Source organism: Vicia villosa, linkage group LG1, assembly GCF_029867415.1.
Source record: "Vicia villosa cultivar HV-30 ecotype Madison, WI linkage group LG1, Vvil1.0, whole genome shotgun sequence".
NCBI lineage: Eukaryota > Viridiplantae > Streptophyta > Magnoliopsida > Fabales > Fabaceae > Vicia > Vicia villosa.
The window spans coordinates 28,462,186-28,534,274 of record NC_081180.1 but is presented as its reverse complement, the minus strand read 5'-3'; the positions used below and the strand labels follow the sequence as shown (position 1 = coordinate 28,534,274).

Sequence of the window (72,089 nt, the reverse complement as noted above, 5' to 3'; positions counted from 1 at the left end):
CTAAGCCATCTAATCATCAAATTTATATTTAAATTAAAATTCTAAATAAACTTTTATATTGTACCCAATAAAAATTCATGGATATTTGTTTTTTTTAATTATGTAGTATGAAAATTTCAATTTAGTTATTTATTGTGATTTGTGAGAGAGAATGTGCTACTTAATTTAAAACTTTAGTAGTTGTTTGGCAGCATAATTAATTGTAGTTGTTCACACCACCAAAAAAGCCACAAAGCAATCCATTCAACCTACCTAAATGACCACATCATTAATGAGATGTGCTTCTGCAATTCATTGAATTAATTCTTCTATTAGTACTACTTTCCCCTTAAATAAAGAACCATATTATGAATCAAAAACAAACAAAGAATAGCTTTTGAATTATTATAGTAGTAAAATCTGTTTTGAGGAGCTAAAATCCTCTGTATTAATCTACACAACAATCTCATAATGTATACATAACTCATGCTAACAAAAACATATGAGCAACAAAGAATATTAAATCTAATTTTACAGAAAAAAGTGCAAAACTCTACCTCAATAATCATCAACTTCAGATAATCTCTTCTAACAGAAGCTATCTTGCACATAATGCATTCAGAAGAACATGAGCTAACATAAGGTCCACAAAATACTGATGACCAATTTGTCCATCTCTCCACTTCAATTTCGCTGGAGCCCTTCCGTAATGAACTCCGTCATTACATCGGTTATCAAAATGCCACGGAAACGTCATATCAAAGTTGTCAATCACACCCGATACAACGCCTGCTTGCTTCAGTTTATCTAAGAAAACAGCGTTGAAAACGTCCATTTTGTTAGGATTGAATGCTAGTGATCTCGCATATCCGCCTGTCGCGACAGTAGTCCGGTAAAAGACTCTAGGCAATGCCATTCCTCTTTGCTTCACTGTCTCCAGAACGCCTTTCCAAAAGGTTGCCGCGTAGGCTGCTCCCACCGAGAATGATCTTATATTACTGAAATGGACACCGTCGTGCAAGCCGGAGTTTATGATCACCGTGTCCGGGATTGTGTCTTCCGAGAAGTATTTCTTCAACAAATTTTGAAACCCTTCGTTTTTCAGAGAATCCACCCCTAGATAGTTTTGTGTTTCGTTCCAATGCCCGTTGAAGATACTCGTAATCCTAACAGTTTGAGACGGGTCTCTTGGGTTTGAAAAGTTCATGTCGAATCTTCTCGGGACAGAATGTACATCAGGCAATTCCAATATAAAGTTGAGCATATTCCGTATCGTGTCAACATGATTCGAATCACCCCAGAAGAAAATCCATCGATTCTTCAAACAATCCCAAGCAGACTGAGCTGAATACATCTTAAACGAGCAATGCGCCGAGTAAACCCAACCATTACTCTCCAAAACTCCCAACGAACCGTCACACCAAGGAGCTTTACAAGGAAAATCAGACGCTAGACATCGGTATCTACCATCGTCACCAACAAAGCATTCATCATTCTTCCCATGCCTCGTCCACCTTCCACACCAAACATCTCTCCCAAAATCAGCAGCCTTACAAGTCTGCAGCTCAGGTATCAAAACATCACTCTTAAAGAACCTAATTCCAATACTACGAACCATTCGATCGAAAACAAATTTCCACGGCGTGAATTTCAAACCTTCAAAATGTCTATATAACAAAAAAATAGTAAGATTATAAACCCCAACAAAATCAGGATGAACTTGCAACGAAATCGAGTAAGATCCATTACTAAAATCCTTCACCAAAGGCCTAGATTTCCACGACTCCCCCGAAAGATCAGTCTCGAAATAATCACCGCCTAAACATCGAGCCGTCCCGGAATCATCCAATGCTTGAAAAACAAACTCATGTATATCACCAGCTGATAAATCTATCAAACCCCCACCATCCAACCCAGGAACAGAAATATCAACCGTCTTAGAATCCTTACAAGGCTCACCACCCCTTTCCAACCATCTAGCTAAAAGATTTGAAGTCAAATTAACCTCTAATTCACTCGAAACCCAACTCGCATACCTTTTCACAAAATCAAAACTTTTTGGGTTTTCTTCAAGCTTTTCAGACAAAGCAACATCAACAGAATCATGGGTTTCATTGTTTAGGTTTTTATAAGGTTTTTCAGACAAAACAACATCAACAGAAACATGGGTTTCATTGGATATGTTCTGATCTAAACTAACAGAAAACAACTCATGATTAGAAACATTTGATTCAGATGAATGAGAAACATAATGTTGATGACTATACCTTAAACCTTGAAAAACATTCTTAACAGTGCATCCATCAAACCCCCAAACTATGAACAATCCAAATAGAACAAAAATAGTAAGTAACCCAACTCGCCAATGAAGAAGCACTTGCATCACAAAATTCCAAAAAAAAAAACAACCTTAAACAAAAACACAATATACTAAACTCCAAGAAATTGTTTGAAACACAATAAAGTTAGATGTTTTCTATGAAACAAACAAGAATGGTGGTGATAGTTCAGAAGAAGAGGATAGAAAAAATGGGTAAGTTGCATAGAAAAAGGAAGAAGAAGAAGAAGGTCTTTTACATTTGACTCCAAAAGAAAAAGAAAAAAAAAAAGCAACTTACCCAAAAACAAGATATGAACCTCAAAGATTTTTTGTTTATTGTTTGCTTTTGTTGTTGTGGTTGATAAGAAAGTTGTGAGAACCTCAATAGATTGTTACCATTGGTGGAGTTGCGCAAAATTCTGACAGCTTGTGATTATCTCTATTTTACGAACCAACGGTAGAAGTATAAATTAGAATAAAACATGTTTTGTTTTGTTTTATACTTATAGAATAAAAAGTTCATTAGTAAGAAAAATAAATGTAATGTGGGGTTTTTTTATATAAATTTTGAAAATGACTTTTTAATTCTTTTTTAAATGATTTTATTTCCAAATTGGTTAAAAAACATTAAATGTAAATTCTGTTTTATTTATGTTTATGGAATTATATTTTATGTTGATGTAATCATGTTGCTTTAATTCATATATCTTCAACAATTAATTTTTTTAAATGATAACTGATTAGTGTTTAAAAATATTATTATATGTAAAAGGACCAAGAATATTCATAAATAACTAGAAATGACTATGATAATTGGAAGAAAAAAATTGTTGATATGACTAATGTTCCATTTTAAAACTAGGTAATTAGAATTATGAGTATGTTGGTGACGAGGAGGTTTGAATTGGTGTTGCTGATCTCAAATATGACAACGCGGAGGTGGACCTATAACACTCTAACGTTTAAGTTAGTCTAGAATTCAAGATGAATGTAGTAAAAAGTGGAGATCGGAAAATGTATCTTAAATATCTTGTGTTATGATATTTATATCTTGGGTTAATTGGTGGGTAAACATCGGTTTAGGCCTTACATGACCTAGAATAATTGTTCCCAAGGCTTGTCGGGCATTAACGAGTCGGAGAAGTCTTTAGCAGTCATGGTCAGCCTTTGAGGTCGTTGTTCGCTTTGAGTAAAAAATGAAAATGTTTAGAGCCAATTGAAAACGTAGTGGGAGACAAACGCATTGAATGTTTTCCCACCATTGAATGCTTCAATCTTTCCTCTAAGCATGTGACCTTAAGGGCGCAGATTAGGGCTTGATTCCCCTACCTAGAGGGATTGAGTACTCTGGCTCTCTGCTACTTCTGATGAGACAGTTGACTTGTTACCTTTAGATCTTTTTTTTTTTTTTTGCTTTTGATATGGATCGTTTATTATCAACTGACTTCTTTATAAAAGGTAGGTCCCCCCAAGGCCCCTTTCTGCTTTCTCTAATATTCCATGCTCGTTTCTTCTTTTTGGGTTTGTTCACCTGCTATCTTGCTCAGGCGCTTGGAAATTCTGTTGCTTACTCCCTTCATACCCTCAGTCATCCCTGCTGACAATAGGGTATGGAGGAAGTCCGAAGGATGCTTCATTCCTTTTTATGATTGTATCTTTGATACTTGTTGCTCTCTTTAGTGTGTCACATGCAAGTATACATGTATGTATGAAAGTAGCAAGTGATAAAAATTAAGGATAACATACCCACAACAAGTGAATGTTACTTGAGTTGTTTTGTAAAAGACTATCTTTTAAAATTAAGCATGAGCATGAGTAAAAATAATATCTGAGTGTTGCAAGTTCAGTTTTATTCTTAAAAACAATCTAAATAGTGTAAAGTAAGAGTTAAAAGTTTAGCAAGAGAGTGTATGTTGAGCTATGATATATTAGTATTATTGGAGTAAATATGTGTTCATGATGTGCATTGCGGTGCCAGGAAAGGTCACAGTGATCTAAAAGTGTGTCTCTACAACATCAAAGCATGCATTATAAGGCAAGGGAACAAATATCTAAGTCACACTTATAACCCTAAAATATTCTTGTTTATATTCAAACATCCATTATAATTGTAGTTCTTTATCTTTATGTGAACTAATCAAATGAATATCTCTATCCTACTCTTTTCAACTACTTTTATTATGAAATCCACTTGTTGTTAGATCTCTTATAACAACAAGTTGTTATCTTTTTCTAAGTTGATCACTTAAAGAATCATATTTTTATAAAATTTAACACATAGTAAAACATGGCACTAAACAACACATCACTTTAACATGTAAACAACTTAAATATTGACTTCTCATTGCTCAACAACAAAAGGTTTATCTCATAATGAACTAAGTACAAGCTACAATCATGATTCTCAGACGAACATTCTTAAACAATAAATGAAAAAGAAATATAAACCTAAAAGTAACGTAAAGCCTCCTTGAGATGGATAATCAGAAAGAGATGACTTCAGACGCGCTAGAATTCAACAGCTGGTACAAGGAATTGTGAGAAGAAAAAACTTTATTTTCTCTTCAATATCCTCACACTATTTCACTTCAATGATGCACTCCTTTTTTCAATCTCCATCAAAGTCTATTTATAAGCCTTCTCTAGGGTTCCTTGTGATGTCTTGGATCATTGGCCAAAAATGAGGAAATTAAATCATGCCCACCACATGAATCAGCGCCTTCACATTATTCTTTCTACTTAGCATGCAAGGAATCTGGTACAGAGGAACAATAATGGGGGACAAGGTGTCTTGTGACAGGCTGCCACAACAGGATGTAGGCAGCATTGTCCCTCTCTTGCAGAGCGTGCAGATTAGTTGTACACTCTTTTGTCTTTTAGCGCCTCTTGGTCTTATCCATTTGATTCAAAGGATTTTTCTTCAATACAAAGGAAAGATTCTCTCCAATGCATCAAAACAACTAAAGAGAGTGTTGCAGCAAAAAATTGAGATTAACCTATTGATTAACTTAACTCGCAAAAGTAAGAGTTACCACCGAACTTTATTGTTTCCAAAGAAAAAGGAAAATATCGATAAAACCCAACAAAAGAAAAGATCTAGATAGGAGAGTTGGTTATGCAAAGGGAAGGTATTAGCACTTCTATCATCCATGGTACTCCATGGGAACCTTTTGAAAATATGCATTTTTAGGCTAAAGGGTTAAAGTTTGCAAAAGATTGATTAGATGAGAAAACTTGTTTTTATTTTTGTTTGTTCGGCACGACATCGCATCTTGTGTCTACATACGTCTTATGTGTAATAGGGAAGTCATATCATTTGTAGTTCTGCTAAAAAAGAAAATACGAAGGTTTGTTTTGTTTGATTTTAATCGGAGAGACATTTCGTCGCCTTTAAGTGAAAAACCATTTGTCATCCACAAGTATGAGGGAGTGTTTATTTGCATCATCTTGATACAGAGAGCTTTACTTGGATTTAATCAACAAGCATATCTCTCATTCAAGTGAAAAATATCAACAACTACAACCACAACTTAGGGGCTTAAGGTTTGCTTCACTGCAAAAATTGGATTAATATTCTTCCTTTTTGAAAAGACTTAATTTAAAAGAAAAGTGCACAAAGGCACGAAAAGAATGTTTGATGATATTTGTTTTTTACTGTTTTTTTAAAGAGTCTGAATATGCTAAGTGTTTTAGCATTTATTAAAAAAGTATTTGACGACTACTTGATAAAGTAAAATTTTAAGTTGTTGTGTCGAAGCCAAAATATAACTTGTATATTTTGGGATTGGATCGTTATTTTGGACTTGGGTCAATTTGTATAGTTTAAGTCTGGGCATAGTTGCTTATATAAATAAATGTTGTAACAGAATTGACATATAACAACTTCATGAGTATTTTACTTGTCACCCTCAAATTATACCTGGCACCTCCTCTCATTTTTCATTTTCCCAAAATGCTTTTACTGAAATGAATTTTTTTCGAACGAAATTTTTGGTACAATATTAAAATTTTCAGCAGTTCATTTGAAATTTCCAGTAAGTTGCAATTAGTTTTGATGATTTTAAAATTTGTGGTAAAATTCTGTAAATTTTAAAATTTCTGATAAAATCTTGAAAATTTCGAAATTTCTGTTAAAATCTTAAAAATTTCGAAATTGGTGGTAAAATCTCCCGAAAATTTTGAATTTTCCAATAAAATCTACTAAATATTTCAAGTAAAATTTCCCAGAAATATTTGGTAAAATCTATTTCCGATAAAAATCTCACTTTGTTTTTTTAAATTTTCGAAATCGCCCATAAAATTTTAAATTTTTTGGTAAAAATTTTGAAAAAGATTATTTTAGGGTTTCTTTGTAAGACCTAAAAAAGAGCTTTTAGCTTTTCAGCTCACATTAATGAAAAAGCTTTGTTTGGTTACGCTATTTTAGCTCTTAACTTTTATTTCAAAAGCTATTTGAAGTAACTTTTAAACTTGTAGCGTTTAGCTTGTGGCATTTTTTTCTTCCATTTACACCCTTATTATTTTAACAAAATATTATTAACCTTATTAATTAAAATGATCTTATATGTCATTTTGTATCTATCAACTAATGAAACAACTAATTTATTAAACATTCATGTTAGCTTATCAATTATCACTTATCCTATAAGTTACTAGATATCAACTACCAACTAGTATTACTGGATAGAACCTTAGTCTTTTCATACATTTTGAGAGGTGTCATGTATAACTGTGGAGTGACAGGTTAAATGATCCAACTTTACAAACTAATGACAATTTTCTCCTATTCTCTTTCTCTATTCTTCTCTCATCTTTGTTGAAAACCTTTTGTCCCGACACTCCATAAGATAACTGTAAGTAACTTTATATCACCATTAGTTGATGATATATCTCTATTATATCTTGTGTGTGAATAATTTTGATTAGAGTTACTATATGAATGGACACGATTTTGATTGACTAGCACAAAGAAGTTAAAGTATGCGCGTCGAATGACACTTTTTACACTCTATATTACAGGGCACCATACCGACACCGACAGACAAAATGAAATATCACCTGCGAGAATTGAAATTTGAATCTTGAATTAGCTAGCTAGGTAACGTCGGTGTGTGAATGATAAAAGACGTGGGGACAGATGGGTCGCATTTATTTATGACTTCAACTGTGGTTGATAGGAATGTGAATCACGTAACATGCAATGTCCCACACCTGCTTCCTTTTTGCTTGTTGCAATCAAAACCGACACTGGACCACGTCCGCTAATTCCAGCCAGAATAAATATAATATATACAGCCAGTGATGGAAGGCTAGTTTGCAAACATGAGTTCTGTTTAACTTTTTTTTTTTCACTTATATTTATATTTATACAAACTAGTAATATATCCGTGCGTCCGCACGTGTAAAAATTATTTAGTAGTGTAAAGTTATAATTTATATATGTTTAGCTACTTAGAATCTAATTGGGTGTGTCCCATTACACTTCATAAAGTATTTCATTCACATTTTCAATTTTAAAGATATGTGCAAATAAGTGATAACTCAACACCTAATAAATGACAAATTATCTTGAGAGTAAGAATGAATCGGTTCATAAATCATATTACAATGAAAAGATTAAAATACATATTAATATTGAAAATATTTCATCATTGAAATGGTCAATTTATGTATGTCTTTTTATTTATATCTAACTAATTATGCCTAGTGTCACTTTATCAAATACAAATTATAACATTTATACATGTTTTGTTACTTGGATCTAACTTATTGTGTCTCATAACATTAAAGACAAGTGCAAAGTTATAATGAGTAAGATGTAATATTATTTTGAGATAGATATTGTAAAAATCATAACAAAGCTAAATAATAATTTTATGCACTAATGAATATATATTGAATTGCCATTTGTGTATTTATATAGAATTGTTACTTAAAATAAAATAGGTATCGTGTTGATAGTGTCCTGTAATTAAAATAGAAATTTTGACTTTTTTTTTTGATAAGCAACTTGTATATTCAAATCAGAGTACTAGGGGTACTCGAACCCGAACATTAAACCGACCGAACCCAACAACCTACTTAAAGAAAAATTAGAGGGTATTTAGACCACTCATAAAAGTTACAATTAAGTCTATTTAATCCTATTTGACTCCACCACTAAGAAAAGGATTGCAAATTAAATGTAATCTCATCACTGTCACCAATCTCATTATTAAAAATGATTCCATTTCTTGCTCTCCATAAACACCATGTTGTTGCCAACCAGATTACTAGTTCCCTACCTTTTTCCACCTTGTTCTTCAATCTGCAAAAAAATGATAGCAAGTGTTTTTGACATGAAGCTGGTTCACCAATACCACCCTGCACATTCAGCCATAATCCAACAGATTTCCATATTTTCTTTGAAAATAAGAATTTTGTGTCTCAAATAAAGACAGTGATTAACTAAAATAAAATATTTATTTTACTGATAATTCCCCGTGAAAAAAATAAAAAATTTGACATTTAAAAATAAGAATTTTGTGTCTCAAATAAAAAAAATTGTTAATTAAAATAAAAAAAATATTTTGATGATTTAAATTCTTTTATAAAATAATTATGAATAATTTTTTAATAATCATAAAATAATTATGTTTTTGATTGAGTAAATTTTTATGTATTTCTTTTTGTTCCATTAAAAAAATTCAATTTATTAATTTATTTATAATTTAAAAAATAAAAAGAGACAAAGAAAATTGAGGGAGAAAAAATTAAAATGAAAATTATGAAGTGCGTAGAGTGTTTAATAAAGATAATGAAAGATAAAAATAGTTTAATTTGTAAAAGGAGGAAAAATATAATTTGAAATGAAAAAGTGATTTTGTATTGGCAAGTGTAACACTTTATTGATTAGAGAGTGATTATATTGATCTTTATGTAAGTACTAATTTATCATTTTTGCTTTGTAAATTTTGAAAGAGAAAAAGACATTTTTGGTAGAATGGTAGTATATTTTAATAATAACTGGATAGTAGAATAGTAGACAACTAATAAGCAGAGATAGTTTGCAAACATGAGTCCCATTTTTATTTATGGGATTGGATTCGATGACTTTATTGTTTGGTAAAAGGTGATTGAATAATTAAAATATATTATTTATTGAGCGAGAATTATTAATTTAGAGAGACATAGATAAAGGGTTAAACACCATTTTGTTTCTTGTAATTTGGGGCAAATCTAAAAAATAATCATGTAAAAAATAAACACAAATTACATCTCTGAAATACGAAGATTCATTCGTTTTGAACCTTTAGTGGATCTTGACACTTAAAATGATGATGTGTCATTGATATATTGACATTTTTAATTCAAATAATACATACGTGACTTCTTTTTAATTTTTTAATTTTAAAACTAAATTTTTAAAAAAATCACTTTTTTATTTTATTTTCACGTGGCATTTATTTTCTTTTTTGTTTATTTTAATTTTATTAATTTGTTAGATTTCAAAATACCTAATAATTCTAGGCTTAAACCCAAGACCAACCACTCCTTACTACAATGCCTTTGCCACTAAACTAAGACAGTTTACTTGTCATTGTTTCACATAATTTGTATACATTATATAACAAACTGTATATATAAAACAATTATTATTTGTAATTCTATTCTATATTTAAACTGAAATTATATAATAAAGTGAAACTTTAAAATTATTGTTTGTAATTCTATTTTTAAAATTAAAATCAATGTGTTAATTTAAAATAAATATGATTAAACTAATCTTAACATACAATATATAAATATATAAACATGAAACTAATATAAGTGAAATTATAATTTTATTCTCATAAATATATTATTTTATTTTCACAAATAAACTGAATTAATAAATATATATTATATGTAACAATTTCATGTCATTTTATTCAATTTATTTATTCAAATATATACTAATTTCAATTTATTATTATATAGTAAAAATTAATTTCAGATTATCTATTCAAATATATATAATATGTTTAAAATTAATTTCAGTTTATTACAATATATTAAAATTTAATTTTAGTTTATTATAATATATTAAAATTTAATTTCAATTTATTATAATATATAAAAAATTAATTTCAATTAATTACAATATATTTAAAATTAATTTAATTTAATTATAATAATATATCAACAATTAATTTCAATTTTTGAACTAAATATATTAAACTAAAATATTATAAACAATTAATATATTACTAACAAATAAATAACTCTAACAAATAAATAACATTAACTAATATATGTTAGTTAATTAATTTATTAAATATTATATTAATAATTTCATTAACTAATATTAAAGGTTAAAAAAAATACTCATTCAAACATACATATGGTTGAATAATACTCAAGTAAAATCAATTTGGAAAATAAATACTGCCTATGTAATATATACATTTTAAACAAATAGTCTATTGGAAAATAAATACTGCCTATGTAATATATACATTTTAAACAAATAGTCTATTGGAAGAAAAATACCAACATATCAATGACACATCATCATTTTAAGTAATACATCCACTAAGAGTATCTCCAATGGTGCAACTTACATTTGAGTTTTTTATGGGACCCACTAAGCCACATCATATTAAAAGAATTTATTTAATTTTAACTTTAATAAAAATCTTATATGAGTCCCACAACTTTACCTCATAACTTGATTTGATTGGGTACTACAATCTTTTAGTTGTTGCATTGCAATGCAACTCTATTATAACATGGCAAATTTTTTAAATATTTAATTATTAAATTAATGGTACAAGTGGAGAACTCAATAGAAAAACTATCATTGGAGATGGTCTAAGACCATTTCCAATGGTGCAACCCATTTTTGAGTTCTTTATGGATCCCACCAGTCATATCATCTCAAAATAATTTATTTAAATTTTATTTTATTGGTGTTATTCTAATGGGTCCCACAACTTTACCTCATAAATTAATTTGATTGGGTACCACAATTTTTTACTAGCAATGCAACTGTACTATGACATGACAAATTGTTTTAATATTTAATTATTATATTGATGTTTAGCTGGAGAACTCAAAGGAAAATACTATCATTGGAGATGTTCTAAAGGTTCAAAACAAGAGAATCTCAATTTTTAGGGATAAAATCTATGTTTTTTTTTACGGGTTGTTTTTGAGATTCGCCTCAAATGATATGAGACAAAATGGTGTTTAACTTAGATACAAAGTCATAGAACTCCAAAGTCACCCAAATCCAACCCCATTTTTATTCTTTTTAGAAGATGCTTTTCTCTCTCATTATTGTCTCTTTCTCTCTCTCTTCCAGTTTGCTGGAGACTGATTACTGCATGTGAGAAAGGATGAAAACACCACAAGGATAGGATCTAATTTCATGCCATACAATACATGTGGTAGACTAATGCTACAATCATGATATTAATTAATTCAAATAAATATACAATTTTCTCCTTAATGCCACCACTATGTACCATCTATTATTATGTTTACAAAAAAATAAGGCTGCAATAACAACCCAACCAATGAAAAAACACATTGAAAATATTGACTAAAAGGAAACAGCAACCAAATAAAAAAGAAAATTGATAGACGCCTGGATTAATTCCACGGGTCAAGAAGTCAATAATAGCATCGACAGCTTCTTCAACTCTGTTAGAAAGGGAGTGATTTCGATATTCAATTTCTACTTTCTCCGCACCTCTCATTGCTCTGCATAATCTGCTTGCACGTATTCAAAATGTATATACAATGACCATCATATAGTTCACTCCTCTTGCTTATTGCATATAACAAAAAGCATAGGATGCGAATAGAGTAGGTCTCATGTATCAAAAAAGAAAACACTCTTCATTGCAGGTCACGAAAACTCTTCCATCAAACACATAAAGCCACATATTCCCAACCACACCCCACTCTCCAATAAAGGAAACCTTGCATTTTCATATTTATTTAGGAAAAAAACCTTTCAAGTTAGAAATAAATAATGTCTTAAGTGCTCGTATGCAAGGTTGTTAAAATCTCGATTTAAAACTTAAACTCTATAGTTTTCACGTTTTTAGGTCAGCATTTCGTGTTAAATCGCAGGTAAAAACCTTTTTATGTAAAATCGTATTCTGGAACGATTTTAAGTAATTTAAATCTTTCTGAAATCGTGTAAAATCATGTAAAATCTTTGGATTTTACTCTTTGATTTTACTTATTTTTTTGTCAAAATTTATAAATCACGTTTTATATTTTGGCCTATAAAATTTTCTCTATGGATTTTTAATTTTATTCACATTCATATCTTGGTTATAATATTAAAGAATCTTTAACATTTGAAGATGAATTTAATCAAGTCGAATATGAATGTTTTAATGAAAATGATGTTGTAGAAGGATTGAACTTTTGATTAAGTTGAAGATGAAAAGATTTGTTTTTTTGAACATGAAAAACTTATGAAACTATTGTTTTTTTATAATCTTTTGAATTGTTACATTTTATGATTTGGTGGACAATTTATGAAGTTTGATACAAATTTGTGAATATTACACTTTATATTTTTGTTTTATAATTAAGTTAAAATTTTAAATAATTAATGCATTTAGAATATTATATATGAGGTAAACTCTATGATTTTATGTTTCGATTTTACCTAGATAAAACGAGTCAAGGTAAAAACTCGATTCTGACAACCTTGCTCGTATGGATAAATAAATTCAATAGTTAAAACTACTTGTGCACCATGCACCACATGCCTCACTTGTGCATGTTAGCAATAACCATTGCAAATGACATGCAAACCAGAAGGAAGGATACTTGGGCTTACCAACACGATTATTTGAAGGAATCAACTTACACAAGAAAATTTGGTTTGGCTAGCATATAATTCAAGTGCAGTGTAAGTGCTAGTAACACTCACTATAACACTCTTTTCAACACTCACTCTCATATTGGGCAACAATTTTGTGGATCACACTATGTTATGGAGCCTATGATTATGTGGAAATCTGTTTTTGGTATAACTATAGGAAAAGAGCCTCTGATTAAGGACTCCAATCTTCATGATAAATTCAATTGTAGATTGCATTCAAATGAGCAACTCATGGAACCTAGAGAGGAAGGCAACAGAGCTGGAATTACTACATGATGTCTCAAGCAACTGCCCCACACACTTCTTTGGATTGTGTGTCACATTTTGTGTCCCAAAAGTGGAGGTTCTCAAGGGTTGATAATTCTTAAATCCACCTGGTTTATCTCCTTATTAACAAGATCAAGATAAATGGCCATACTACTTTGTGTATGGCATGTCTAGCAAAAACACTGCATTTTGCTATCCCTCCATGATTGCAAAGATTCTCAACTTTTTTGAGATTACCGCTTCAAACTTGATGTATATCTCTCCTCTAGCAACCAACGAATTTACTCAACGGACTCTCGCCAATATGAGATATCATTGGGATCTAAAAAACGAGCTGTACTTCTATCAAGTTCCAACATCAAATAGAATAATATATGATTTTGACAATCCTGCTGAGTTCTATGGTGTCCGTGAAGATCAAGAAGATGTTCTTATGAACGAAGAAGCGAATCCTGAAGGAAATGCTGCCTGGACGAATGCAACTGAAAGACCTTGGGAGGATAATTGGGAGCAACATTGTTGGACTGCTCAAAGAGAAAATTATCAAGCTTTTGAGACAGGTTACAGAAGTTTTAATGTTGGATCTCTGATTTTGGATCAGGTTCTCATGATAACAGGTATGAATACATTTCGGAGAACAATTCTGCTATGATGGCAATGCTGAAAAACATGCAGCAGCAACAAAATCTGATATATGAAGAGGACAAAAAGTGGCGCAATGAATTTCAATCTGAGGTGTATGATCGATTCGTAAGAATTTCCTGAAATTGTTTTTGCACTTAATTGTTGTTGATTAGCTTATAATCATTTTTTATTCTAAGTTTGTTTTCATATCAACACAACACAAAGGAAAATTCTGAAAAACTCAGTTACACACAAGTGTTTGACAAATGATCAAGTTCATCATTTTTGCTATAATCATTGGAAATAGCGTTATTAAGTGATTGAATTTAGAGTGATTAAATGACCTTGACTAATTGAATTTTCCCTTATTGTTTGATCATTGGCTTTGCATATCCGACATCCAATAGCTAGGTTTGTATAGACGACTTTTGTCGATCCATACCAAAACCTTCCGCGCGCTACTGTTTTCAAAATTCGTAAAACCCAAATCAATGATGGAAGATATTAGTGTCAGTCTGTAACAAATTCAGTATCATACAAAGTTCTTAAACAATAGTCAACTACTCAATTAATCTATGTCCATTCTTTTGTTTCAAATAGGTCATGAATAAAATCATTGTTTAGCCATCAATAATGCTTTCCTAAATTCAAATAAAAAATTCCACTGTTATAACAATCAATATAGATAGAATAATTAGAATCTATATATTAAAGAAGAATCAAGCCAAAAAAAAACATAAAACTAACAATATTTTCTCACTTATGGATACTTGACAACGAATGAGCGAAGAAATATTTCAAAGACGATGGAAACAAGCTTTAGAAATCATGTTTAAATAGAAACACAGTCATGAGCAGTAACTTATTGAGCTCAAGTGGAAAAACAATAACAAAAGTTCGGCCATGGAACTCATGGTAAACACTAAACATCATGGTCTTCTTGTTTATAAATGCAGAAACTGAAAGCAAAGAAAATTCAATCATGAGTAAAACCAACTAATTCCAACTGTAAAACAGTACTCTAATCTCCCACCGAGAAGCTAATCCCATGGCCATATCTCATCATGCGGCGCGGAGTTCCGTCGTTCTTTTGATGATAGAACTCCTGTATCAAATTATTGTTTCAAAAGAACATAAAATGCCAGGAATAGACCATGCAACTCGGAGATTGTAGAAGTTTTCAATTTTAGTTGTAGCAGAAAACACATGCAAGAATATCATAGGTCAATCATGGTAGAAAATCCTGATATAAGTGTATTTAGGAAAATCTAAAAAATAACATAACCAAAATTTACCGAAGAAAGAACTTTTTTGATCAAGACAGAGCTAAGAAAGTGTTAGAAATTAGTTCAACTATCAGTTTAATCTTTGTCCATGCTCCTGTTTAACATGTGCACGGAGACAAGGTTCACAATTCAATTCACCTCAAAAAACCAAATGATGAAAATTGTTTGAGAAATCAAAATCTTCTCATAAGCACCGCCTAATTTATGCTTAGTATTCTTTAAAATATAGCTCCAATTCCTTTGAAAAGTAAATTACTCAATTAATCTATGTCCATGATTTTTGTCAAATAGGTCATGAATCAATTAACCGGAAAATGGATAACATAGATTTGTTGAATTCATAATAAAGTTAAAAAGCAGCTCTACAAATTTAACAATTTTTCCAAAACCTTTAGGAACAAAGTTCATAATTCAAACATAACAATTGAAGAGTAAAAGTTAAAAGAAGAAATTCTACTTACAAAGTCGGTTGGCGTTTAATAATAACTTCACACATAGGAGAGGCCTTTGGACATAAGTATAACCCTCCGTCTATTTGGAGGTCTTCTCTGCAATGAATCGTCATAGTTTTCAAAACTCTTGCATTCTTCAAAATGTATGTTGCGAGTAGATACTCACATTTTTGGTCTGAAAAGTACCAAAGAATGCAAGTTTTAAGTTGTGATGAAAGACATTGTGGAACAAATATTGGATCCACCCAATTCCCCGGGTCATGTTGTATCTCAGTGATGGTCTCCTGTAGATATAGATAAAATAAAATAAATCACAAAAGTCATGCTAAGAAATGATAAATCAGATATGATCTCTAAACATAACAAACCTGACAAAGTTCAACATTTTGAAGGCTAGGACACTGTTTAAGCACTTGAAACAGCAAATTCCAGTTACATTTTATAGAGGAAAGTTTCAAGTTGGTCAAATTATGAAAGGTGGGAATCTCATCATAACCCCGACACACCTACGCAAATAAAAAGCAAAGGTACATGGTAAGAATTAAGGTCAAAATTCCAAAAGCAAAGATACAAGCATTATGTTCATAGTAAATTTCAAACCTCATTTATTTCTAGGATCAAATGCTTAGCATTAAGAAGGGCTTTCAAAGGAAAGTGACAAAAAGTGTTATGCAAATCTGCTTTGATCAACTTGTGTAGGGTTAGACTTTCACGCACTTGATAGGTAGGAAGCTCTTGAGAGAAAAACCCTAAATAGCATGCACGTAAATACTCAAGATTGGGACATCCAGCCAGAAGCAATAAGAAATCTTGAACATTTAAGAAGATAATCTCATCCATACGAAGGGTTTTGAGGGAGGGAAGGCTAATGGAAGAGAAATCCTTCAAAGCAAACCCAAAGAAGTCAAGAACAACAAGGGTCCGGCAGGTTAGAATGCTAATGGGCAATTTGAGACTATAATCATTTGAAATATCAATGCATAGTTTAATGCACTCAACTCCGCGTTCTACGACAGCATTGATCCATTTGATGACATTGGAAAAGCCAAGATAGCCAACATCAGGATCATTATACCAAATGTCGAGTTTGCAACTCTGGATAGAATTAGCTGAGAGCAAAAACGAATAGGCAAGCTCGTTCATGCGAAAACTAGTTTCTTGATTATCCACATTGATATCATAAAAATTGAACGCGGGAACTGAGCGCCAGAGATCTATCCACCTCTTAGAGAGGACACTTGAAGCAATCACCTCTTTAGTGGGGAGAAAGGTGAGTATGTGGCGTAGAACTTTGTCGGGTAAATTATTGATCCTAGCTTCATGATCCATAGTTGTAGGGTAAGAAAAAAACTAGAATTTTCTGCATATAACATTGTTTCACATAAGAAATTACACCAAATTGTTTCAAATAAAAGCAGATTAAGAGATAACAAATATACAAAACATATCAACTCATATTATTGTAAAAAATACACAATCACAAGGTTTAATAAACAGTCGCGATCGCGTCATGGTTGCGTAAAGGTTTTTGCGATTTTGATCCGTACAGATGTATTGTGGTCGTCGCGGTGTGAATTGACGATAATTTGTTATTCAATATAGAAAACGGTAATAACTGTAAAACGGTTTTCCGTATTAGCAGTCGCGTACAGTTTTTAAAACCATGCACAATCGAACGTTTGAAAAATGCACGTGAGGAAGAATTGAAAAGTGATTAAGAAAAAATTATACTCACAGTATTTAGTCTCTATCAACGAGCGCCCAATTCCTCTTCTGCTTTTTGTTTTTGGCCAAAATTAGGGGAAGAACACCAAGTATAAATAGTGATACCTTCTGCAGTTTGTTCTTGGTTAAGAAGTATAAAGAGTGATAACCAGATTTTAGAAAGCCCAATCCACCCATAATATAATCTATATTTTATATTTAATATTAATTTTAAATAAAAATTAGGGTTTAATATACTTCACCCCCTGTCAATATAGCGAGATTCGGTTTGCCCTCCTTAAATGTTTTTTTTACCAAACGCCCCTTATAAAACTCAAAACATGGATTTACCACTCCTTGTTACCACACTTGCTGACTGGTCAATGTAGCATTGGACACGGTGGCACTATGTTATGGCTGAGTTGGAAAGTTTGAAATGAAATGCGTGGGTATGTTATGTTTACCCCCCCCCCCCCCCCCAAAAAACATACATTTCCAGATTAGGGTTTTGGTCAAATTTGAAAACGAGAAGTAGAAGACGGACGAGCGATGGCTGAAAACGGCGGCGAAACGGTGTAATCGGCTGAGGTAAGTGCCCATTTCTTGTTCTTCACCGGTACTGCGTGTTTTATTTTGTCTTATATTACGTTTTGTTTGCAGTTGAATGTCAGGTTTGATTGTTTGTTTCACCATGGAGGAGAATTCATGAAACCTCGCGACGGTGAGATGATTTACAGAGGCGGGGTTACGACGCTTATTACAGGAGTACACATTGAAACCTGGACTCAGAGTCACATTCAAAATGTGGTAAGTGGGTGGGGTTATGGAGTTGGGTCGTTTAGGTTATGGACGAAAATTCCTGAAATAGATCCTAACTTTTTCGAGATTAAGAGTGATTCTGATGCTTATGATTTAGCTGCGTTTGCCTGTTCGATGAGAGTAGATGGAAAATTATTTGTTGAACACGATGCATCTAAACACAGTAGGAAACCTAGGTGTGTGAATGAAAGTGTAGAGTTAGAGGTAAGTGATGAAGAGATCGTAGAAGGGATGAATGACAGTGAGGATGAGAGGGCCACAGCTCTTGATGATGGTTTTGGAGTGGTTGATGTTACTTTACCAGTTAGTGAGGGGCCTCTTTTAGCTGGTTTGTTGACTTATCCTAGTAAGAGTAAAGGTGAGAGTGAAAAATAAAGGTGAGGATGATGAATATATTAGTGAGGATTTACTAAGTTCTGATCCTGATGCCTCAGAGGGAGAAAAAGAGCCTAGGTTTGATAAGTTTAAGAAGGAGGAGCTTAATAAGGATTTCAAATTTAAATGGGGTATGGAGTTCAATACCTTAGATGATTTTAGAGAGGCCATCCGTGAGTGGACAGTATTAAAAGGGAGGGAAATTACCTTTGTAAAAAATGAGAGTTATAGAGTGAGGGTTGAGTGCAAGGCCAAATGTGGTTTTTTAATGCTTTGCTCTAAGGTGGGCCATAAGCACAGTTATGCCATAAAGACTATAAAAGATACCCACGCATGTGCTAGGGTTTTGGATAACAAAAGTGCAAGTTCTAAGTGGGTGGCTAAGGCTGTGGTCAAAAAGATGAGAACATCTGACAAGGTAAGGACATGTGACATAATCCAAGACATGAGGCAAAATTATTCTGTTGGGATCACTGTGTGTAGGGCATGGAAAGCAAAGTTGATTGCCAAAAAAATCATTGAAGGAGATGCAGACAAGGAGTATGCAAATCTGTGGAGGTATGCAGTTGAGTTGCATATGGTCAATCCTGGAAACATTGTGAAGATAAACATAGAGAGGCCTTTACCTACCATCCAACCAAGGTTTGGATCTTTTTATTTCTGTTTTGATGGATGTAAAAAAGGTTTTACAAATGGTTGTAGACACTTCATTGGGGTAGATGGATGTCATTTGAAAACAAAGTATGGAGGTCAACTGTTGATTGTTGTTGGAAGAGATCCAAATGATCAATACTTCCCTTTGGCCTTTGGAGTGGTGGAAACAGAAACCAAGGAATCATGGAGGTGGTTTATACAACTGTTAATGGAAGACATTGGGCAGGACAAAAGAATTGTGTTCATCTCAGATCAACAAAAGGTAGAGTTTATTTATCCATCATTCTATGTCATTCTATTTCAATCCTTGTTTCTAATGATTGTTTCTTCATTTGTTTCAGGGACTGGTTGCAGTTTTTGAAGAGTTGTTTGAAAGAATTGAACATAGATTATGCTTGAGGCACTTATATGCGAATTTTAAGAAGAAGTTTGGTGGAGGAGCATTGATAAGAGACTTGATGATGGGAGCAGCCAAGGCAACCTACCAACAAGCATGGACATTAAAGATGAATGAGTTGAAGGCTGTAGATCCAAAGGATTGGGCATGGCTTATGGCAGTTCCTACAAAGTCTTGGTGTAAGCATGCATTTTCATTCTATCCTAAGTGTGATGTACTTATGAATAACATAGCTGAGTCATTCAATGTCACTATTTTGAATGCTAGAGATAAACCTATATTGACCATGTGCGAATAGATTAGAAAATATCTGATGAGTAGGTGTAGTAATTCTACTTTGAAACTAGACAAGTGGCCACACAAAGTGATGCCTATTCCCAGGAAAAGATTAGACAATGAGGTAGCTATGAGTGGACATTGGTTGCCAACCTGGGCTATGGAGGAGAAATTTCAGGTCACTAATTCTTATAACAGGCAAGAGTTCATAGTTGACATTGCTAAAAAGAATTGCACATGTAATTTTTGAGATCTAGTAGGTATTCCATGTAGACATGCTGTTGCTGCATTAGGGTTTAGACAGCAGAACCCAGAGGATTTTGTTCATGAGTATTACACTAGAGACAGGTATGCCATGTGTTATGGATTTGCTATTAGTCCAATTAATGGCACCGACATGTGGCCTGAGGTTGAAAGTGAAGAACTATTACCTCCTAATTACAAAAAGGGACCTGGAAGGCCTATGAAGCTAAGGATAAGGGAAAGTGGAGAAGAAGGAGCTAGAAGAAGGTTACCTGGTGTATCTTATAGATGCACCAGGTGTGACAAGGTGGGACACAATGTGAAGACATGCATAAAACATAACTCATTTTATTGACATAAAATCAACAAGGTTTTACATCCAAATGCCACCAAAATACACAATGTCAAACAAGGAGATGTTAACCTAAGTAATACAATATGCCAATAAGCAAAAAACGGATAATCAATGTTGTCTTCTTCAGCCTCATATTAACACTTGTCTGACTTGCAATCTTCTTCTTCAACTTCTCAATTTTGTTTGTTGCTGTCTCTAACTTCACTGCTAGTATATCACAACTTTTACATTCTGGTAGTTTCATCATATGCCCATTGATATGGTCTCTGATTTCATCATCCCACACGAACAATTCACAGCTATTTACAGACTATAAAACACAATGAAGAATTGTTTAATAATAAACAAATTTCCAGATAACATGAAATAGAACTTTCAACATGATATTGAACAATTTTCCAGATAACAAAGAAGCATACTTACCCCAGCATTGCGGCATTTCCAGAACTTTCTATTGCGATTTTGAACCGTGTTGGCCACCCACATCTTCATTGGTTTGTCACAACCACATCTGGGTAAATCTGGATTTTGAAACGAATTTACACTGCTACCATACGAGTTGCTTTCGGCCATGAGTGACGAAGATGAATCTGGGTGTGACGAAGATGGAGGAAAGACGATGATGGAGCAAGGTGTGACGAAGATGGATGATGGACGCGGAGAAAGAGAGGGACGATGATGGAGGAAGGACGATGAATGATTCACGGTGGAGAAAGAGGGAAAGATGAACCCTAATTTTATGAGGGTGGATCCCAGTCAGCGCCACCGTGTCCAATGCTACATTGACCAGTCAGTAAGTGTGGTAACAAGGAGTGGTAAATCCATGTTTTGGGTTTTATAAGAGGCGTTTGGTAAAAAAAACATTCAATGGGGAAAACCGAATCTCGCTATATTGGCAAGGGGGTGAAGTATATTAAACCCTAAAAAATATATAAAAAGTTATTAGTAATAAGTTATGTGAAAGTTAATAGTAGTGGTTTTAATGGAAATTATTAAGTTACACCTTAAACTAAGGATAAAATTAATAAGAAAATAGACTACACTAAAATAAAATATTACTTTTTATATTGTTATAGATTATAAATTTGCTATTAATTTAAAATTTCATAATATTTAATATATTTATACAGAAAAGATGATTCAGTAATATTCACGCACAAATTATATATGTATATAAATTATATAATAAGTTTTTTTCTATAATCATAAAAATTTCACAAAGTTTTATGAATAAAAATGGATAAAACAATTTTTTTCATATTAATTTGTGATGTATTTATATCATCATAAAGAAAAAGATATTTAATTATAATTTATGTACTCCTATTTAAGAGTGGGAATAGGTAGGCCAACTAATAGGAGCCTACGGCCTAGCTTACATATGCTCAAGCGAAATTAGACTCTTTTTTCTTTTAAATAGAAAAGATCTAGACTGTTTTATAAGGCTATTTAGTTAAAAAGAATAGGCCTCATGCCAAAAAAAACCTTTTAAGACTATCAGACCGGCCTATTTAAATAAATATGAATAATTTTATTATTATAATTATATTGTACTTCGTACTTTGAATTAAAATACAAAAATAAAACTAGGTTATATTGAAGAACTTATTTGAATACACTCAAAACACTTTATGAACTATGTCATAAATTGCTTTAATAGGTTTTCATAAGCAAATAGTCTCACAAAACTTGTACTACTAAATAAGCTCAGATAAGTCAATGCATACAAACTTTAGCATAATTGATCTTTTATTTTTTAGTCTATATAAACATTAATTGAATCGTTTATTTGCATATGTTCAAATTAATTAGACTTTTAAGTACAGGCCAAAAAATAAGCCTATAATAGGTCATAGGTCGTAGGCCAGACTTAGACTTTGATATTTTTAGTAGGTCAGTCTCAAACTTGACAAAACCTAGTTCGACCCAGTCTATTTTCACTCATACTCCTATTTGCTTCATTTATAAAATTAGTCATCTAATTTAAATTCAAACAATTTTATACACTCTTAAATCTTTGTATTTAAAATTAGTTACGAGTTTTTTTTACTGTTGTATCACTTGAGAAAAGTGACAAATAATTATAATTACAATGAAAAGATAGAAAAATATGGAAAATGCTTATTAGTAGGGGTGGAAATAGGCTAGGCTTTAGAAGGCCGGAGTCTAACCTACGAAAAACTTAGAAGGCCTAAGTCTGACCTATGGCCTATCATAGGCTCAGTTTTTTTGCTTGGCCTGACCTTTTTAAAAGTCTGGTCTGGACTGAAAGCCTATTTAAAAGCTTGTATCTCATTAAAATTTTCAATTAATCCATTTTACTTAAGAAGCCTTATAGGTCGGTATATATATATATATATATATATATATATATATATAAGTCGACCTATTTACTCTTTTTTCTAATATATATGCATACATGAGCCAATCTATTTAGCATATCTCTAATATATATCAAAATATAGGCCGACCTATAAGGCTTCATAGGCTTTTTTAATAGCATAAGTCTGACCTATTTAATAAAATTGGCTTTTAAAAAAAGCCTAAGCCCGCCCTCTTTATTAAATAGGTCTGGCTTGGTCTTAAGTAGGCTAGGTTATAGGTCCCTGTAGTCCGGTCTGGCCTATTCCCATCCCTACTTATTAGTAAGAAAATAGAAAACAAGAAATGCAAGAATAAATTTCAACCATTCATTATCACCACAATCCCATGATCCCTATTAAAAAAGAAATTAAATTTAAAATTCACCTCTAAAATAGTGACACGTGTGCATTCTTACATTTCTTCTTCAAATTGCTTCGTCCTAAATAACACTACTCAAAAAATATATGTTATCCGTGAAAAGATAGACAATAAAGCATTTGAAAAACTTTAAAGAAAAAATATATAAGTTACACGTCATTAAAAAATAGACACAATTTTAATGCAAAAATTTGAGAAAGATAATCAAAACTAATTAAATTTTAAATTGGGTTAAATTACTCCTGTTCTGGACTGGGCCAAGATTTGGCCCAACCTAGTTACAGCCCATTAGGCTTAAAGGCCCAAACCAACCTAAGCTACTGGCAGACGATGCTTCATGCTCGTCTCGGCATTGCCCGGCGCCACTCTCCGTCTTTTAGCTGGTGCTCGGCACAGTGCTTGTCCACGAGCAGGTGGATGCTCGGCACACAGCTCCCCGCAAGCATCTACTTGCCGAGGACCCTGCTCCGCGCAGGGGTCCTTCACACCCAACCCTCCGAATAATACGGGCTCCACGTGGCTCCTAGAAGACCGCGTCTCCCTTGATCTTCGGAGCGGTTAACCAGGACGGAGGGCACTCACGCACCTCCGATATTTCCGCCTAGGAAACCTGGCAGTCTCCTATTTGGGCCTGGATGCCCAACCCAAATAGCGAGATCTTGGCCCAGCGCTGGGGGCTATAAATACCCTCTTATACTAGAGGGTCAGGTACACACTTCTTTCTAACCTTTAGCTAGTACTTGCACTCCTTTGCTCGTCTACTCACTTTGGCATCGGAGTACCTTGCAGGTACACCCCCCTCCTCCTTCCTAAAAGATCCAGTCCGAGCAGCCAGCGACGATTCTTCTGATCAGGTACGATCAGTGGCGCCGTCTGTGGGAAACTTGCTTCCCCGTCTTTAGAAAAACAAAGATCAAAGCTAATCCTTTTCCAATTGTCATGGCTGACAACAACATCCCAAGTGCTGATCCCTTCCTCCTGCAACACCTGATCGACGAGTCCACCCGTGACGGGACGAATCGTCGTCGACGGGGGGGAAATCAGCATACCCCCACCGGGCAAAGAAGGCCCGGGCATGAAGCCTCACCACCCAGGAGGCAGCAGATCTATAGCATCCAGCAGCTGCAGGGCCTCCAACAGGTTCAGAACGTTGACCAAGTCCCTCCCGAAGGACACGTTCAGAACGGGGAAGACGGGCATCACCGAACTCACAATGGGCCAGAACATGCCCAGAATGTGAATGAGGCCGACACCAGAGACGGGCAGGCTGCTTCCTCATTCACCCACACCTCCGAAAGGCGGAGAGCCCGTCACGGAGAAGAAGAGGAGTCGCTCAACATTCCCGAGGACGCTGACCCCATCACCGTCCGCTTGCTCAAAGAAATACAATTAACAAACAGCCTCCTCCGAATTCAGGACGACCGAATTCACGAGCTGGAAAGACAGCGACGACGTTGCTCCCCTCCGAGGAAGCACTACAGGTCACGCTCCTATTCCTCCTCGCGCTCACCGCCAAGGAGGTACCACCGGCGTTCCCCATCCTCTTCAAGGTCTCCATCAAGAAGATATCGCCGCCGGAGGACACGTTCCCGTTCTCCGCCAAGAAAGAGCAAGAAGAACCAGAGGCCAGAAGCCACTGAAGCGAGAAGCCCCTCCCCCGAACAGGATCATCGGGGCCCTTCCAAAGCTGCACCGAAACCTGGCGAACGTCCCCCTCAGGACAACCGTACCAGTTCGGACGATAACCAAGGAAAACCCCGGCGAAAAAGACACTGCACTTCACCGGGACCAAGCGACGAGGAGGACTTCCGCAGCCTCTTGTCCGGCAGTATTCGGAGAGCCCACCTCCCTCGGGGGATGGAAAAACCGCCAGTATTGGACCAATACGACGGGACCACTGACCCCGACGACCATATTCGGAGCATCGAAGCGGTCATGGACTATCACGTCGTCAGAGGCTCGATCAAGTGCCGCATTTTCCCGACCACCCTCAGGAAGGGAGCGATGAATTGGTACAGGAACCTCCCTCCGAACTCCATCCATTCCTGGACCATCTATGTCGATGGCGCCTCGAGCCACGCGGGAAGCAGAGCCGGTATCATCTTGGAGAACGACGAGGGGCTCGTCATCGAAGTATCCTTAGTCCTATCTTTCACCACATCGAACAACCAGGCCGAGTACGAAGCCCTCCTAGCGGGCCTACGCCTCGCCGAGGACGTGGGCGCTCGGGAAGTCATGATTTATACCGACTCTCAACTGGTCGCGTCCCAAGTTAGCGGCGATTACCAGGCCAAAAACGACACACTAGCCGAGTCTCTATCGCTCGTCAAAGAAAAAATGAAAGGATTCACAAAGGCAGACGTCGCGCACATCCCTCGGGAACATAACTCGCGGGCCGACCTTTTATCCAAGCTTGCGAGCACGAGAAAGAAAGGAGGGAACAAGTCGGTGATACAAGAAATCCTGTCCGATCCGAGCATAGGCAAAAACACGCAAGCCTTACAAGTGTTTGCCATCGGAGACGACCATTGCTGGATGACCCCGGTGTACAACTACCTCACGAACGGCGAGCTCCCCGACGACCCGAAGGAAGCCTCAGCCATTAAGAGGAGAGCCTGCTCGTACACAGTCATCGAAAATAAACTCTATCGACGAGGCTTCTCTGGAAGTACTACAAGAGCTTCACGAAGGGATCAACGGCCAGCATCTCGGCGGCCGGTCGCTGGCGAGGAAAGCCCTCAGAGCCGGTTACTATTGACCGACCATGCAGCAGGACGCCAAAGAGCATGTTCAGAAATGCGACAGATGTCAGCGGCATGCCGACATGCACCTAGCTCCCCCCAACGAGCTTAAGTCCCTCTCCTCTCCTTGGCCTTTCTCCACCTGGGGAATGGACCTCCTCGGCCCTTTCCCGGTCGGATCATACCAGAACAAGTACCTGGTGGTCGCCGTGGATTACTTCACGAAATGGATAGAGGCCGAACCTCTCGCCAAGATCACGTCTCAAAACGTGCTCCGCTTCTACAAACGAAACATACTCGCTCGGTTCGGGGTACCACAGGCTATAATCACCGACAATGGCACCCAATTCACTGACAGGAAGTTCCAAGAATTCGTGACCAAGCTCGGCACAAAACAGCACTTCACCTCAGTCGAACACCCTCAAACGAACGGGCAGGCAGAGGCAGCCAACCGAGTCATCCTCCGAGGACTGAAAAGGAGGCTCGGCGAAGCTAAAAAAGCTTGGGTCGAAGAACTGCATAGTGTACTTTGGGCGTATAGAACGACGCCCCATTCGAGCACAAGCGAGACCCCTTTCAGATTAACCTACGGCACCGAAGCCGTAATCCCCGTGGAAATCCGAGAACCTTCTCGGCGCACCGAATCCCCCCTCGAGGAAGAACTTAACGACGAGGCCATGAGGGAAGAGCTCGATATGGTAGAGGAGATCCGAGCAGGATCCTCTCTCCGAGAAGCTAAATTAAAACAGCAAATAGCTCTTCGCCATAACGCCAAAGTTATAAAGCGCGAATTTGAAATCGACGCCCTAGTGCTCCGCAGAAACATGAAAGACTCGCGCGAGGGCAAACTAGCCCCGAACTGGGAAGGCCCATACCGAGTTTATGACAAAACCGAGAATGGCGCCTACTACCTCGAGAATCTTCTCGGCGAAAAACTTGCTCGACCCTGGAACGCTAAAAAACTCAGACGTTATTACAGTTAAACATAAACTAAAACGCCCGGCACCTGGGCCGAACACAGGTAACAGACGGGCACGGATCCACGTCGTCGGTACGGACGTGAGTATTCCACGACAGCAACTGTCGATCCCCCTCGTCAAATGGACGGACCGACCCCTCGGCGGATTCTACACCTAGACCCTCCGTGGAAGTACCTGCATGGCAGAACCCCAGCTCGCGATGGGATCGTTCACGCCGCGAACGCTTGGCCCCAACCGCGGTCTCGCGCTCGCTAATAGCGCACACCTGCTCTGCGCCCCCGGATCGTTCCCTACACCTCCGGGCAACCAACAAAGGCCGAGCACAGTTCAACTGTTATCAATTATATTCCAAGTATTAGAATATACCCCCGGGATGTCCAAGCATAACCAGCAGCCCTCAATTATTCTAAATATTGAGGCAGCTCTCCGGGATGCTCGACTGCGGCATATTGCTATCGAAACAACCAAGTGTTGGAGCAAGTCCCCGAAGAACTCGAGCACAACCGAAAGCCATAAAATGTTCTAAGTATAAAACATACAATCGGAATAGACGAGCATATTCAAAATGCTGTAAAATATTCTAAGTATGGACTATATCCTCGGAGCATACGAGCATAGCCTACAATCAAAGACGATATACGGACATGCAGCAAAAACAATTTAAAGCATACAATGCTAAAACAAACATGGAAAAATTGACGGACATTAACTGCCGACCAAATTGGCCGACGATGTTCTAATATTACAACAAAAGACGGGCACGCAGGCCCCAAATATCCCGGGCTTCAGTCCCAACAAATCATCATAAAATTAATTGCACGCAGGCCGGGAAAACAAGGACGCGCAGGCCCTAAAACTCAATCGTCTTCAGGTGTGCCGGGGATCAGTTGGCCGTCCACAATCCTGCTCGACACTCCAACGTTGTCCATTTTTAGATCCGGATTCAAGAGCTTCAACTGTTGAACGGCGCAGTTGAACCCCGCATCAGCCATATCGGCAAGCTCGATCTTTAGGTCGTCGATCTTCTCGACGAACTCCGCCCTCGATTTAGACACTGCCACGTCGGCAGATTCCTCCGGCGTCGGCTCCCAAACCTGCTCGAGCTCGACAACCTTCTTCTTCTCCCTCTCTAACTCCTCACCCTTCTCGGTGACCTTTCTCTTCTCACCCTCCAACTCATCATCCTTCAGCTTCAGCAGATCTTCCATCCTCTTCTCCGTCTTCTCCCGAAGAGCCTTTTGCCTGACAACTTCTTCTTCGGCGATCCGCTTCTCGTCCTCCACCTTCTTCAAAACATCAGCAGAAACGCCGCCCCCCTGAGCAAACAGTTGGGCCATGCCAATGACCCTCATGACGGCAGCACTGTCGCCGGCCAACTGCTTCAGACGAGCAGAAGGGGACATCCCCTCCACTCGACGGACCCCGTCCGGGTAGACAGACAAAGGGAACTTCTCGAAAAACAAGCCCTCGTTGAAGCAAGGGGGGAGAACAAACCCGCGCTCGGATCCTGGAGCCGACATTTCATCTCATTGCGTCTCCGTTCGACGCGGCCTCTTCGGCGTCCCGCCTTCCGAGATTACCAGGGGGGAGCCTGCAGATCCAGAGTGGTCACCCGAGGTCGCTCCCCGGTTCTTGTTCTTCAACGCCCGGAGTCTTTTTCCGTCCTGGGCTGCTTTCAGAACTTTGTCTTCCTTCAAGGGCATAGCATCTGAAACAAAACAAACAGGTTAGCGCCGGGCATCAACCAACAAAACAAAACAAACAGGTTAGCGCCGAGCAACAATCAACAAACAAAATAAAAAGACTAAAAGTCCACCTAACAACGCTTTCATCTCCGCCGGCGTCCGGTGATCGGAAAAATAGCAAGTGTACTATTTTGCCTCTGTAGTAATAATAGGGAAATTCCCCGAATGTCGATCTCAAGGACTGCACGTTAATATCGAGTTTAAATAATGGTTCAATTAAACAAAAACTAATATTGGGGTTTTGTTTGCAAATTGTTACTAAACAATAATTAAAATAAGCGGAAAAGTAAATTGGCTTTTTGACAAATATGAGTATTATGCTAGGGGTATAGTGTGTGATAGTTCCTGTAATAACCTTGGATTTAGATCTCTTCAACAAGTTCATAACCTTTAATTACCGCCCTTTAGATTATTTTCCCCTAAGTCCTTAGTGGGAAAACCTTTGAACATTCATCCTAAATCCTAAGTCCTTAGAGAATTATGATGAAATCAAGCCTTTATGTTATCAAGAGTTAACCGGTAACTATAGGGTATCCCTAGTCCTAGGTGATATCTACTATAGTCTAATCGTACAAAAACCTTAACAACCGCTGTCCAGCTGGTTGTTAACCGTAAATCAATCTTGTTGGTCCGACAAAGAAAGCATAAAAACCTTGTACAATTAAATTAAATAAGAAAACAAATCTATTGATGAACTCAGGAATTCAAAATCATTACAGAATCAAATCAGGGACACCCCCTAGCATTAGGGTTTAGTTACTCATATTGTTCAAAGAAAACAAAATATAAAATAGAGACATTACAAGAATTGAGATGAAAGTTGATCTTCAATCGCTTCCGTTCATGAAAACCTTCTTCTCTCCCAAACCCTTGTTTTCTCCAATCTTCAATCTTGTATCTTCTCTCGGTCAAAAAGTCCTCTAATTCATCGTTAAAACTCTTCTAAATAGTGCAGACTCACTTAGGTTGGTTGGAAGTACCCAAAATGCCCCTTGGGTCAACACTTAATGAAAAATCACAAAAATCAGCAAAATCAGCGTTTTAGCCAACACTGGCCGTGTTGGCCTCCTGGACTTAATTTTTCAAAATCACACTCAGCACTGCTAACACGGGTGGCCGTGTTAGGTAACACGGGCCGTGTTGGTCCTTAACTTCAGAATTTGGATTTGCGTTCTTCATGAAAGTTGTAGCCCTTTTCGTTAGCGAAATTTTGCCACCGGAACCGCGTCAATCGGAGTTACGAAGCTCTAGTTATGATCAAAATACTACACACCTGTCACGATGAGAAATATGCTGAAAATTTCCAGATCTCACACTTGCTAACACGAGCCGTGTCAGCCCCGTGAATTTCATCTCTTTTGCATTTTCTTGGCCACGCTTCATCCTAACACTTTCAGTTTCAGGTGACACAGGTGGTCGTGTCAGACCTAATGTAGCTTGATTTTTCACTTCCTTCGAAACTCCCCTTTTTGTACTTTTTCGCATTGATTTGTCTCGATTTATTCCTTGGAGCCTGCAAATAGTAAAATCCACAACCAAAGCATAAAATGTAGAAGAATGAAGTAAAACGCTTGACAATATAAAGCAAAGACGACTAAAATCAATGGTAAATAAACGTGTAAAAACCACTGATCAAACTCCCCCAAACTTAAACTGTTGCTTGACCTCAAGCGACAATTACAAGAGAAAATGACCTTCCAGGCACACCGGTGTTCATACGTGAGATATCCGTTTGTATTGCTCAAGAGACAGTTGGTTCGGCATTCACATGACGCGACGAGTTTCTGTTACAACATTAAACCTCAAGCTCCCCTTTCGGATACCTCTCCAACTATGCTTTGCACTTAAGTCTCTTTCCGATTTTCCTCCTTTTTCATTCAGACAATCATATTAAGGAACTGCATTTTTAAGAATAATCATCACCTGCATGAGACGAATCAAGGCTTCTTATTTTCTTTTCCTGACACCAAACTAGCAGCATTTGCTACTTTTAATTACCGATGAAATTTTCAAACTTTGCAGTTATATATTGTCCTTTTGGACGACGTTTGGGGATCAATCTCCTTTGGGCTGAATGACCGGGTGAGGGTTACCCAACTTAGCGAGCCGATTGCCTTTTACCGCCTTTCCATCATTTGGTGCCAGCTTTATATCTCTTTTTTTTCCAATCAGTCATCATGCAAGTGAATCTGAATTATGCCAGACAGTATCAATAAACTACTCGAGGAGTACTTCTCAGGAGACAAGTACTATGGTGCAAATCTACACGTTAGACTCGTATTTCTTTTAGGGAACCAAGGGTGTTTACCAAACCTCTTCTTGTCACATTATTCCAAACTTCCTGTCCTTAAACAATCCTCCCTTCATCTCTATATACTATTCCCGATCGCTCTTTAAGATCAAAACTCTTCAACAAAAATTAAAATTTCGGTCAAAATTTGGGAAGAACTCAATGTTTGGTTTTACACATCATAACAAAAACATAAAAAGAAAAATGCAAGAGTAAATCCTCCCCCAAACTTGAACTAAACATTGGCCTCAATGTTTCAGAACAAGCCCGAGAGAGGTGACTCACAGAGGGTAGTGCAACTCTAACTGCAGCTTCCTAGCATTCACCAGAAAGTCCCCCTTTTTATTTCCTGAAACAAAAGCAAGCAAACACAAAAATAAAACTAAGTTGTTAAAAGCATGGGTTGCCTCCCACGAAGCGCTTCGTTTAACGTCGCATGGCTCGACGATCCATTCCCCTTGTTAGGGTGGCATATATGACACAAAGAACACATCATCTTTTTTCTTTCTTTTGTTTGGTAGCAATCCCATGAACTTAAAGTACCGATGATGTTGCTCCCAAATCCTTTTCAGCTTGATTTTATTGAACAAGGCATAAATGTCTTCCAATACTTTGTCAATTTCTTGTCTTTCATCTGCCTTGTTGTAAAAATAGTTTTTGGGGATACCCTTTTGTTGAAAATTTTCTTGTTGGATGTCCACATCTTCACAAATTGTTAAATTTGTGGTTTTATCCAAAACTCGGTCATCTTCAAGTTTCCTTATTTCTTCTTCCCCATATTTCTTTTTTACCTCAAATTCTTCTATTCTTACTGCATCCTCTTCATCTGATGTTAAGCATTTTTCTTCTGGTTCCACATATTCTTCTTCCAACTCTAACACTCTCCAAATAAACATATCTGGATAATAGTTAGCTTCCTTACATTCATTCATAAGGATTCTTACCTCCCTCTTATATGCTTTGAAAATTTTAGTCGCCTCTTCCAAGGTGACTCCTGAATCAGGGGACCAACATGCAGGAGATACAGGTGGCAATGTATCAAAACAATACATAGCTACAAAACTCAGACAATTTGTTAGTAGCAAAGTATAGAAGAATTCATGAAGAAAAAATAATTTGAATCTTTTTTTTATATTTTTTTTTTATAATAAAAACAAATTCAAATAAACAAAAACAAAAACAAAATTTTAGTTGACGAGCAACAAAATTTCAATTGAACTAAAATCAAAACTCTATATTTTAGCAGTCCCCGGCAACGGCGCCAAAAACTTGATCGGAAAAATAGCAAGTGTACTATTTTGCCTCTGTAGTAATAATAGGGAAATTCCCCGAATGTCGATCTCAAGGACTGCACGTTAATATCGAGTTTAAATAATGGTTCAATTAAACAAAAACTAATATTGGGGTTTTGTTTGCAAATTGTTACTAAACAATAATTAAAATAAGCGGAAAAGTAAATTGGCTTTTTGACAAATATGAGTATTATGCTAGGGGTATAGTGTGTGATAGTTCCTGTAATAACCTTGGATTTAGATCTCTTCAACAAGTTCATAACCTTTAATTACCGCCCTTTAGATTATTTTCCCCTAAGTCCTTAGTGGGAAAACCTTTGAACATTCATCCTAAATCCTAAGTCCTTAGAGAATTATGATGAAATCAAGCCTTTATGTTATCAAGAGTTAACCGGTAACTATAGGGTATCCCTAGTCCTAGGTGATATCTACTATAGTCTAATCGTACAAAAACCTTAACAACCGCTGTCCAGCTGGTTGTTAACCGTAAATCAATCTTGTTGGTCCGACAAAGAAAGCATAAAAACCTTGTACAATTAAATTAAATAAGAAAACAAATCTATTGATGAACTCAGGAATTCAAAATCATTACAGAATCAAATCAGGGACACCCCCTAGCATTAGGGTTTAGTTACTCATATTGTTCAAAGAAAACAAAATATAAAATAGAGACATTACAAGAATTGAGATGAAAGTTGATCTTCAATCGCTTCCGTTCATGAAAACCTTCTTCTCTCCCAAACCCTTGTTTTCTCCAATCTTCAATCTTGTATCTTCTCTCGGTCAAAAAGTCCTCTAATTCATCGTTAAAACTCTTCTAAATAGTGCAGACTCACTTAGGTTGGTTGGAAGTACCCAAAATGCCCCTTGGGTCAACACTTAATGAAAAATCACAAAAATCAGCAAAATCAGCGTTTTAGCCAACACTGGCCGTGTCAGGTAACACGGGTGGCCGTGTTGGCCTCCTGGACTTAATTTTTCAAAATCACACTCAGCACTGCTAACACGGGTGGCCGTGTTAGGTAACACGGGCCGTGTTGGTCCTTAACTTCAGAATTTGGATTTGCGTTCTTCATGAAAGTTGTAGCCCTTTTCGTTAGCGAAATTTTGCCACCGGAACCGCGTCAATCGGAGTTACGAAGCTCTAGTTATGATCAAAATACTACACACCTGTCACGATGAGAAATATGCTGAAAATTTCCAGATCTCACACTTGCTAACACGAGCCGTGTCAGCCCCGTGAATTTCATCTCTTTTGCATTTTCTTGGCCACGCTTCATCCTAACACTTTCAGTTTCAGGTGACACAGGTGGTCGTGTCAGACCTAATGTAGCTTGATTTTTCACTTCCTTCGAAACTCCCCTTTTTGTACTTTTTCGCATTGATTTGTCTCGATTTATTCCTTGGAGCCTGCAAATAGTAAAATCCACAACCAAAGCATAAAATGTAGAAGAATGAAGTAAAACGCTTGACAATATAAAGCAAAGACGACTAAAATCAATGGTAAATAAACGTGTAAAAACCACTGATCATCCGGCACATCAAAAGAGCCCGGGTGTTGATGGCTCTAACTTCGGTCATCGGGACCCCATCCTCGTCACAAATAGGCTCCCCAGTCCTCGATACCCACGAACTGAGGGTGAAGCTGTCCACCCACTGGCAAAGACGAAGGTACGATGCTGCATCTTGCTCGTCCAAATCCCCGTCTTCCCGAGCATAATGTTTTGGGGGAAAACTGAAGTGGGCCTTCCACTAGACAAAGGGGAATACACTGCAGAGTCTGGTCTGAACATTCCCTTCCTCGTCCCTCTCCGGGGCCCCGTCCTCGCCACGCATTGTCACCATTTTCGACAGCGAAGTGTAGGCTGCCCGGCTGTGGAGACGAATGACATAATACCGGTCTTTGAAGTCCTTAACCGAGTCAATAAACATCTTGAAGAGCTTACGGTCGGCGTTCTGGAAGGAAACCCAGCCATACCGCCCGTCGGCCATCTTCCGTTGGACTCTGAAACACCGGCAGAACAGGTCGGTCGTGGCCCCGATGCCCAGATACTCGCAGACAATTTCGAAGGCTCGCATAAAAGCAAAGGCGTTCGGATGTAGTTGAGACGGGGCCAGTGCAAGACTAGCCAGAAGCGAAACTTGGAAGCTGGTGAACGGCAGAAGAAATCCGAGCTCCCGAAAAACATACTCATACATGGCGAAACTATCTCCATGGAAGTGAGAGCAAATGCGCTCATCGGCGGACGGGCATACCACCTGAAAGTTCAGTTCATCGCTCGGACCTCGTTCTTCAACTTCACGGAACGCGCCGAATAGTGACTCGGTGTACCGCGACACCTCCAGTTGGGGCTCCTCGGCCACCCAATCTAGGTCCACTTCAAAGTCATATTCAAACAAGGGGGTCATGGGGACATCCTCGTCGGACCCGGTTTCCTCGTCAGACCCCGGGGACACCCCCTCATCGTCACCCTCTTCTATCACTGAAAGAGGTGCGCTCTCGACCTCCACCACCTCGACCTCGGAGCTGCTCGCACTCGTCTTTTGTGACTCATCCCACGAGCTCGAGCTAGACCCTGAGCTTGACTCCGAGCTGGACCCTGAACCTGATTCACCTGCACGCAGAAGGAAAAATGAATTCGACCGGTCATCAAATCCACCCTTCCACCGCGAGGCAAGTGAAAGGGTGGAACAACGAGCAATAAAGCCACCAACCAAACCCCTTCAATGAATCAATCAAGACCGCGGCCAGGACGCTCGGGTCCACCTCGGCAAGACTCAACGGGGCCTCAATAAGGCCGGGGACGTTCTGGAACGAACCGATTGGAAACTTAAACATGCCGTCCGTTCTATGAATACGACGAGTTGAGACATGAAGAAGCCGGGCGGAAAACAAATAACATCTAACGTTTACATTGGTTCCCCCCGGGCATCGCATGAATAACCCAAGGAAGATACCCTACTCCGCAACAATGTGCCGACTTAGATGGCAAAAAACGGCATAATCTCCTAGCTAAACTTATCATAAAAATGCAGGAAATCATTCAAAGTCCAGTAGGAACACAGTCGTACCTGATCCAGACGTGATTTTGGGAAAACTCGATTACTGGAAGAAATTCTTGAATGAGAGGCTTGAAGATCGACCCCAGACGCCGAGCACTTGAGCAGAGGCGAAAAAGTGCCCTAATGAGAAGCCTCGTTCCTTTTATAGGAGGTTTTGCCCGGAATACGAAACGTCACGTCGGTTGACACAGATTCCCTAGGGGCCGCCTCCTACCCCTAGGCAATCATTACTCTGCCACGTCAGCGCGTGCCCTCCACGCGCGACCTTCTGACTTTCTCCTCGAGGTAACGCTGCTCGGGATGGCCGGCCAGCAGAAGTAAAACTCGAAGCTCCTTCCTCGGAACTCCGACTTGGGGGGCTTCTGTTCTGGACTGGGCAAGATTTGGCCCAACCTAGTTACAGCCCATTAGGCTTAAAGGCCCAAACCAACCTAAGCTACTGGCAGACGATGCTTCATGCTCGTCTCGGCATTGCCCGGCGCCACTCTCCGTCTTTTAGCTGGTGCTCGGCACAGTGCTGTCCACGAGCAGGTGGATGCTCGGCACACAGCTCCCCGCAAGCATCTACTTGCCGAGGACCCTGCTCCGCGCAGGGGTCCTTCACACCCAACCCTCCGAATAATACGGGCTCCACGTGGCTCCTGAAAGACCGCGTCTCCCTTGATCTTCGGAGCGGTTAACCAGGACGGAGGGGACTCACGCACCTCCGATATTTTCGCCTAGGAAACCTGGCAGTCTCCTATTTGGGCCTGGATGCCCAACCCATATAGCGAGATCTTGGCCCAGCGCTGGGGGCTATAAATACCCTCTTACACTAGAGGGTCAGGTACACACTTCTTTCTAACCTTTAGCTAGTACTTGCACTCCTTTGCTCGTCTACTCACTTTGGCATCGGAGTACCTTGCAGGTACACCCCCCTCCTCCTTCCTAAAAGATCCAGTCCGAGCAGCCAGCGACGATTCTTCTGATCAGGTACGATCAACTCCCAAGGTCCTTTAAGTTATTTAATTGTAACAATTTGGTCCTTCATATTATTTTCGCTACAAATAGGTCCTTTATGTTATCAAATGTGTGCACCATTATCCTTTTTTAACCGAGAAAATGTGATAATTGTGGATGCAACTATTTTGAGGGATGTAAAAATGATGAAGTGCTTCCAAAAACACAACAATCAACATTTCTAAATGATTAAAATGAGAGGAAAAGGAGGCAGTTATCACCCAAAAGGACCAAATTATTACAAAAAAAACTTGAAGGACCAAACAGTTACAATTAAATAACTTAAAGGACCATGAGAGTAATTTAACCTTTAAATTGAGGTTAATTTCATGAATGAGATAAATTAAAGGATCAAAATTTTAACTTAGCCAAATAAGAAATAAAATAAAAGTTAATAATTTGAAAGTGATATAAATGATATTAATTAAAGGTTATAATTTAAAAAATTAATAATTAAAGAAGAAACAATTGTAGTTGTATTAAAAAATAAAATTGACAACTATTTTAGAATAATTTTTTTAGCAAATGTGATATATACGAGGAGGGATAATCTTATCCCAAGAGTAAGTTATCAAGACTTATTCCACATCTTGATCATTAATTCTGCTCAATTTAATTATTAAAAATAATGAGTAATTAAATATGCAGAGAAAAAACTAATACTCATTAATTTTAATCATTAGATTGAAAAGAATTAATATTCAAAATGTAAAGTAAGTCTTATATATATATATATATATATATATATATATATATATATATATATATATATATATATATATATGGGGACGTATCAAATGAGAACTTTAGTTATTATGAGAACTGATAACTTTTAATAATAATCGTACGATTTAAAATCAATGTTCAGATTTCCTTTAATGTGATATGTATTTAAACCAGAATCTATCTATTAATTATTGTCTCTTAAAATTTAAGTAAAATCTGAGACATTGATTTTAAATCGTACGATTATTATTAAAAGTTCTCAGTTCTCATAATAACTAAAGTTCTCATTTGATACGTCTCCTATATATATATATATATATATATATATATATATATATATATATATATACACACACACACACACACACACACACACACACACACACACATACTTACTCCAAATCGTAACTCTTAACTTAACTCTTGGAGGAATATATTTCTTATTTCTTGAAGTATATATATGAGAATGTGAGAATGAATCTGAATCATTAGAATGGGTAAGATATATATATATATATATATATATATATATATATATATATATATATATATATATATTCCAATTGTACAGTTATTTGTATTTAAGTGCAAAACAACCATAAATATATTAAAGCTAAAAATGACATATATTGCCTAAACATTTTCCTCCTATTGGCAGCATCGAAACCAGAAATATATTCCCGATTTAAAACCACAAATATATTTCCGATTTTCAATCAATTTTAACAAAAGAAAAAAAGTGTGCACCGAAAATATACTTCTGGTTTTAGAGAGACATGTTTGGAATTACAAAGGGTCTATCTTTTGAGCATGGGGTGGAATAAGAAAATCCCAAAAGAAGAAGGATTCATAAGGGCGAGTGAAGAGATGGAGAAAGAAGATGTAAGCCCATTTTAGAGGAGTTTGATCTTTGGCTTCCATTCATTCTCTTTTGACCTTCTCTTTAAACTTTAAAGAGATGTAGATGTTGATGTAAGCATACGGAAGCATATGAAAAAGGAAAGAAAAGAAAAACTAAAATTATTATTCCAAAAGTAATTTACATAGTTACAGGTGATGGCTATATATGGAAAGAAATATAGCTGTTACAGTTAACATAGCTATAGAAACGGAAAGAGGTTACAAGTATTAGAAAATGGACCTTAGGTGAATTATCCAGTGGGCTTTTGTATTCCAACACCCCCCTCAAACTGGAGTGGATGTCTAACAGTCCCAGTTTGGAGATGCAAGAAGAAAAAGGTCCAAGGTGTAGTGATTTGGTGAAGATGTCAGCGACTTGGTTGGCTGAATTAATGGGTATTAGGTGAACAGTGTGGTCTTGAATTTTGTCACGGACAAGGTGGCAATCCATCTCTATGTGTTTTGTGCGTTCGTGAAATATAGGATTGGTTGCTATTTGAATGGCGCTTTGGTTATCACAGTAGAGAGTGACAGGTGAGGGATGAGGGACTCTGAAGTCACGAAGGAGGAAAAGTAACCATTGAGCTTCGCAGGATGTGTTGGCTAAGGCACGGTATTCTGCCTCCGATGATGAGCGTGATACGACTATTTGCTTCTTTGTTTTCCAACTGATGATGTTGTCTCCGAGGAAGAAACAGAATCTGGTTGTTGATCTTCGAGATGTAGGACAGGCTCCCAAATCAGAGTCTGAGAATCCAGTGAGTTGCAAGTTAGAGTGTCTCTAAAGAAAAGTCCCTTGGAATGTGCGTTTTTTAGGTACCGAACAATCCTATAGGCAGAATGAAGATGTGTTGATGTTGGTTTGGAAAGGTATTGGCTTAGCCTGCAAACAGAAAACACAATATCAGGTCTAGATTGTGTAAGGTACATGAGCTTACCAATGATGATACGAAAGAGGGATGGATCAAGAAGAAGTGCTTCATCTGGGATATCAAGGTTGAGCCCAGATTCAATAGGAGTAGAGGCTGGTTTTGAAGCAAGTAAGCCAGTGTCTTGTAGTAAATCAAGGCACTATTTACGCTGACACAGTGTGATCCCTTGAGAGAAGTGAGCAATTTCGAATCCTAGAAAATATTTTAGGATTCCCATGTCTTTAATGCTAAACTGTTTGTCCAGAGTATGTTTGATGTGTGTAATTTCTGAGAGATGTGTGCCTGCAACTATCAAATCATCGACATATACAAGGATAACAGTAAAACATGTAGAAGTATATTTAGTAAATAAAGAATAATCAGACTTAGATTGTAAGAAACCTAGTTTGGTTAGAGTGGATGTAAGCTTGTGGTTCCATTGTCTACTGGCTTGTTTCAAGTCGTAGATGGATTTTTTTTAGTTTACAAACCATGTTGGCTAAGAGTTTCATTCCTGGGGGTGGTTTCATGTACACTTCTTCCTCAAGATCTCGGTGGAGGAAGGCAGTGTTAAAGTCTAATTGGTGGATGTGCCAATTGTAGGTAGCAGCAATGGATAATAAAAGCCTAATGGTGGTCATCTTGATAACAGAGTTGAAGGTTTCTAAGTAATCCAAACCTTCAATTTGGGTGTAACCCTTGGCCACAAGTCTGGCTTTGTGTTTAGCTATGGTCCCATCAAGGAAAAATTTTAACTTAAAAATCCATTTGCTATCAACGACCTTTTTGTTGGGTGGAAGGGGTGTAATTTCCCAAGTCTTTGTGTCATGAAGAGACTGTAGTTCAGTTTGTATGGCTTGTTGCCATGAAGGATCAGTCATGGCAGCTTTATAAGATGTTGGCTCAGTGGCAGTAGTGATATTTAGGGTGAATGTTTTATGTTGGGAGGATAAGTTATCATAGGATAAGTAAGCAGCCAGAGGATATGGTGTATTATATGATAAAGTGGAAGAAGAGGATAAGGGTGTTCTTTGGAGAAGAGAGCAATGGTAGTCCTTTAGGTATGATGGGGGTTTGTGATGTCTGGTGGATTTTCTAGTTGTGGATGGAGGGGGACTAGGGCTGCTGTTAGTAGTTAAATTAGGTGGAGAAGTGGAGAAAGTGGGAGAGATAGTTTCCGGTATGACAGGAGTGGTGAGGGTAGGTGAAGAATGAATGGGTGGTGATGTAGGGTTGTTTGGAGGATCTGCAAGAGGTGTGATGGTTGTTTGAGGTAAATGATCAAAGAAATCATCAATAGAAGAGTGATGAACAGGCTGGGGGATTGGTATGGTTCAGGGGTAGGTGACTGGTAAGGAAAAATCTGCTCATAAAAGGTGGTGTCTCTAGAAATGAACACATTCCTGGTTTTGATGTCATACAAAATGTAGCCCTTGACACCTTGCTTGATTCCTAGGAAGATACATTTTCTGGATCTGGAATCTAGTTTGGTTCTTTGTACCTGTAAGTTGCAAGCATACACTAAACAACCAAAAGTCTTGATAATAATATAGTTAGGAATAGAATTATGAAGTAAGTTAAATGAGCATTTGTTGCCAAGTAACTTAGAGGGTAACCTGTTGATTATGTGTACAGCATATGAGAGTGCATAAGACCAAAATATTTTGGGCATGTTTGATTGAAAAAACAAGGATCTAGTGACACCAAGTAAATGTTGGTGTTTTCTTTCAACAAGACCATTTTGTTGTGGTGTATAAACACGTGAAATTTTGGTGAATACTTTGGTGAAGAAGACTGTTCGTCGGAATCAGACATGAAAGAGAGGAAGAACAGGAAGGAGAAGAAAAAATGACGAAAGAAAGGTTGAAGAGATGAAAGGTGGACAAGATGGAAACGTGATTGGGAAAGGAAGGAGAAAGGCGGAAAAGAGATCAGATATATCTTTCTGATACCATGTTGATGTAAGCATACGAAAGCATATGAAAAAGAAAAAGAAAACTAAAATTATTATTTCAAAAGTAATTTACATAGTTACAGGTGATGACTATATATGGAAAGAAATATAGCCGTTACAGTTAACATAGCTACAGAAACGGAAAGAGGTTACAAGTATTAGAAAATGGGCCTTAGGTGAATTATCCAGTGGGCTTTTGTATTCCAACAGTAGACACAAACTTGAGAAAAGAGAGATAGGTGAAGAGAGTGAACGGAATGAGGGGACTCATCTAATTTTGAGTGTGTGACAGAAGTAAATGGCTGATATTTTATCAGAGAAATAGTGTGTGGAGAGTGAGATTAGCAAACCCGCAAATGTCCAAATTTAAACCTCTTTGGGAAATCTCTCTAAGTCCCATTTTTATTCTTTCTATAAGATGTTTTTCTCTATCATTATTGTCTCTTTCTCTCTCTTTTCCAGTTTGCTGGAGACTGACTGCTGCATGTGAGAAAGGATCAAAACACGAGAGGATCCAATTTCATGCCATACAATATATGTGCTAGACGAATGCTACAATCATGATATTAATTAATTCAAATAAATATACAATTTTCTCCTTAATGCCACCATGTATACTACCATCTATTATTATATTAACAAAAAATAAGGCTGCAATAACAGCCTAACCAATGAAAAAAAAAACGAGATAAAAATGAAAGATTGAAAATATTGACTAAAAGGAAACATCAACAAAAAAAAAGAAGAAACTTGATAGCATCTAAATTAATTCCACGGGTCATCCCAGCCCTTAGGTCCCTCTCTTTTCAAGAAGTCAATAATAACAGCGACAGCTTCTTCAACTCGGTTAGAAAGGGAGTGGTTTCCATATTCAATCTCAACTTTTTCCGCACCTCCCATTGCTCTACATAATCTGCACGTATTCAAAATGTATACAATGACCATCATATAGTTCATTCACTCCTTTTTAACAGCGGTTATTGCATAACAATGAGCACCGGATGAGAATAGAGATTTTACCGCTCAACTAGTGCTTTCTTATCAACATAATCGGGCACATACTCGTCAGCCATTGAAAATATAACCTGCCAACAAACCAAGGCATATCAATATGACAAACTTCAGCTAGCCCTTTTAGCTTGCAATTTATGCCTCCTCATGTTGCAAAATAACATTATTGTACACCTACTTCATAGAGGATAGAGGATAAAAAGAATGGAAGTTTTTGCACCAAGCCAAGGTTTTTCATAGGAAAAGAAATGGTAATAATTATGTTACATGGATATATGCATACCTGACAATGTGTGCTAGACATGTGCCCAAGTCTCGTTTTCAATTGATCGTCACTCAAGTCAGAGCTGAACAAGTCATCATCGCCATTGTATGCACAAAGGGAGTGATACCTGCATAAGAAACTGCTTGTTAGGAGATAAGAAACAACATGAGGCAACAAATACCTTTTCTGGGGCACTGAATCAATGTCAACACTAATAAACAGAAAGTAGTTCTCACGCATCAACAGGCTGTGTATGGGGTATTATACTATTATTCCAGAGAGAAAGGTAAGGAGAGAGAAATAAAAGGTGTACATAAAATTGCAGAATAACAAGAGAGAAGTAGTCAATCGTTGGACTATTGATAAAGCTAATTAATGAGTAATATCTAACAACTTGAACCTTGTACATATAGCACTGACTTATTTGGAAGGCTGTCATCATCAGGATTTAGCAGTAGAGGAATCTCATGGAATAGTAAAATTTGTGGCTTTTGCAAATGGCCATTGCTAACATGCACAAGTAAAATATAATACTAACAATATTAACATTGGTTATTCCAGGGGGAAAAAAACATGCACAAACATATTATTTTTCTCTCATTTTCACTTCGACTTTTGGATTTTTTAATGCATGGTGAACCCTCAACATATTATTTTTCTCTCATTTTCACTCTCCTTCAGAACATTCCCAGTCACCGGAACTCTTCCATCAAACACAGTCACATATTCCCAGCCTCACCCCACTCTCCAATAAAGGAAACGTTGTATTTTCATTTTTATCCAAGGGAAACAAAAAAAACCTTTGAAGTGAGAAATAAATAATGTCTTGAGTGTTCACCATAGGGGTGTGTGGATAAATAAATTCAAAAGGTTAAAACTACTTGTGCATCATGTACCACATGCCTCACTAGTGCATGTTAGCAATGACCATTGCAAATGACATGCAAACTAGAAGGAAGGATACTTGTGTTTACCAACCTCATTATTTGAAGGGATCAACTTACACAAGTAAATTCGGTTTGGCTAGCATATAATTCAAGTGCAGTGCTAGTGCTAGTAACACTCACTATAACACTGATAGGATCAATTTAATATCTAAATAGGGAAATTAACAGAAACAGAATAATATAAGAAAAGACTGACTTTTATTTGAATTTCTCTAGAGTTCAAATGGGATCTAGGGTTACAAACAAAAGTAGTATGCTGTAGAAAATTGGCAGAAAGATAGAAAAAGTAAAAGAGGCTCTTAGAGAGGCCTTGGCTCTCCCAAGTGGGATATCCACTACTAATTTCTGCGTACCCTAACCACCAGCAGCTCCAATCATTTATTCTGATTCCTAGGACCCTTCCTCCACTCACAGGCTGCCAGCTGTGAGCCAGCTGTAATAACCCATGTGCAGCAAAACTAACAATTATCATGTTCTCTCTCCTTCCTTTTTTGTCTTTTCCTTACATAAAAATTGCCATATCTACCAATTCTCCCCCCTTCAAAACTCTCCTTGACCTCAAGGAGAATGTTTGGAAATTCTGCTCCTATCTTGTTTCTTAATTCCCACGAATTTTCGACGTCGGGCAGGTTCTTCCATTTTACCAAAACCTCTATCTCTCCCTGCTCATTTCTCCTAGAAACTATCATCTTCTCAGGAGGTTCTAAGTGCCACTCCTCATTCATACAAGCTGGCAGGGGCTGTGATTCCAGAGAAGATGAGACATTTTTCTTCAAAAAAAGAAGCATGGAGAACTGGGTGTGCCCTAGTGTCTTCAGGTAGCTTCAGTTTATAAGCTACTGCCCCTATCCTTTGCAACATTCCATAAGGGCCATAGTACCTAGGGCTAAGTTTTTGATTCACTCTCTTAGCCAACTTCTTCATCTTATAAGGTTGTATCTTCAAGGACACCTTTTCTCCTACTTCATACTCAACCTCCCTTCTATGCTTATTGGCCTGGCGTCTCATCACATCTAGAGCTCTAAGCAACTGATCTTGTAACTCCCTCAGCATAACATTTCTTGCAGCTGTCAATTTGTTAAATTCATCCACAGCATAAAAAGGTGTGTCTCCTCTTATTAACACAGGTGGTGCCCTACCATATAAGGCCTCAAAAGGTGCAGTCGTCAAAAAGGCATGGTAATTGGTATGATACCAGTATTCAGCCCAAGCTAGCCATTTAGGCCATTGTTTAGGCTTCAGACCAGTTACACATCTCAAATAGGTTTCTAAACACCTATCCACCACTTCAGTCTGCCCATTAGATTGGGGGTGATAGGCACTGCTGTACTTCAACTTACTGCCTGCTAGTTTGAACAGATCAGTCCAGAAATTGCTTAGGAATACCTTGTCCCTGTCAGAAACAATGGAATAGGGAAAACCATGTAATCTGACCACTTGAATGAATAATTCAGCAATTCTCTTGGCTGTGTAGAGATGACTGACTGGGAGAAAATGAACATATTTTCTCAGCCTATCCACTACTACCATCACAGTAGCTACCCCTTGAACCTTAGGTAACCCTTCAATATAATCAGTGTAGAATCTCCATCCTCCACCCTTCTTTTTGACCAACAAAACCGGGCTAGAAAAGGGACTGGTGATGTGTCGGATGATCTCAGCTTGGAGCATGACTCCCACTATCTTCTCAATTTTATTTTGTTGATAGAAGGGATACCTATATGGTATGAAATTTGGTATTGCAGCCTCAGCTTGGAGCCTAATGCCAGGGTCATATTCTCTCATAAGAGGCAATTCTGTAACCAAATATAACACCTCTTCAAAGGAATTTAACACTTCCTCCCCTATTTTTTCTTCAGGTGGGTCCACAGCTGTGTGATTCTCCAAGGGTTGTAAATAAAAACCCATGTCTTCATCATTTAGTGCCTTGATCATGCTACCTTGCATTTGAAACTTCAGTCCTTCACAAATCCCTTGATTTGTGACTTTTTCTCCATTTCCCACTTCAATGACATAAGTGGGGGTGTCCACTACCTTAAACCTCAACTGTTCCACTAACCTTGAGTTAATAAAGTTGTTGGTTGCCCTTGAATCAATCAAGGTCACCAACTTCTTATCCTCCACTGTCACCCATACCTTGAAAGATTTATTTGAAGTGAATCCCTCCCTACTTTGCATGGATAGCTGCATAGTTTTCAACTCTTCAACCACTTTCTCAATCTTTTCTTGTTGAAATTCCACCTCCCTTTCCTTTTCATCTTCATCACTGCTATTAGCACACAATTTTAAACTCATATGCTTGAATTTACAAATGTGCTCTCTATTCCCTTTGTCCCCACATTTAAAACAAAATCCCTTCTTACTGCCTTCCTCCCGTTCTGCAGGGTTCTGTCCCCTACCCTTAGATTTCTCATTTCCTCCATTATTGGTCCTTTCTTCCTCCTTCCTATATCCCCCAAAATCTCCAGGATCCTTGATCCTTAGAGTTCCCCCTTTGTCTCTCCATGAACTGCTTTTCTTATTGAACACCTCATCTTTTTCCTCCTTCACTCCCTTCAAAATAATGGAATCTGACATAACTCTCTCCTCCCTTCTCAATGGAGCCACCATCATCTCAAACTCTTCCATGTACTCCACCACTGTACCCTTCTTCCCCAAACTCAACAAAGGTCCCATCGGATTATGTAAGGGTCTCGGTTGAAACCTTTTCATAACAGCTACCTTAAATTCTTCCCACGTCCTTAGTGGTGTCTGCTCCTCCCACCAGTGATACCAATTTAAGGCCTTGTCTTTCATCGCCAACACCACCGTATCCAATTTGTCACGAACTCTTACCCCATTCAGCTGAAAATACCTCTCAACGCGTACGAGCCAACCATACGCATCTTCTCCCTTAAAAATTGGGATCTCTAACCTTCGTCTGTTTCCGAAAAAACCGGATCCACTTCCACCACCATGACGACAATGTCGTGGTTGCGATTCTCGCGAAATCGTACTGCCATTGCTTCCTTCATCCTCTCCGTCGTCCTCGTAACTCCGCCCACGTGGTCTACCATGTCGCCTTTGATTCCGAGCAGGTTGCTCTTGAATCAACTGCCTAATTTGCTCCACTGTGACCTGCGGTCGTGTTTGTTGCTCTACAATCAGTTGACGAATTTGTTCCATAGTTCCTTCAAAATTGTTCATCCTCTCTTCAATTGTGTCAACTCTGTTTTCCATGATGCTTCTAGGAATGACCATTCACTGTGTAATGAAACCAAGGCTCTAGATACCAAATTGATAGGATCAATTTAATATCTAAATAGGGAAATTAACAGAAACAGAATAATATAAGAAAAGACTGACTTTTATTTGAATTTCTCTAGAGTTCAAATGGGATCTAGGGTTACAAACAAAAGTAGTATGCTGTAGAAAATTGGCAGAAAGATAGAAAAAGTAAAAGAGGCTCTTAGAGAGGCCTTGGCTCTCCCAAGTGGGATATCCACTACTAATTTCTGCGTACCCTAACCACCAGCAGCTCCAATCATTTATTCTGATTCCTAGGACCCTTCCTCCACTCACAGGCTGCCAGCTGTGAGCCAGCTGTAATAACCCATGTGCAGCAAAACTAACAATTATCATGTTCTCTCTCCTTCCTTTTTTGTCTTTTCCTTACATAAAAATTGCCATATCTACCAAACACTCTTTTCAACACTGACTCTCATATTGGGCAAAACTTTTGTGGGTCACACTAGATTATGTGGGATCCATTTCCAACATGGTGAGACACGTGAATTTCATTCAATAAGAGTGTGTTTGAAAGAATGTTATAGTGAGTGTTGGTGTGTTGCTATTCAAAGTATGATGAATAAATAAGATGAATCATACCAGTGAATTAGTAGGCTTTTAAAAATTGATATTGTATATTCTTACAGGTAATTCTAAATCTTGCCCAAACATAGACAATAGACACTCATTATTTGACATATTTATAGGACCCATAAAATCAAGGTAATGAAACTGCATAATGTTAAATGGTAAAGATGAGCTCAAGAGCTTTACATTGCAGTAAAATGATAAAGAAAGGATAAATAAGAGTTTTTAAAACTCCTAACCAAAGAACTATGCGCTTACCAGAGAGGGAGTCTCTTAACAAATTCTAAATATTATTCTCAATGCCTCTCACCTAGGTTCTCCCTCCCTTAAATAACCAATTCTCCTAGAATCACAGATAATATTCTCACTAACTCTCCTTCTGCGGCCTTCAAGAAGCTGGGCCTAGTAGAATATGTTCGCATAATTGGATTATCCGTGTCGTAAGGCCCAGGTGACCTATCACTACCATCCCCTTGACGAACAGTCTTGTCCTCGAGGCTGTGTAACTGAAATTGACTTTTGAGTACAAATTTCTAGCCCCACCTAGTAACATAGGCGAAAACCACACCTTTTTTCTAGGATCCCATCATCGGAAGCTTGCCGAGCCAGCTTTGATTGATTGAAAAAACACAAGTCTCCATCCCACTATATTTGGGAAGCCGCTTGCTGTTCAATTCTTCCAAATTTGGAAAAGCTGCATATTCAGCAATCACAAACTGGGCTTTAAAATTTTAGCTCATTTGAAGCTGCAATTTTATACCGTCTTCCCACATCTACCGGCCCCTTGAAGAACAGCCTTGTCCTCAAGGCTGAGGTACTGAAATTGACTTTTGAGTACAAATTTCTAGCCCCCATAAAAAGTCTACCTTGTAACATAGTAGGCAAAAACCACACCCTTTTTCCAGGACTCCACTATCAGAAGCTTGTTGAGCCAGCTTCAATTGACTGAACAAACATCAGAATCTCCATCCTACTATATTTGGGCAGCCACCTGCTGTTAAATTCTTCCAAATTTGGGAAAACTGCATATTCAGCAATCACAAAATGGGCTTACAAAAAGCGCTCATTTGAAGCTATCAAATTTAGAAGAAATAATATTCTTGTATATTCTGTTATGAGGTCATTGGACCTATATTTATATACATCAGCCTGCAGGCTATTTTAGGAAATATGGACAGCTAGTTCTAAGGAAACAAATCCTTGTGATTATGGGATTGATCCTAAATAAATAAACCTAGTAATTAGCAAGATACAGCTGTTACAGAATTACTACAAATATAAACCTTCCTAAAATACACAAAAACAATCTCTGTTTTGACACTCCCCCTCAAGCTGGTGAATAGGTGTTTTCCATTCCCAGCTTGGATATAATTCTTTCAAAGTTAATACAGTTCAGCCCCTTAGTGAGTATGTCTGCAAGCTGATTCTGAGTGGATACATATGGTGTGCAAATCATGCCACTGTCAAGTTTTTCTTTGATAAAGTGTCTGTCAACCTCGATATGTTTAGTTCTATCATGTTGCACCGGGTTGTGGGCTATACTAATTGCAGATTTGTTGTCACAATATAACCTCATAGGTTCATCCCATCTTATCTTTAAGTCTTCCAATATAATCTTCAGCCATAGAAGTTCACATATTCCTTGGGCCATTGCTCGAAATTCTGCTTCGGCGCTCGATCTAGCTACTACACTCTGCTTTTTGCTCTTCCAAGTCACGAGGTTTCCACCAAGGAAGGTGCAGTATCCAGTAGTTGATCTTCTATCTACCACTGATCCCGCATAGTCCGCATCCGTATATGCTTCAAGACTTACACTCTTGTTTCGTTTGAACAAAATCCCTCTTCCTGGGGTCCCTTTCAAATACTGGACAATTCTAAGAGCAGCTTGTAAATGTGTTTCCTTTGGTTGGTGCATAAACTGGCTGACTAGACTTACAGCAAAAGCAATGTCTGGTCTAGTGTGAGATAAGTAAATAAGTCTGCCCACAAGTCTTTGATACATTTCCTTGTCCACGGCAATATCCTCCTCCGCACTTCCCAACTTTATATTTGGGTCAACTGGGGTACTTGCTGGTCTGCAGGCTGTCTTACCTGTTTCTTTAAGCAAGTCTGTAATATACTTTTGTTGAGATATGAAGATTCCTTTCTTGGAATGAGCCACTTCAATTCCCAAAAAATATTTAAGTCTCCCTAATGTCTTGATCTCAAATTCCTTGGCAAGGCATTCACTTAACACTTGCTGCTCCTTTTTGTCATCCCCACTTACTATAATATCATCTACATACACCAATAAAATTGTTACCCCCCCTGAAACTGAATGTTTGATAAATAATGTATGATCCCCTTGGCTCTGTTTGTAGCCCAGACCTGTCATAACTTTGGTGAACCTTCCAAACCACGCTCTTGGGGATTGTTTCAGCCCATATAGAGCCTTTCTTAACTTACAAACAGTTCCAGCAACCACCTGTCCATTGTAACCAGGGGGCAACTCCATGTATATTTCTTCTTCAAGGTCTCCATGTAAAAAAGCATTCTTCACATCAAACTACTGCAGGTCCCAATCATGATTTGCTGCTAATGACAATATTACTCTGACCGTGTTCATCTTAGCAACCGGGGAAAAAGTCTCCAAGTAATCAATTCCATAGGTTTGAGTGAAGCCTTTGGCCACTAATCTTGCCTTGTAACGTTCAATGGTCCCATCAGCCCTGTACTTTACTGTATATACCCACTTGCATCCTACTGGTTTTTTTCCAGTGGGTAGGGTGACAAGTTCCCAGGTCCTATTCTTGCTTAACGCCTCCATTTCCACATCCATGGCTTGTTTCCATTTCCTGTCGGATAATGCTTCAGATACAGAGGAAGGTGTGTGTGTGGAGTTGAGGTTTGTGAGGAAGGTTTTATGGGTAGGTGAGAATTTATCAAAGGATAAGAAATTTGATAGTGGGTAAAGTGGTTGTTGGGTGCATGTTCTAGTTCCCTTTCTAAGGGCAATGGGTAGGTCTAGATTTTGGTCCACCTGCGCTTCTAAATTTTCAAAATTTTCAGAAACAAACTCATTAGAATCATTGAAGTTTATAGGATTCGAAAGTGTTACCTCATGCAGTGATGATGGGCTGGACTCTTGGACATTGCCAGATTCTAGAATGGCCTTTTCTCTCCTTGAATATACCAAAATTTTCCCAAATTTCCCACCATTAGGTGCAGGTTCAGGTGTAGGTTCTGGTGCAGGTCTTGCTGTTGGTTCTGCTGTTGTTTCAAGTGCAGGTCCTGCTGTTGATTCAAGTGCAGGTCCGGCTGTTGGTTCAATTTCAGGGACAGCAGTGCCATTTGTCTCAATTTCTGGACCAAATGCCATATTTGGAAGCATGAGAGTCTCATCTTCCTCTCTTCCATTCTCCCCCTGAAGATGAGGCTGCTTGAAGTAGCTCTCTCGTTCGTTGAAGGTAACATCTCTTGACACATAGAATTTTTTTGATTGGGGTTGAAAACATTTGTATCCCTTTTGTGTGGTAGAGTACCCTAAGAACACACATTTGACAGCCCTAGGGTCCAATTTTCTCCTTTCATTACTATGAACATGTACAAAGGATACACACCCAAATATTCTAGGTTTGAGTTTATTAGTGGGATCCTAGTGTGGGTAGAATGAGGTTAGGACTTCCATGGGACTTTTTGAGTCTAAGATTTTAGTGGGTAACCTATTGATTAGATAGGTGGCAGTAAGAAGGGCTTCCCCCCAAAATCTCTTAGGGACATGGTTTTGAAAAAGTAGAGCTCTAGTTTGATCTAATAGGTGCCCATTTTTTCTTTCTGCAATCCCATTCTGTTGGGGTGTGTTCACACATGAGGACTCATGGATTATCCCTTCCTTTTGGCAAAAGGAATTTAGTTCAAGGTTAAAATAATCCTTGGCATTATCAGACCTAATTCTTTTGATACCGACCCTAAATTGATTTTTAATCAATGAGACAAACTGGAAAAACACAGAGGTAACTTCGGATTTTTGTTTTAATAGAAAAACCCAAGTCACCCGGGTACAATCATCTATAAAGGTTAAAAACCATTTAGCACCTGAGATATTAGGAACGTGAGCAGGACCCCATACATCAGTGTGAACAAGAAAAAAAGGGAAAGGACTCACTTTATTGCTAATGGGAAAAGGTACACGCTTATGTTTAGCAAGCTCACACACATCGCAATGGAGACTCTCCACATTTAAATTTTTAAACAAGAAAGGAAAAAGCACTTTTACAACTCGAAATGAAGGGTGTCCTAGCCGACAATGGTATAGTTGAACTTTCTCTTTGTTGGTCATGGTGGATTCAGATATGAGAGAGCAGCTCTTGGTAGGCAGATTAGGATCTTCCATGAAGTATAGGCCATTCCATTCTCTAGCATGTCCAATCGTCCTCCCCGAGTTCTTGTCCTGCAGTATACAAGAGTTGTTATGAAAAACAGCATTACATGAGAGATCTTTTGTGAGTTTTTGCATAGAAATCAGATTGGTGGACAATTTAGGGACATGAAGGACATTTTTTAATGTTATGGATGGGTTTATTTGGACCTCTCCTTGTCCTGCTGCAGTCATAAGGGTTCCATCTGCTGTGGAAATTTTCTTATTGCTAGGACATGGGGAATATGTGGAGAAATATTTGGGTAGAGGGGTCATATGGTCAGTGGCTCCAGAGTCTAATATCCAGTAATGTGTAAATGGTGTATCTGAAACATTAAATCCAAAAGAAAGTGGAAACTTACCAGAATATGTTAAGGAGCATGTACCTGTGGGCTTCTCCAATTTACTAAGGAAGGATCTTACCCGTTCTATCTCTTCATGATTCAGCTGGCCAGATCCTTCACTCTGTCCATGACTGATGTGTGCTTGCCCTTGCCCTCCTTTTTTGGGAGGGCCTCCTTTCGGCCCCCATTCCCGGCTTGGGGGTTTCCCATGTAATTTCCAGCACTTCTCCCTTGTGTGACGCAGCTTGTTACAGTGGGTACACCAGATATGCTCGTGTTTTTTCTCCATATCGGGAACCCCGCTTCTCCTTTGGTTAGCAACCATGATTGTTCCTTCTTCAGCTATCATTGCAGAGCTTTCAGTTATTGAGGTCTCCAACATCAGTCCTCTTCTGCTTTCTTCACTCCGGATAATGGCTACCACTTCATTAAGCCCTGGGACTTTCTCTTTTCCCAAGATTTGGATTCGGACCTGGTCATATTCAGCATTCAGCCCTACCAAAAAATCATAGACTCTATCTTGTTCAATATACTCCTTAAGGATTGCCGAGTCTTCTGAACATTTTGCTTTTATAACTCGATAGTGGTCCAATTCCATCCATAGAGACTTGAGTTGATTAGCATATTCTGTAACGGATTTGTTTCCCTGTTTGGCAGCCACAGTTTTCACCTTTACATCATAAATTTGAGCAGCATCCTTGGCCTTAGAATATGTTTGTTCTACTGCCTCCCAAATTTCCTTTGCTGATTTAAGGAACATACAGGTATCACTAATTTCTGGGACCATTGAATTCCACAGCCACGCCATGATCATGGAGTCTTCTTCATCCCATGACTTGAACTTGGGATCTGTTTCAGCAGGTGCACTATCAGTCAGGTGACTGACCTTTCCTTTTCCTTTCAAGATGGTCCTAATGAGTTGAGACCATTTGAGATAATTCTTCCCATTTAACCGATAAGCAGAATGAACATTCTGCAATTCTCCAGCAGGCTGGGGTCTGTCCCCAGTTTCCAGACTAGGATTCACGATCTCAGCCATGACTAGGTGCGATCAAGGTAGAGAAGGCTGCGCTGCAATGAAGGCTGCGACAAAGGTTAAAGGTAGCGCAGCAATGAAGGCTGCAACTTAGGGTTTACACGGTCAGAGGCTCCCAAGGATCAGGAGCTCTGATACCATATCAAATTTAGAAGAAATAATATTCTTGTATATTCTGTTATGAGGTCACTGGACCTATATTTATATACATCAGCCTGCAGGCTATTTTAGGAAATATGGACAGCTAGTTCTAAGGAAACAAATCCTTGTGATTATGGGATTGATCCTAAATAAATAAACCTAGTAATTAGCAAGATACAGCTGTTACAGAATTACTACAAATATAAACCTTCCTAAAATACACAAAAACAATCTCTGTTTTGACAGAAGCCGCAATTTTACCCTGTCTTCCGAGATCCCATTCTTGGAACAAAAAAGTTACGAGTCACTTCAAAACTATTGAGTTATACTCAAGTACAACAATACCCGGGTCTGTAAGATATCAAATGAGTACAAGAAATTTCGGCAAATCAATTTCTAGGTTTGTTGTTGCTGCAATAAAGTATCTTTGTTGATTCCATAATAGTTGAAAATTTACTTTCTCCTTCAAGGATCCAGTAACCAAATTGAAAACCAAACAATGTCATGTTGCAATGTTCTGAATATATTGGAGACAAACTTGAAAATGTCTCGGGGGCTGGACTCACCTTCTTACCAGGGTTTCTTGGGTCAAAACAAGCCGGGTCAATTATAGAACTCAACATAATAACTACAGGCTAATCTAAATCACGGTTAATAATCTCCATTATACCATGTTTTTGTGCTAGAGCTACTTGGTAAGAGTTTCTTCTATACGTTATTCTTTCTCTAGTGATGACCAACTCTCCTTGTCAATGCACATAAGAACAGTCACCTTCTAGAAACATTTCAGCGTTTGAGGGCCTTTCTACTCCTTTCTCAAATTACTAGAGCATCATGAATACCCACTCGAATCCTCAAAGAACTAGATGAATATTCATATGGACCCCCTTAAGGTTGACGCGGTTTACTACAAATCTGTCATTCTCCTTAACAACTACCCGTTGAGGTTTTGAGAAGTAATCGAAATTACTTACCTTTGTCATGTACTTGAATAATAAGGAAGATCTCTCTGTGTATTCGTTTCAGGTGGTTGTTCTCTAAAAAAAAAAAAACATTTTCTCGCATAGTGGGGAATTAAAAGATAACTTTTGTCTCCAATCTTCAAATGCCAAGTATCTTCCATGTGACCTGCACCTCCTGTTTCAAATTCTTTTGCAGAAAGCTATGCAATACAATACACATCTTGTACCTCTCCTCCTGACTCGTACCCCTCTCGTTTCTCTTTAACTTGAGTTGCTTCAAAGGGAACGGATGCACCGTACCCACCAGGCAGGTTCAGAGGGAAATCGAGGTAGGGCTCGGGGAGTACAGCAATGGAGGAATTTTGTTGGCTGTTGCAGTCAGGTAGCCTCAGATCCCAACCCTTGGTCGAGCTCGATGAGAGTAGCACACATGTGAAGTGGCTCTACTCTGCCCCACATACTAATTACCTTCTCCCACTTACTAGTGTTATTTTGGTGGCGGCAGTGCCTGTCCTGGGAGTGTCATCGCAGGTTGATTGACTGGTGAGATCCACACATCATAAACTTTCACTTCCTCCTACTACTACCTTGTGATTAACTTATGGGGAGTTTTTGCCATAGTTTTGGCTGTTTCTGCAATTTCTTAGACCACTTCATTTGCTGAGGAAGGTTTTGTTCGACCCTCAAGCCTGTAATCTTTCAGTTTGCCTTCACTCTTCTCCAACGTCACTGTCACGACGCACGCACCTAACACTATCACCTTTCTTTCCTAACTACACCAGTACATAGATTTTGAACTCAAACATGTTTCCGTCTGGATCTCTTTCCTTCTTACTCACCGTCTTAGATTCGAAAATTGAATCTTCAGTATAAGAAAGAATGAGCACCTCTTGAAGAACGAAAAAACATGCAGTTTCGTGAACTCCGTCATTATGATTTGACAGAACTCCTCAATCTTGTGGCAACGAGATCTTTATTGCTTCAATTCTCACTTCCAGGATATCCAATCATTTGAACATTTCTGATGACATCTCCAGTGACATGACTGAGACTGTGACTTTGCTAGCTCCTCTCAATAATCCCGCAGGTCGAACCAAATGATAGAGCCCGTAAAAACAATCTAACAAAACTCTATGTTATTGAATAGTAAAGATGAGCTAGAGCGCTGCAATGGAAGAAAATGGTAAAGGATAAACCAGTTTCTAGAACTCCTAATCAGAGAACTATGTTCCTATCAGAGAGGGTCTCTCCTAACAAATTCTAACAATTATTCTCCATGCTTCTCACTTAGGCTTTCCTTCAAATAACCAACTCCCCAAGAATCAAGGAGAACATTCTAACTAACTCTCCTTTTGCAACCTTCTAGACGTTGGGCCCTGTAGAATGTGTCCTAGCTCATAAAGCCCAGGTGTCCTACCACATGTGTTAAGGCTGTAGGGGCTGGGCCCACCGTAGAAAGTAGAAACACTAATAACCATTTTAGATTGATGATTAAAGAGCAAAATAATTTTTACAATTGAATAACATAATTGGTTTTTTTATTTTAACATAGAGCATCATTAGTTTCTAAAAGAAAACCAAGATTACACATGTTTGGAAATCTCAGTATGTGTACAGATACATTATTTATGTACACTCACCTATATGCAGTAATTGGGGCAGTAGGATCTGCTTCCCTTGGCATTATCTCTGAACCTCTGCCTTCACTTATCATTTTGGCAGCCAAGTCAATCATAGCAGCTGTCTGAGGGAGTGTAGATTGATATTCCCTATCACTGACTGGAGCCTGAACAATTACATAGAAATAAAAAAATAAAGGTGTCAGTGACACAGAACAGACGCTATAACAAGTTATCTATTGACATTGACCAAACTAAGCATCTACTACTTGATTTTGGTTTGGGTAACACTACAATCAAACATTTCAACTCTCTGACTTCGAAATTTAAAATTATACAGACCATACAAAACAGTAATTATATTATTAGGAGCAACAGATCCAACCTAATGTAAGGTTCTAAGAAACCAGGCAAGTCATCAAATTGGTTTGGAGACTAATTTGCAGTCAAATGGCATAACCTGATCAAACTAATACACACACAGGCATATAAAGGCTACAAATGTCTAGATTCTAGTGGCAGAGTATTCATCTCTAAAGATGTTATATTTAATGAAAGTCGGTTTCCCTATCCTGAACTGTTTCCTGCCCCTCTGTCAGAATCAACCTCTATGTCAGAAACCATATCACAAGGGACTGCTTTATCTGCTCCTTCCCACTTTACTCCAATGTCACACCCAGTGTAACTCATATCCCACCCAGTCACAACCTCAACAACTCAACCAGTTCACCTGTGTCTAGCCAACACATAAGCCATAATCTCACATCTCCAGATGATACCCCAACACATCACACACTATATTGAGCCAACATACAAACACAGAAACCACATCTCAAAATACCAATAATGCTCACACTACACCTAGCCCCACTACCACATCAAATTCCATATCTCATTCAACACCTATCATTCCACCCATTGTTGACATCACCTCAATCTCTATTGCCACTAAAACGGACTCCCCCATACCTGTCCCAAGAATACATCCCCAAAAAAACTCTCAACTTATGCAAACCAAAGCCAAAGATGGCATCATTCAACCACGTCTTCACCCTACACTTCTCCTAACTCACCTTGAACCAACTTGACACAAACAAGCCCTGATAATTCCTGAGTGGCATGCTGCCATGCAATTAGAATATGCTCTCATGAAAAATAATACAAGGACATTGGTTCTTCCTCCCTCACATAGACAACCTATTGAGTGTAAATGGGTGTTCAAAGTTAAAGAGAACACAGATAGCACTATCAATAATTACAAGGCCAGGTTGGTGGCCAAGGGATTCCATCAAACTGAAGGTTTTGACTACACAGAGGCTTTCTCTCCAGTGCTCAAACCTGTTACTGTTAGAAGTTAGAACAGTTCTTATTTTAGCATTCTATCAAAAATGGTCAATACAGCAGCTTGATGTCAATAATGTTTTTCTCAATGGATTTATAAATAATGAGGTGTACATGGTTCAGTCCCCTGGCTATGAAAAACTAGGTCCTGGAATAGTTTGCAAGCTCAATAAGAGAGGCAACACAAATTTTGAAAGGAAATTCAATATTTCCAACTTTGCCCATCAATGATTCTCTTTTATCCGGTGTGGGATTCACTTTTTTTTCATTTTATCAAGGATTTAAAAGACAACATACCGATTACTCATTTTCTTTCGTCCCATCCAAGTTACTTGTTTTACAAAATCTTATCTTGGATAGGATATTTAGTTTAAGGAAATTTGGATTTTATTGAGATTATGTAGGATTTTACTCTCTGTGTTTATAAACACTTAGGTTCATTATCTAATTTACTTTTTGATGATTGAATAAATACAATATTTCTTCAGAATATGTTATTTGGGTAAAGTACTTTGCATGTAAAGGAGTAAATTAGGTTTTGTCGGAATAGCACTCAACACATGAGGGAGGAGATCCCACCAAAAGAAGTGATCTGAAGGTTACGTGGTTCTCCATAAAAGAGTTTATAAACTGATTTACAATCAACAAGTACCTGCAAGATGGCAGCACGAACAGCCCGGGAGCAAGCAAAATTTGTGCGCATATAGTTCACAATGTCCTAGAGAAATTGATCAAAACAAGAAAAGTTTATTTAACTTTCACAGAAAACTTCAGAAGCAAGAAAAGGAGTGGAAGTAAAGTATGATACAGGATTTGTCAGAGAATAAAATACAACCTGACAACCAGTACTATGCCCAAGTAATGCTACACCTTCGGAATCTTCTTTGTTAATTAAATAATTAATAAGCTGATCCAGATCCTTAGCATCCTTCAACATCAATTCAAAAAGAGATTGCAAATTCAATCATCTAGATAATTGTTCTCATCAAACAGATGGAAATACTAACATTGCACTTTTATCTTAAAACTTGGAATTAAAACGGAGCACATAAATCTTGAGAATATAGAGGTCTTAAATGGCTATGATATTAAGGTAACATTCTCAGGTAACATACTCCAAATATACTACCTCATTGTAGGATTTTCTCAAGAAATTCACTTATATAACCTCTTTTAAATTCTCAACTTCATTAATTATTTTTTTACCAAAATACTAGAATTATTTTACATCTTCTGTAGCCAATAAGTAAATATTAAGGCTAAACTTGGAGAAACAATATCAATTGCTATCAAGTTTAAGACTATTATCAACTTTTCTAATCCTCATTATTCAGTCAACTGGGTTCTATATTTAGGAATGGATGTAGCGTGTTACTTGAGAGGCCGTGATCACTAATTTAATGGTCCTGGGTTATGAGGATACTTAGTTTGTGATATTTAATAAAATAACTACACACCTGTTTGATATAAAAATTATAAAAAAAAACAACTACATTCTGAATAAACTGCTAGTTGAGAGAAAATGCTGAAGGTCACTAGTTGAACAGTAGAATAAATTATTTATGTAAATTTGATCAAAGAGTAAAAAATGTTGTCTTCTAATGTTGTTGAAATTCCATTCTTTACCGTGATCAATGTCCCTATTTCATAATTACCTCATTTCCTACTATATTTTGATCTGAACTGATAATTGTACATAAGTATAAAAATATAGGATGCTTGGGAAATTCTGGATTCTTGGAATAAAGTCATTCAACTATGGTGTAACTTAAATAAAAAATTATAAGGCTAAGAGCTAATCTTTCAAGTAACTCACATATCAAATCCCAAGCTTTGTTTTGGTCTACTAAACAAACAGCAGAGTTTTGTACAACAAAACCTAAAGTAATCATCAAGACCAACATTTGTTTTATATCACCCTTTTTGAAATCGTGTTTATGGAAATACTAAGTCCGATGTGTCTAAGTAAGAGGCATTTCACATTTGAATGGAAGCTTACTCTTAATATTTTCAATATAAAGAAGTCATATAAAGTAAAAGCAAGTTTTTGAGCCCATAACATGTCAAACTAATAAGCAAAATGCTGTCAACTAGAAAGTTTGCGACACTTAATAGCAACAGCACATCAGAAATTAAAATTTAATTAATTACTTGTTGCAAGCTGGAAGTGCCATATCCACTATAAGAAGATGACATTAGAAATTGAACTAGCGACCAATTCTCGCGGTCCAGCGCAATTGCCAGAGGTTCTAAATATCTACAAGAGAAGAAAATGGACATTAGAACGGAACTCTTCTAAGGTTCATATCCAGAGGCAGAGCTTAAAAAATGGGAACAGTGCAACCAGGGACTAAGTCAGATACTCGATTAAATAAACTTACAATAATACCAACCTACTGCAATTTTGACTTCAAATAGAACAACAAAATCATATATCAATTTTAAATAAGCTATCAGCACCAAGTGGAATAGCGCGTAATTGCTGGTATTTAAAAGTAAGCAGTATTTGTAAAAGTTAAAACAATAAATATGTAACTTACAAATAATCTATACAAGTTAAGGTCTTAAGCAAAGCAAGTCAAAGCGATAACTAAACTCTTACAACGCTATTTGGTCTTATGTTTGAACCCTAACCTGAAGAATTTGGTGTTTGAAGCCTACATGAGAAGAACATGGCATTCTGCTTCCATAGAAAACCAAAATAAAGTTGAGAATGAAACAGAGATAAATGAAGAATATTTGAGACACAGAACAAGTTTAGAAGCAGGACACAACTCTATATATCATCACGAATAAGAATTTTTCTGAATGACAATACTGGCAATCGCAACAATAGGATTGTCTATAATCGAGTTATAAAGGATATGCATGAGGGGTCTCGACTAGTGTGAGGACTGAGGACATAAGGGAAGAGATGAACGATTTTTCCAGAACAATAGGATTGCACCAAAGTTCAACCCTAAACTCTTATCATTTTACTTTAGTTTTGGATGTACTTACAAAACACATCCAGCCAAGATGTGTATATTTTTTGCATGTGATATAGTTCTACTTGGAGGGTCAGTGGAAGATTTAAATGAGAGATTGGAGACTTGGAAACGAGTCTTAGAGGTGTACGGCTTTCGCCTAAGCAGAAATAAGACATAGTATATGGAATGTAAGTTTAACAAAAGAGAAATGTTTTGAATCTAGAGGTAAAAGTTGGAGATCATATCATACCACGGTTTAAATATCTTGGCTTCATACATAGTACAAAACGATGGAGAGGTAGGAGACGAAAACCATCAAATTCAAACTGGGTGGTTCAAATGGAGAAGGGTCTCAAGTGTTTTATGTGACACAAAAGTACCGCTCAAATTGAAAGGAAAGTTCTATCAGACAATTGTAAGACCGATGATGTTGTACGAGACAAAATGTTAGGCAATACAAAATCAACACAAAAATCAAATAAGTGTAGTAGAGATGAGGATGTTGCGTAGGATGTATGACAAGACGAGACGAGATAAGATTATCAGTGACAACATCCAAGAGAGTGTTGGTTAACACCCAACAATGGAAAAGATGGTGCAAAATTGGATTAGGTAGTTTTGGCATGTAGAGAGAAGACTTGTGGATTATGTATTAAGGAGAGTAGATCATATGAAGGGTAGTCAAACATCTAGAGGTAGAGAAAGACCTAGAAAAACTATCAGAAAAGACATTGAGATTAATGTGTTTGATAGAAACATGAATTTTTTTCATAGAGCATTATAGCATAGTTTGATCCATGTATTCGATCCCACTTAGTAAGATAAGACTTGGTTGTTGTTGCTGTGACTGTACCCACCATGGTTGTCAAAATCGGGATCTCAATAAAGAGCGTTAGGATATCGAAAAAGCGTAAATCGTAGGATCGTAACTCGGATCGTAAGATCCCAATAAATAGACAAAATTATAAAAAATAATTGAGAAAAATAACCTTAACATAAAATTCTTATTAACTTAATCATAATAGCAAATATTCAATTAAAAAAACATAACTTTTTCAAAACATAAAATTCATAACAACTCAAAACATATTACAAACTACTTCATCTGCAGTTTTGTATTGGAGTAACGATGGAAAAGATGAGAATAATATAATGACTTGATTTGAATTTATAGAGGAAATAGATGAAGAGAAGAAATCAAATCATCATGGTGAGGAAGTAGAGTTCTAATGATTTTGGTGGCTGAGCAGCTTTCACGATAAATGGTTTGCACTTTTCAAGAGTAGATTTATTATATTCCAAGTCCCAAAACCCTAAAAATATAAGCGCTGCTATTAGGGTTACTAATGGGTCAGTTTTTGGACCGGGTCAAAAAATCCAAAATAGGTCAAAATAAAATAAAAAACCTGAATCGTTGGGATCTTACGATCCCACGATTTCACGCTCTTTCTCTGCGCTCTCATCGCTCCTTCCATATTCACGATCTTTCTGCCAATAAGAGCGGTGGATGGTTCCCAACTCCTAAGATCGTACGCTTTTGGGAGTTAAAGCTAGATCCTAACAACCATGGTACCCACAACAAGTTCAAAAGACTATAACAAAGCCTGTGCACAAATGTATTACAGTGGCTAATATTTGCAAGCTAGTGGGAGTGTTGTCTATGGCGGAGAGTCTAAATCCCGCCATACCAGCCGCTTGGTGACGCTGTTGTAGCACGTTATGGCGGAAAAATCCGCAAGAGCAGTTAATATTTACCATTGCGGCATGCCCAAAACCCACCACATATTGTTTGCCATAGTGCTGTCATGGTGAATATTCTATAACACTGGCTTTTTTTTTTTTTTATAATTACATGTTCACAGGTTTGATAAAATTTTTTGAAGGTTTATACTAAGAACTCACATGCTTGAAAAATTCACAGTTGTTTCTGTTCATCTATGACATAGAGTCAACCAAAAAATATTTTAGATTATATTGAACATCAGAAAATTATGAAATACTGAACTTACGCGGTAGCAAGAAATCCATCAGTTAATCCACCAATAAAAATAACTTGTCGTTTGAATTCGCCACTTTTGAAGGCAACCTGCAAATAAAAGAAGTTATCACAAAGCAGCTCAAGAAATACCTAATGGAGGAAAAGAGGATTTTAAAAGTGAAGAAGCGCTATCATATCAGATTGAAGGAGTGTTCAATGTATGAAATGCTTATATTAATCTATGTGTAGAAATTGTGATCAATTCAAACAACACCGAGAAAATCAGATCAGAAGCGAAAATTGAAGAAACCTGAATAGGATTAGGACCGTATTTGAAAAGAGCGCCTCGGAGTTGATTTTTGTGGACGATGGGGCCGGTGACGTCTGCAGAAGCGGAGACGGCAACGGTGGAGTTGCCTGACATATTCAAAATGGACGGCGTACGGCGGAAACCAACGATTCCGGATAACCAGGAGGTGGCGGGAGAAGAGGAGGACGATTGCGACGAGATTGAGGAACTGATGGACGGATTCATTGCCTCAACAGCTGGTCATTGTGCTGAGACGAGTTGGTGGAGTATTTCGGTTTCAATTTCGGGGAAGACCTCGAATGTGAGAAAATCAGGTTACCGGTTACCGGTTATCACTGTGGAGTGTGTAGGGTGGTTACCGGCTCATGAGTTGTGACATTTCGATGCGTGGTTCTTACGCGCGGGGAACTGAGTATAACCCTGTTCGGATCTGTTGAGCGGTGGGTAAACTGAACTGTACCAAACGTTATTTGTATATGCTATTATGATTGTGTTGCAGTTTTTTTTGTTGTGTTTTTTACATAAATTAGGAAATATAACAAAATAGTCAAAAAGTAATTATATTTCTATTCAATTATTTTTAAGATAATGTATGAAAAATTGAAATACATATTATAGATGAAATAATTTTAGTAAAGTAATTTTGTTTATTATATATTTTTATTAGATTTTAAAAATAAAAAAAGTGTATAACACACAAATATCCGCGCGAACACACGAATATCTAGATCAGAAATTGTACGAACACACAAATTATTATATTTTTTTGTACAATTAAAAAAATTGAACATTAATATATTTAAAATAATATATGAATCTAAATACCATAAAATATGTTATTTTTTTAATTATTTATATTACTAATATTTTTTAATTATTTTTAATTTAAAATAATTTTAATTTAAAATAATTTTAATGTAAAATAATTTATATTTTAAAATAATTTTAATAAAAAAATTTTGTTTATATTTTAAAAGTGTATCTTACTTTTAAAAATAATAAACTCTTTTCGATAATATATTTTTATTACATTTTAAAAATAAAAGTGTGTGTACTACACACCGGTACTCGTACGAACCACAAATATTCTATTAATTGTGATTATGGTTGCAGTTTTTTTTTTTTACATAAATTAATAATAATTACAAAATAGTCAAAAGATAATGATATTTCTACCCAATTATTTTTATCAATTTATTAGTGAGTTTTTTTCTTTCTTAATTATTAATGTAAAATATAATATAATAATTTATTGATCTAAGAATACTTAAATGAAATAATAAAAATTATTTTTCAATATTGAATTAAAAGTTATTTAGCTCGAATTTAATGCTAACCATACATACTATATATATATATATATATATATATATATATATATATATATATATATATATATATATATATATATATATATATATATATTGTTATTTTTCACGAGAACAAGATGGTGACCGGAAAAGCTAATTCGAGTCTTGTTTTGCGACGGAACCTTGATTCTGATTCGGTAAATGGAGCTTATCTGCAAGGTTATCACTCCAACGTCCAAGTTAGTGTATGGCTGAAAAGCAGAATTTTAAATGGGAAAGAAGTTACATCTAAATGACACGTTTTTTTCTCTTATATAGAGGAGTTTGTTTTAACCGAAATGTGAAGGGACCTTGTCGTAGGATGAGTTTAATGGCTCTAACTAATTTGTATTTCTCTTGTGAGTCGTGGATAGTCGTTTAGTCGATATTTATTGGATTTAGTCGAAATTGGATGGTCGGTATTGTTTTAAGAGGCGTATTTGGATTTATTGAGTTAAAGTCGAATTTTAGTCGGATAGTCGGAAGAATAATATTAAGAATAATATTATTTATTTATTGAGATGTTTATTGAAATTTTTGCATTTTGGAACGATTTAGTCGGTATTAGTTCGAGATAGCGGATCGATATTTAATCGAATATTTTAATATTTTTAGTATTAAAAATATTAATGAGTTACTATTTAGCGTTTTGGAAATTTTTTGAGTAATTAAGATTAGACCGGAAATATGAGACATTGAGTAATAAGTCGGTATATTAAAATAATCGGATTTTTATTTTAATGACATTTAAATGGAAGTGTTATTTTTACATTAAGTGTAGAAAATATATTGGGCTTAAATAATGACATCTCTAAGTATTAAGGGGTATATTTTGTTAGGCCCATTTGTGTATTAAATGACTAAGATAGTCTATCTATAAAATAAGAAAACAAATGTACCTGGAAAATACTCAATTGCCCTTTGCTAAAAAAATTACACCTAATTGTTTTGGGGGCAAAATGTGTCTAAAAATTACTTTTTGTGACTAAATTCAGAATTTGGCTACATTAAAACTAATGGTTTGATCTGTTTGTGTTACCATTGGGCCACATATGTACAATATCCAACTATTACAACTAAGTGGTAATAGATAAAATATAATATTGATTTTTAAACCTACTTTTTCGGTGAATAGTACATATGCTTCCCCAAGTCTGCAAAGTTCTGATCACACAGGGCTGGTTTTGAAAACACACTCAACCTCACTTCTCTCTCACCTTAACCCTACTCTCTCTCTCTCTCTCACCTTAACCCTACTCTCTCTCTCTCTCTCTCTCTCTCTCTCTCTCTCTCTCTCTCTCCTCATGTTCCTCATTTTTTCACAAAACCTTCCACTTTCATCTTCTTCCACCGCTACATCTTCCACCGTCTACTTCTGAAACTCAAATTTCTCATTTCAAAACTAATCTAATCCTTTAGCTTCTATCATTTCAAAACTCAATGTTCTTCTTTCTTTTCTCTATTTCAGAATCAAAGCATAAATATGGATCTGAGGACGAACAAGGGAGTAGAGGATGAAAGGCTACTCCTGTGGCGGTGTGGGATTCGTGAGGAACGTGTGGTGGTCGATCACTATTTATGCGATTTGAAGGTGATGTTTTAAACCTTCACACTAACCTTGCTTCTGATCTGTTATGTTCTTCCTTTTCATCCTCATTTTATTTATTTTTTCTTCATTTTGATACTAAAAATCTTAACATTTGGTTATAGATTCTTCGTCAGTGTTAGTTGCAATCGTAGACGATTATTATTCAGAAACATGATCGGTGTCAACTTTATCTTCTTTTTTTTCTTCTGATTTGGCCTGTTAATATGTTTTGTATTTGATGGATTTAGAGACTTTCCATCGAGAAAATTATTTGGTGTTACTTGAAAAAGATGTTGTTGTTAATGTTTGATGTTGTCTATATGTGCAGGTTTTTTTTACATGCTTTATTTATATGTGCAAATTCTAGGGGTTTCAAACTGTTGGATTCAAATTTGGAGAGGTCTGTCCTTCTGATTAAACTCAGATCTGAGGTATTTATTTAGCAAACTGATCTATATTTACATTCAGTTCTTACTAAAATAATTTCTCTTTGATTTTTCACTAACTTAGTTTTATATGATTCATTATGTATTGTTTTTTTGTGTGGAGAAAATAGATTAGATCTACAAAATTAACTTGTGTGTGAGGGTGAAGAAGAAAACAACAACGTAACTTGAATCCAATTTTTTTTACATGTTTAAAACTAAATTTGTTAGGTACATGCTGAAGCAAACTGGAGTGAATATTGCAAATGTTTATGGGGGTGCTCCTATTAGTCAACATGTTTGTTTTATGTATTGTTTTTTGTTTTATTTTGTTGGTTTATGAGTTTTTATAGTGTTGATTTAATTCATTGTTTATGACTGGAGCCATCTTTGGGTTTTCGAGAGGGGTGTTGATATTCTGGTTGCAACTTCGGAATGTTTGGTGAATATGATTGAGGGAGGAAATGTAATATGATGTCTATTATTGATGCAACATTGATTTGTTATATGCATGAATGTCCCATATAAATAACTTCTTATTGATTTGTCTGCAACGTTTATATTAGAGGTATCGCAATCGCGGCGACGGTGGTGGCGGGGATGGTTTTGCGAGAGGTTAAGGTAATCGCAAAGGTTCCGTTTCTACTGTGAATACTTGTGATCTGAATCTTATTGAGTCATCTGAAGTTCGTGACAATCACATTGATCATCCAATTCTTATTTACTCTCATGTTGTTTGTGACACAAACAAGACTGTACCAGTTGATAATGGTTTAGTTCTCTATTTCAAATATAAGGGCTTTTCTGTTTTTTTTATGTTCTCTACTTTAATTTTATATATGGTTTAGTTAGAGGAAAAGAAACTATGTTATTCTGGTTTTATTCATGGTTTTGACTGTTTGATTGTTGTTGGTATAAGTGGGATTAGTTATGTGGATGTTACAATATCTGCAGTTTGGGCTATGTGGATGTTGAAAGTTGATTATGCGTTTGTTGATTCCTGTTCGCTTGATATCTCCTCTGGCACCACTGCTTCAACTGCTCTTGTATTTGGGAGGATACTGAACTTGTATTATTATCATTACTCTTTGGTAACCATATAATGGGCATTTGCTTATTTAGTTATAATTTACTTGGGAAAATCCAAAGAAACTTGGATAATGTTTTTGTCCTCTCTTATTGGAGATGGAAGGCAAAACTTGCAGAAAGAAACATATATTTGATTTAATTTACATGTTGCATGATTTCTTTTAAGGTCTTTTCCTCAACTTGAGAAAACTTCATCATTGACAGAAAGTTGAGTGTATAAGTATTATGTATATTTAATGTGCATATTGCAAGTTGTGTATTATATTATTATATTTTTATTGTGTGTATAAATATGTCTATTTTTTTACCTCTCAATTTTTAAGACAAATTAATGTTAATAATAAGAAAAAAGTTATGTGCTTTAAATTATGCTGATATTTTGTCATTTGATTTGATACTGTTACGTGCTTTAAAAATGTTACTGAATCAAATTTTTATTGGTATATGAGAAAAAAATGTATTGTTGATTAAACTTTTTATAAATGATGTCAAAATACGGAAAAACAATCTATGATTAATCCAAATTATATTTATAAATGATATTATTTTTATATAAGAAAAAAATATATTACTGATTTACGTATTTTTATAAATGATGTCAAAATTTTGTTTTTGTTTTATTATTTTTTTATTACTGTGTTTCTTGGAAATTCAACTTTGTAACAAATAAGTATATTTATTTTTTATTTTTATTTTCATGTTATAAGAGACTACTATCAAATAAGTACATTTTTTTTAAAATAACCAAAACAAAATGAGAAGTTTTGATATTTAGAATTTTCAAATTTGCTTTTTATCTCTTACAAGTTACTACATAATCAAAGTTACTACATAATCAAAGCACATCAGTACAAAATAAATGTTCAACATCCTACATTACTCCATATTCCAACATAAATAAAAGAACATAATTATAATTAAATATAAGAGCAAAAATGCTATTAATTACAAATGAATTTGAGAATTTGTTATTAAGGCTAATCATTTCAACATAATGATAAATTTTTATCGATTTGAAGTTTCAAAAAGTAATTGTAACAAAAACTAATTAACTATTGAATTCCACTAATAACTATATTAATTTTTTTTTAATATTTGTTTAATGAATGGTGATTAATTTTTAGTTAAGAAAGTTATTAATTTTGAAAAAAAAAATTGTAATCTATATTTACCACCCGTTGTTTTGTTTCAACGTGAAAAACAACCTTGAAGCAGGATTAACTTCAAAGTAAATAAATTTTCCCAACTCAAATATTTGTATTGAGAAATAGTAGTATTCAATATGAGACACATATTTATCATTAATAAAAAAAATATCTATAAAAATTTCAATTTATAGTTAAATATTCATTTTCACTAATTATTGGGAACAACAGAAGAATACCACCGATATATTATAAATTTTCAACATTTTTTTAATCATTATATAAATAACAATTTAAATTTGTGAAGAAAATGCGCGTGACAAACCAGAACCCGTGCGTATCTCACAAAATGAAATTCTCACTAGGAAAATAGTTTATTTTTCTCTTTACTCCTCCAATTATATCTCCTAAAATATATCAAGTTGACTGCTTATATTAATATATAAATATATTATTTGACATACTTTGATTGAGTTATAATTTACATTTAAAATATTCAATTACAATAAATTGCAAAAAAATAGAGTTATACGTTTCTTAAATGATAGAAATGGTAGAGTTAAAATTTTAATTGCAAGATGAATATTTATAATAAATAGTAATGATTAAGGTTTCAAAATTTTAAATATGCACTAATTAGAATTAGAATTGAATAATTATTGATATTAAATAACGAGTAATGGTGTTTTAAATGTACAATAAATATATATATATATATATATATATATATTATATAATTAATAGTGAGAAACTAAACTTTAAAACTTTTAGAGACAAAGTAAAATTTAAATGGATAGATAATCATTGATAATAATTAGTGAAAAATTGACTTTCAATTATTATTTTCTAGATGTAAATCTTTTTTACCATTGTAGATTTAATAACAAATAAATAACTCAATAAATATTATTTTACATATTTTTATTGAGTTCAAATTTGAATTAAGAGATAATTTTTTACGGTAAATATTTAGAAATAAAAAAATAATTATAATAAATATTTAAATAAAATAGTTAGAAATAGGTTTTCTACATGAATTCTAAAATAAGGATAGAATTGACATAATACAATTATATTTGGATATTTAAATATTTTATTACCAATTTAGTATTTATTTTTATTTGTTAATTTAAGATTTTCACGATAAATTAGTGACATATTCGCGGTCCACACCAGTACCAGTGTGAACGTACAATTTCTAATGGTACTGGTGTGGACCACGAGTATGTCACTAATTTGTCGTGAAAATCTTAAATTAACAAATAAAAATAAATACTAAATTGGTAATAAAATTTGTAATGAGATTTATTACTATGCATCTTACTGTAGCCTCTTAGGACAATTTAAATTTGAATTTAAAGAAGATTTGAAGTTTCTTAAATAAAAAATATTATTTAAATGTTGATTTTCTCTTGACCAATTGTTTTTGTGACTATCAAATATACCAATAGACATAATAATATCATGTTTTTGTTTGGTTTCTTTTGTTATTTTAGATATGGATGAATATCATATTTATTTTAGGGTTATATTTTATTTATTTTATTATTATTTGCTATTTATTTATTTATTTATTAGACTTTATGAGTAAAATAAATATTTTAAATACTTTATCAGATATTATCATTCATCAAACTAATTATATTTTTAATCTATCAATAAATAAAATAATTGTAATAAATTTATTGAACATACTTTTTTTTCCATTTCTTTGTAATATATAAGGTTCTGTTTGGCAAACCCTTTTTATATACGAGAATAAATTTACTATTAATTCAAAAAATTAAAATTTATATACGGGAATAAATTTACTATTGATTCCAATAATTTTATAAAGAATGTCAAAACAAAAATAATATTTACATACGAGAAATAAATACAGGAAAACATATTTTTATATACAGAAAAATAATAATTATTGTTAAAAAAAATGTCTTTTTAAAAATATTATGAATTACTCAAGGTGGACGACAAAAACCTAAATATTAGTGGTTTATAAAAAACTCCTATATTATATTGGAACACATTTAATATTTTAAATTTTAACTTATATATTAATCTTAGACTTCTTTTTTATCCTTTTTTTATAATTTATTTTAATTTTTTCTATTATTTTTGAATTCCATATTCTAACTGGTAACATAAAACCGGTCCACACCAGAACCCGTGCGGAGGCACGGGTTTCACACTAGTTTTTGAAATAGAAGTAGTAGAGCAACAAGTGCTATCCGAAAAAGAAAAAGAAAGGAAAAGCTAGGGTTGTGTAGAGGAGAAGAAGGAGGTCAAGGGGTGTTGTTCTCAAGTGCTATTTCTCCCAAATCATTCATTGATTTTCCTTAAAGATGCACTCAATCTAAGGTAAGGGGGGATTTTTTCTACCTAAATGGGAATATGATGGATTGTATGTGGGTTTAGGGTATAGATTGGTCATTGTGTTGTGTTAATTGTTGTTTCTGTCACTGTTTGTAATTGCTATTGTTATTCATTGTTAATGGAAATGAGAATCTACCATGAATATTATGAACTTGAGATGCTATTCCTTGTTAATTGCTGTTGTTGTTGTTCTATTGAAGAAATTAATGAAAATGTAATATTATTAACTGTTAATATATTTGCTTCGTAAATAAATCTGGAAATTGAATTTGGAATAAGTATGGACACGAAGCGACCCACGAATTGAGACGTCTGTGCCATGCTGGGAGACGACCGCCGTGGATGTTCGGGCGCGCGCCTTGGTCCGTTGTGACGGCCGCCTGGTACCATGGGGACGGTGGTGCCATGTGTGTGGGACCCATCTAGCTTACTTGGTTATGCCATTTTGCTTGATCATGTTTATTAATAATTAATTAGTTGTTTTTTTTATGATTTCAGTAAACACATAATTACCTTTAGGAACTTTTAAATTATGCCTAAAATTAATGAAGCATGATTGGTAAATGGCATATGATGAAACCAAAAGAATTAATAAATTGAAACCAGTAGAAGATTAATAGTAGTATTTTTAGGATATTGGAATTATGGAATAGAAATATAATTGAAATTAATTTTGTATGATATTAATTGGTCGATTAAACTAATAGTTGAATTAATCTCAATAAGTCTATTTGATTGGAAAACACTTGGACTTAGTAAATAACGGTATCTTGAGAATTTGACCGTAATCATGTTTTGGGATTTAGTAAATAACAGAGGAATTATGGTATGACAGTAAGTAGTAAATTTAACCGAATAAATCGGATAATCGGTGAAGTAATTGAATTGTGTCCGATTAATCGGTATTGAGTTGTGATTATATCTTATGGATTGGTTGTGAATGTCTTTGTGATTATTTGTTAATGGTATCGACCGTTGATTAGGTGAATTGTTGGTATTGTTCGTTATTTATATGAAGTTGTTGTAAGATGTGTGAAGTGTTATTACCTTTAATAATCGGTAATAATTGTGATATAGGCGTATGCCTTGTGAAGAATATTTTATGAAGTAAATGATGATGATGATGATGTTGTGTGATGACCAGTTCATTGAATCACATACATTTGCATACATATATTGTGACGGTCTGGATTGGCAAATTAGTGACGAAGGCTTATGCCTTGTGCCTCTAAATTGGGCAATTGGTGACGGGGGCTGAAGCTCCGATTGGTACCATATGCATATGCACAGTTGAGTCGCATTTGAGTCGTTGTTGGCTAGAGTTGTTGTTTATGCATATGTTGACTTGTTGAAGATACTTATATGTTGAGTTGTCTGAAGATGCGTATATGATGACTTGTTGAATATGTTTATATGTTGATATTATGACTATCCATTGATGATGTTATTGGTGTTGTTTATGTTGATGTTGTGCGAAGTAGTGATTCATTTATATTCTTTACCTAATATATGATTTATCATGATCCTATTTATATAGTTTGATATCTCACCCTTTCTGCTGATATTTCCCCTACCATGGGAAATGGGCATGTACTCAAGTATAGTTGTGGAAGTTTGTTGCTTCATCGAGTCCTGTTGGTGTGTCGCTCTGATACATAGCATTCGGGGGGTTGTTTATATTGTTGTTCTATGTTGTTAATGTTTTCGTTGTTGTTATTATAACCCTTGAATCTAAGTTGAACAATATGAAGTACTTGTTATACTTCCAAGTTGTTTGAGTTGAATAAAGCTGATAGTTTACTGTTATTCGAATGATATGTATCATTGTTAAATGCCATACAAGTTGAAGTTTTAAGTTGATATTTTAAATACTCTGATATTTTCCTCATTATAATTTAGGGTAGAATTTGGGGTGTTACATAATGGTATCAGAGCAGGTCGGTCCGTCCGGCCAAGTTGTCGAGTCTGTTGAGTTGTGCGAT

At 36.3% G+C, this 72,089-nt stretch overlaps 4 protein-coding genes and 1 long non-coding RNA gene across 5 annotated transcripts; 2 read left to right on the top strand and 3 right to left on the bottom strand.

The window, feature by feature from the left end:
• Positions 1 to 333: 333 nt before the first annotated feature.
• On the bottom strand, positions 334 to 2,750 carry LOC131632601 (uncharacterized). The gene has a single exon (XM_058903352.1). The coding sequence runs from the start codon at positions 2,360 to 2,362 to the stop codon at positions 578 to 580; it is 1,785 nt and encodes a 594-aa protein (XP_058759335.1). The 5' UTR covers positions 2,363 to 2,750; the 3' UTR covers positions 334 to 577.
• Positions 2,751 to 14,827: 12,077 nt separating this feature from the next.
• Positions 14,828 to 17,662, bottom strand: LOC131603579 (FBD-associated F-box protein At5g22730-like). The gene is made up of 5 exons (XM_058875944.1): positions 17,534 to 17,662; positions 16,399 to 17,158; positions 16,167 to 16,304; positions 15,808 to 16,082; positions 14,828 to 15,165 (listed from the first exon to the last, which is right to left on the bottom strand). Exons 2-5 carry the CDS (start codon positions 17,125 to 17,127, stop codon positions 15,123 to 15,125), a joined length of 1,185 nt encoding a protein of 394 aa, XP_058731927.1. The 5' UTR covers positions 17,128 to 17,158; positions 17,534 to 17,662; the 3' UTR covers positions 14,828 to 15,122.
• Positions 17,663 to 18,895: 1,233 nt separating this feature from the next.
• Positions 18,896 to 21,518, top strand: LOC131603571 (uncharacterized). Its single transcript, XM_058875933.1, has 2 exons — positions 18,896 to 19,612; positions 19,692 to 21,518. Exons 1-2 carry the CDS (start codon positions 18,965 to 18,967, stop codon positions 20,043 to 20,045), a joined length of 1,002 nt encoding a protein of 333 aa, XP_058731916.1. The 5' UTR covers positions 18,896 to 18,964; the 3' UTR covers positions 20,046 to 21,518.
• Positions 21,519 to 41,514: 19,996 nt separating this feature from the next.
• On the bottom strand, positions 41,515 to 62,604 carry LOC131632597 (UPF0613 protein PB24D3.06c). Its single transcript, XM_058903340.1, has 9 exons — positions 62,139 to 62,604; positions 61,860 to 61,936; positions 59,033 to 59,138; positions 57,717 to 57,809; positions 57,534 to 57,599; positions 55,562 to 55,707; positions 42,259 to 42,367; positions 41,985 to 42,049; positions 41,515 to 41,877 (listed from the first exon to the last, which is right to left on the bottom strand). The coding sequence occupies exons 1-9, from the start codon at positions 62,361 to 62,363 to the stop codon at positions 41,730 to 41,732; spliced, it is 1,035 nt and encodes a 344-aa protein (XP_058759323.1). The 5' UTR covers positions 62,364 to 62,604; the 3' UTR covers positions 41,515 to 41,729.
• Positions 62,605 to 64,709: 2,105 nt separating this feature from the next.
• Positions 64,710 to 66,754, top strand: LOC131603564 (uncharacterized). Its single transcript, XR_009284458.1, has 4 exons — positions 64,710 to 65,078; positions 65,404 to 65,506; positions 66,067 to 66,121; positions 66,455 to 66,754. It is a non-coding gene; the product is annotated as an uncharacterized LOC131603564 (long non-coding RNA).
• Positions 66,755 to 72,089: the final 5,335 nt, after the last annotated feature.

Coding starts and splice junctions, on each gene's coding strand:
- LOC131632601 (XM_058903352.1), bottom strand. CDS start 2,362: ATGCAAGTGCTTCTTCATTGGCGAGTTGGGTTACTTACTATTTTTGTT.
- LOC131603579 (XM_058875944.1), bottom strand. CDS start 17,127: ATGGATCATGAAGCTAGGATCAATAATTTACCCGACAAAGTTCTACGC. Junction 16,083..16,166: donor AAAATGTTGAACTTTGTCAG/GTTTGTTATGTT, acceptor CTATATCTACAG/GAGACCATCACTGAGATACA. Junction 15,166..15,807: donor ATTAAACGCCAACCGACTTT/GTAAGTAGAATT, acceptor AATTTGATACAG/GAGTTCTATCATCAAAAGAA.
- LOC131603571 (XM_058875933.1), top strand. CDS start 18,965: ATGCTTTGCTCTAAGGTGGGCCATAAGCACAGTTATGCCATAAAGACT. Junction 19,613..19,691: donor TCATCTCAGATCAACAAAAG/GTAGAGTTTATT, acceptor CATTTGTTTCAG/GGACTGGTTGCAGTTTTTGA.
- LOC131632597 (XM_058903340.1), bottom strand. CDS start 62,363: ATGAATCCGTCCATCAGTTCCTCAATCTCGTCGCAATCGTCCTCCTCT. Junction 61,937..62,138: donor ACGGTCCTAATCCTATTCAG/GTTTCTTCAATT, acceptor TTTTATTTGCAG/GTTGCCTTCAAAAGTGGCGA. Junction 57,600..57,716: donor GGCATAGTACTGGTTGTCAG/GTTGTATTTTAT, acceptor CAATTTCTCTAG/GACATTGTGAACTATATGCG.